This window comes from Perca flavescens, chromosome 3 (genome assembly GCF_004354835.1).
Source record: "Perca flavescens isolate YP-PL-M2 chromosome 3, PFLA_1.0, whole genome shotgun sequence".
Taxonomy (NCBI): Eukaryota; Metazoa; Chordata; class Actinopteri; order Perciformes; family Percidae; genus Perca; species Perca flavescens.
This window is the reverse complement of record NC_041333.1, coordinates 22,587,729-22,659,817: the sequence shown is the minus strand read 5'-3', so window position 1 is coordinate 22,659,817 and position 72,089 is coordinate 22,587,729. Positions and strand designations below refer to the sequence as shown.

The window sequence follows — 72,089 nt, the reverse complement described above, 5'->3', positions numbered from 1 at the left end:
TTTGACCATGGCCTTAACAATAAACAAGTTCCTAACTGTTGTTTAGAACCCTTCTTTTTTCTTTTTTATTCTTTTGTTCACAGTAAATAAATAATAAACTAATACAAATCTTAATGTCAAGTTCATAAAGTAACTTTCTTTGCATTCATTTGATTCCCAATCAAGATTCACTGGTAATAATTGCTTTCCATTGTTAATATGTACTTAAAAACAGTTCTGAAATGCACAATAATAAAATTTTAATCATGCGATAAAACATGCGATTAATCGCAATTAACTATAGAAATTTAGTGATTAATCGCAATTAAAAAACAGCCCTAGTATTTAAGTATGTGCATTTTACAGCTCTCCTTTCAATCCTAACAATACATCACTCAAGCTGGTCATAGTAACCCCCCCACGCCCCTGCCCAAACCTTCTCGCTTTACAAGCACCTATCACCACAGCACAATGACACCAACAGGCAATTACTGCCAGGTGTGTGAATGGAATGTGACACTTTTCACAAATCACTTATCTGAGAGATTGCTTTTTCTTATCCAGCCTGAGATTGTGTCTGGAGAAAAAAACACCACAGCACCAACACACAACACAAAAGCTCTGACTTGTGTAGAGGCTTTGGTTCTTTTGGGGCGAGTGAGACAAAACCCCACCTGCGGGCAACCGAAAGATAGTATTTATCATTCTACAATTCAAAGTCAATGACTCGATATATTTGTTTGCGACGAGTAATGTTCCCACCTTCCATGCTGTGCTGAGGAATTGTATATATGTATTGTATATATCAGTCCCAGTTTCCGATTTCTGCGCAAAACATGCAGTGCTTGCATGATTTCATAATCCCCGCATTTTCGTTGCAAAAAAGTCACATATATCTTAGCAGAAAGTTGAAAAATGTTGTGGTTACTTCACACAAGAGCAGCCATTTTCCCCTGTTGCCATGGGAACGTTATGACGCGACATGAACATCATCGTAAAGCATGTGGTGTTGGAGGTGATGCTGCATTCATGCCACCTCGGAATAACAGGCATCGCCCCCCTGGTTACGTTGTTTTTCCGACTGGCAGCGTTCACATGGTCGGGATGAGTGTTCTTCTTCTTCTGTTATATTGGCGTTTGGCATAACAACTTTTTTCATGACTGCCACCAACGGTTGGCCGTAGCCTAGAGCATCAGGTGTGTGAAAACATGGAGGCCACAATAACAGAAGATTCTCTGCTATTTTCTTATGCGAGCATCCAAACAGCACATCGCCAGGTGTTTGTTTGTGTTATCTGCAGGACAACGAACGGGAAAAGACACGGATAATGTTTGTTTTTTTATACATAGGCCTATTTATGAATAATTTTAAACATATTATGTCTGTGTATGTTTCTTGGCAGTTGCATTTGTCCACAATAAACAGTTTATTATCATTGAAATATGTTCAGTGAACCAAAGTCCCCTCCATCAAACGTCAGTTGTCAACAACGCGTCACCAACTGGGGAACTTGATTATCAAAATCCAGCCTAAGTTTCCCACCTCTGATTCCCACAGGACGTTACGTGAATGGTGACGTTTTCACTCGGAAAAACATTTTTCTGATGTCCATGAATGCACGGTGAATTTGACATGTACTTTGAGTCTCTTAAGTTGGTATCCAATAAGACAGCTATCTTAATATGTGATGTCTACTCAAATTTCTTTGTTTAAGTGCTCCTGCTGTCTATATTATTAACAATTTTTGAAAGTCTGTCTCTTTTGTATCTTTTATTTCCCTCTGTTTAGACTATTACTTTTATTTTTACTTTAATATTATATTATTTGTATATATTTTTGTATCTTATTTGTTTACTTATTGCAATGACTCTGCAATGAAATCTGTAAATTATTTTTGGAAATTAAGTTTAAAAAAAAGCACGGTGTTGGGGGAATCACTTTTTCTTCTCTTTTTCATCAAACCGCAGTTTTTGCAAGTTAATAGTTTTAAAATGGTCTTTTGCCTGGCTTGCAAGGTCGTTATGTGGGGGAGCCCCATACTCGCAATGTCAAGCCCCGAATGTGGGAAAACAACACTACGCATGCCAAAGCAGATGGCAATGAAAGCAGATGGCACAAATTTGAGAGTTGCCCTGCTGCAATTTGATTGTCACTTGCTAATTACTGTTGTTGTCATTTGCTCGTAGTTTGTAGAAATTATTTATTTTAAAGAAAATAGCATCTGCAGTCATCATGAACAAGGTGTATTATCTTCTACTGTATCACACCAACGTGAAAGCCTAACTTTTGAAAAAACAAATTAAACCTCATTTGCATGCAAAAAATGTTACTTAGCGCTGTGTCTGTCATTTGTTAATTTTTCAAGTAAAGTGTTCCTGTAAGGTTGAAGGTTGAAGCTATATTTATGACATAGCCGATACCTCAGGTCATCCTTTTGATCTATTCAGAAAAATCTGGCTTTAAATTGGTGGGATCCTCCAGCCAGCCTCGGGCAGCCCTGATTAAATCACCAATGGATGGATTCAAACTGTTTGGGATGATTCAGCAATCCACAAGTCAAAACCTCTACATGTTGTTTGTGTATTTATTTGCACAGTGATCAAATGAAGAAATAAATTGATCAAAGTCAATATTATTAAACTATGTGTGCAGATACAACAACAAAAAACAAGGACATTTCACCAAAAAAAAGTTTCACATCCACTAACTTCACAGGCCAACAAATGGTACTACCTGGTTCGTAGTCTTAATTTTGTAGTTGACTCAAACAGTAAAAAGTAAGTAATTTCCCTCCAGTACTTTCTCTTACACATACTGCTAATTGGTCTCATTCACCTTCTCTCACCACTCTCTATCAAATTTTGTCATTTTATTTTATTAAAATCCCACCCTAAAACAGCAGACTGGACCAGTCAGTGAACACTTTTGGAAAGTTGTGGCTTTCTTCTGGTCCTTCTGTCTGTGATATGTGTTTTCATCTCAAGCACGTTTAAACCTTCCTCTGCCACAACCCATCTCACTCAATCCCTGGCCCCTGCTTGTGTCTTAACTCATGTCTCTCTTCTTATGGCTGTTTTCATTCCCACTCCTCTATGTCCAGCCCAACATCCCCTGAGGGCCCTTTGCTTAATTTGGGTAGAGATTGAACGTAGGAGCTATGGGGAACTGACTAACATTGAATCCAAAGTTTAGTTTAATAAAAATCATGCTCTCAGTCAAACAACTGGATTCAAAGCAGAATTTACATTGGTTTTAAACATTGGAAGTAGATAAAAAATTAAAGATAAAAATACTAAATTTAAGTTTGTGAATAAATAACATATATGTACTGTATATAAACATACAGCACATATACACACTGCATTTAGTGCTGAGTTGTACAATCTCACTGCCATGGGCAGTGATGCTGTCTTCAGTCGGTTGGTTCTGCACTGAATGTCTGTAAGATGGTCTTGTACACTTGTACATCCACCGGTAGTAATGAGTCACTCTAGTGTCCAGTCTGCCCTCAGCCCAACATGAGTGGACAAAGAAGAGCTACCCTGGCATAGACGGAACGGCTCGAAAACCCCAAAAGAAATTCTGCATTTAAGAGACTGTTGCAATGGACGGGTTACTAGAGAGTCTAGCTCCATCCCGATGGAGACTGAGACCAACAACCCGGCAGAGAAAAAGCACAGGCGGCGATGCGATGCAGAGTCGGGTGTGCAGTCTGCTTGGAAGTCGATGCGGCCTGCTAGCTCCGTGGCTAAGCTGCGGATGTTTTAATGCAGTGAGGTCTTCGTTACCACCATAATGCAGCCATCCGGGCGGTGGTTGGTTTTGTGCAGTCTCCTGGCATCCAACTTGTTGACGAGAGAGTGGGTACAGCAGGTTTATACGGGGCAGCTCTTAGCCTAGCCTGGATTCCGGCTTGCTTGCCTCACTTCTGCTTCCTCTTGCAATGCCGCCTGTGTCTCCTCTCTGCTGGGCTATTGGTCTCCATGCGCTCTGCTGAGCAAGTAGTCCCCGGCGAGGATGGAGCTAGACTCTCCATAAACACGTCCATTGCAACAGTATTTTAAATGGAGAATCTCAGTTTGGGTTCAGGAATATGCATATGTCTGTAGCAGGAGCGCCGATCAACTGAACCAAGAAATATGGGGCGCTGTCTGATGTTTCTCTCAGTGCTTCTCTCGTATCTAGGGAACTCAGTATGTCTTAAAGGATGTTTTCACAATTTCGACTGTTACACCTTGTTTTATCACTAATCAAGGATCAGTGTTACCAGAGTTAAATGTTATTAAAATGAAAAAAGCGCAGCCACGATGAAAGCAAAAAGCATTAATAAATCCAGGTTATATATTTTCTCAAGATAATTACCTTTGAGGAGTACAGTGAGTTGTTTGGATGGTGGGAGAGATGGATTACAGTTCATTACCAAAACCACCCACTCTTTACCACTTTGCTGGCATTTAATAAAGGAAGAGACAGAGAAGAGAATTCATATAAGTGATGAGAAGAATTATGTGAGGGTGAAAAATAAGTAAAGGTTGAAATGAGAGGGCAGGAAAACACTCTTAACTCTAGGGTTAGGGCAGAGCACTGCCTGATATCTAGTTGCACTGATCATTTTGTGTTCCAGAACTTTATTAAATTCAGTTGATGCGAGAAAAAAAATGGCCTAAGTGAAACAAACACATTTGCATGGTTTCTTTCTCAGGGCCAAACTGTTTTAGTTGAGGTTTTCTCATTTTTCACTGCATTCAGTTCAGCCCCTTTCCCCCAAAAAAAGTGATTGATTGAATCATCGGAGAAAAGAAGAATGGGACGGTTGGGTTTAGTAAAAGAACGGGACAGTTTGGTATAGTGAAAGAAGAACGGGACGGTTGGGTTTAGTAAAAGAAAAAAGCGACAGTTGGGTTTAGGAAACATGACACGTGGGACACGATCCCCGGTCTCCTGGGTGAAAGTCCTTTGTTGTTTGACCCATCCACCATCCCAACCAACCTCCCTATGCGGATATTCGGCCTTTCATACTACTCGCTACCGTAGTCACTCTTAATGCTACGTCATCTTCTCATTGACTTTACATTGGCATTGTTTTCCGTGGTGGCCACACAGAATTTTCACACATTACGTGCCACCACCACGTAATGCGGTGTTAACAGTTTGTGATCATTTCACGGAATTCTGTGAGACGAGGCTGGTAACTGTAGGTGTGATTTTGGATCTCACTTACTAAAGAGCCAAACAGTCGCTGCATGCAGGGCTTTCATTAGTGAGTCATAGGCAAAATCACCATTGTGTTACCTTTATATTTGACGATAGACAGCGACTTAACAGACATTTATTTAAATTAAAATCCTCATGATTATACTTTAAACACATACACACAACTATTGCCTCTAAAACATTCATGTGCATCAAGTTTCAAATAAAAATCTCTGTCCAAGGTCACTCCCCTCTGCTGTCCTGTGCATATCTATCCCAATAGCTCCTTAGAAACGCAGACTCCCGTGGTAACTGTGTTTGTCCATTAATCTCCCAGTATGACAGCTAACTGCTTGAGATCCTAATGCATCATCCCTGTGTGGGGCTGGGACTGACACAGGCTGTTAGGATACCTTTTAATCGCTGCATTAAAAGTTACTGCTAGAGCCACATGAACAAGCTAAAATAAAAGGAAAGGCATTCCAAAACCTTTAGCATCTAACACCTGATATGTGAATTGTATTTGTTTTATTTTCTGCATTAATCACATGCAGTGGTCTGTGATGGTTTTCAAAGTTAGTGTTAAGGTGTTACAGTATGCCAAGCACAGAGAACTACTTATGTGACAGCAGGCAAATGGAATAAATAGAAACACCAAAAGAGGCACTGTTCGCGAGTATATTGTGTGAAGTGCATAGTAAATTTCCCCTTACCAATATAATGCTTAAAATGTTATTTACATCTGATGTATTTCATGATTACCTCAATGAGCCTCTTGTGGTGGCACACATGCCAACACAGGCTGATACATGTATCACAACTAGTGTGGACATCCTTGTGTATGTGCGTGTGTGACTACGCGGGAAGTGGAGGTTATTTCGATGGTTCATTTTTTCCCATAACACCCTTCAGCAGCTCCAGCCCATATTGACTTCCCAGACTCATCTATTTTCATTTATGAAATGATGTCAAAACTCCATGGCAACCACTCTACCAGTAGCCCTGGGCTTGCTAACCAGAAAGGAGTACGATAAGCACACACACACGCACGCACGCACACGCACACACACACACACACACACACACACACACACACACACACACACACACACACAGACACAGCCATTAAACGGCAACACTGATCAGTTTTAAAGTCATTTTTTCTGTTCATGATGAATTAGTGTTGAAACACTAAGGAAGAGGAGAACAGAATATGACAAAAAACACATTGCAACATTGTTACACACTGTGTTCATCTTTCCAAATGCATGACAAAGCTGATTAGATTTCCATTTGAGTTTTATAATGTGTGACACCACACAGTCCCTTGTCTGCACCTTTTGGGGAGTATTTTGTACTCAAAATAGATTCAGCTTATTCAATTCACAAAATTGATATTCTTTAACTTGTAGTTGAGAAGATTTTTGCAGTTCCTAGAACATAATGTTCCTAGAACCCTTTTTTTCTTGCGTTCCGACTGGACCAATTTGGGGATTATTAAATTCCTCTGGCCGCAGTTCCTGTAACTCTTTCTGCACCTACTTCAGGGCAGGGTCTTTTCCCTTTTCCCTTTCCCGCATGTGGTGGTTAGATGGCTGTGATTATAATAACAAAAGGTCAGTTCCTATGGCCACTTGGCCAGTATGAATGCAAATGGAAAAACTGGTTTTGGGGGAGAGTAGTTAGTGGAACTGTTTAAAAGTGGACTGTTCTTATAGCTACGTTCCTGTAACTACTTGGTCAGACAGAGGCTTATGTCAACCAATAACCTTTCTAAGAAATCTTGCCTCATGTAGCACAATATTGATTGTGGAATATATATTTTGTCTGTATTTTTTATACTATTATGAAAATAATGTATATTAAAAGTGTTCCATTAGTCAGGTCAATTTTAGTCAATTTTAAATACCTGATATCACAAATCACAAATTTGCCTCAATGGGCATTAAACTGCCGTTCATCTGCACACACTGCCCACATTGCCATGATACAGAGCTGGATTTAAATAAGCTAAATATCTCTTTAATCTCTATTATTATGTTTGTATTCATAGAAGAACAAAAAAAACCTTCCCCTCTCACATTTATTTTGAGCCTCCTATTATCTATGTGTGTCAAAGAAGTCAACACATTTACATTTACAAGTAAAAGCTGGAAAACATCTAAGCACATTGCTCCCAGATAGCATAACTATGTATTTTCTCTCAGTATCTTGCAGCCTTTGAAGGCTTGTAAATATTCTCCATTACATTGCTGTTGTAATTAATGAAACATCTTCATTAAGGCGTGTAAACACCAAGACACTTGGTTTGATATGGAAACAAGGAAATCATATTTGCATTCATCTGCAATTATTTTTCCCTTTTCACTATGGTCTCTTCTCCATATCATAGCCCAGTGTTTTGTGAGTGTGTGTGTGTGTGTGTGTGTGTGTGTGTTTTCCATCTCTGAAAAAATATGAAAAATATGATATGGAGAAAAAAATATTAATATGTTAAAAACGTTATTACAGTAATCAGCAAGGCGGAGTTGGGGACAATTTCCCCAACGAATGATTTGCATAATTCAATTTCTAGTACACTATCAAAACCCAGTATGAGTTTAATGCCTTGGCAAAAATAGTAATAGTCTAAGTTACTGATAAAAAATTATATTTTACCCCACTTTGCCCTTCCGCTGTTGCCACATTGTTTGATAGGGAAGCATTTTCTACTGTGCAGCTACTGATAATTTCCAGTTACAATGGACTCATTTCAACGAAGCTAATTAATATCAAAATAAATAAAAAAAATCACTCCTTAAGTTATTAATCGTCCCTATTGAAAGATTGCTCTCATTAGTATTCCAGTCTCTGTCTCCGAGTCCACTGTCAAAACAAGGATGAGCAATGCTTAATATCCAACCTTCATCCCACAGCTTGGTCAATATTAAATCATACTGTACCTGGAAGGCTACATTATTTAGTTGGTCAGGCATTCCTTTTTATGTTTCTCCTTATTTTCTTTGTTTTTCAGACCACAACCATTACTGAAAGAAAGCTTCTTTTTTTTTTTACAGCTAATTATTTACTTCTGAACATTATTTGGTTGGCAACCTTCAGTGATTTCATGTATGGAAAAGTTAAGTAGAAGTGAATTTTCTAAATTAACAGCAGAAATGTAACATTAACATGTACAGCTTTATTTATGAGGCAGTTTGCCATGCCCTCTCAAAACTCTCAAAGCAGTGGCGCTGTTGTTGAGGTGCTGCCTTCCAGGAGCCAAGCCGCCGTAGCCGCTCCGCCTCTTCGCCTCTTCGGCTGCCTGGTGGAGGTGGGATGTGGCCGTCTGTAGACGAGGTCCAAATAGTCCATCGGGAGCTATGGGACCGTACAGAAGCTCGCGCCTGACCTCCGTGGGTAGCTGTGACATGTGAAGCCAGATATTTCGCTGGGCCACAGTCTGCCACGCCTGGATCCTCGACAACGCCACCGTGGTCGCCGTGCTGAGGGTGAGGATGGCGGTCATAGCCTTGCCGATCTCCGTAGCTAGCTCCGGAGGAAGCGCCTCCGGGTTGGTGGCCATGGCGGAGACGGCGGAGGCTAGCAAGGCTATGTTGTTTTGCGCCGCTAAGCCCTGGGCCGCACACTGGTGAGACCGGTCAGTGACTTGGACGCAAACCTGGTCCTGGTGGGACGGGGGGGTCGGCTTCCGGTGGCCGAAGATGGTAGCCTTCGGAAGCAGGATCGACGCCAGGCTCTGCTCCAGAGGGGGGACCGAAGGAAAGCCTGCCTCTGTGTCGCCATGAACCCGTGTGAACGGGGCATAGCGCGAGACTGGCGCCCTCAGTTTCCCTGGCTGAGAGAGAGCCTCCTCCACGAACGGCCGAAGCTCCGTGAAGCGCGGCCAGAGTGGGGCCCGTTTGGACGGCGGCTCCTGAGAGTAGATGTCACCGCTCAGGAGGCCGCGAGAGGGGGCTGGCGGCTCCGCTGGAAGCGCTATGCCTCTCTGGTCCGCCGCCCTTTTTATGATCTCCGGCAGGTCCATAAAAAGAGCCTTGGTGGTGGAGGGTGGAGCCACCTGCGGCAGAGGGGAAGACCGCTGAGGCGGTGCCCCTGGCCGTTCTGGAGACGGGGAGAGCCGTAGCGGAAAGGCATCGATCCCTGTCCCCAGATCTAGTCAGTCCCAGTGGGGAGGAAGGAAACCTGGTGAGAGAGTCGTCGTTCGGGGGAGACGAGTCATCGGACTCGTGCCGCAATTACTTTTATACAGTAATTGCGGACGTAGCTGAAGCCCGTGCGGCACGCAAGGGCGGGAAAGAAAATCTTCACGACTGCGCATGCGCGAAGGGATAAACCCATAGCGTGGCTTAGAGGGCGAAGCCTATACGAATAGAACCTCAGATAATGTTGTATTATACATTAGATATGATAATATTAGGTGTTTACTTACCGGTAAATGAGACATGAAGTAAAATTGCAGTCCTTTCTCTGCTCTGAGGCAGCAGTGCTCATGCACGTCTGTGTGTGGATCAGAGCCATAGACAGTTAAATAAATGGACCAACAGATCCCGTTGCTATGGACGGATACCAGTGAAGGATATTAGAAGCACTTTTCCGGTGAGGGCTGAGCGTTACTGCGCAGCCTCCAACTGAGCTTGAAGACGTAGATGTGACTTGTGCAACCTGTCTGAAAGTCTTCTGGTAGCTGTGCCAAGAGAAATCTCAATCATTCCACATCTTGCAGAGACGGAGAGCGTAGGTATATGTAAGGAGATAACATAGGCACAGGCTAATTTTTGCTAACTAAAATGCTACTTAACATTAGTAATTAAACTTAAAGAGCTAATGTAAGTCAAAACTGCCTTCGAGCTTCTCCTGTACTATATGGTAACTCCTCTACTATGCGACAGTGAGTTGCGTGGTTATGACACAATCATTAGCCTATTTTTACAAAAACGTCTACTATGGAGCCATAACGTGAGATACAAGGTAATGGAGCCTTTTTTACATTGTTGTGTCTGTAGAAATAAACAATGGACAAATAAAGTCTTTAAATGCTTCAGATGTAAAGTTATTCATTCTCAAAGTAATGTAAAAATGAATGGCAGTCAATGGAATGCGGCGGGTGAGTGCTTTTAGCATCAAAATGGCGCCATAGGAGGTACGGGTTGTGCAGAGAGGCTTACTTAGACGGAGCCCCGAGGAGATGCTACTTTCAAATCTTGCTAGCTTTTCAACATTACCAACCCTGCCTTTAAGTCATCCGCAATGCCTTTGGTTGCTGGTACTGTTTAAATGCGATCATTAGAGTTAAAACTATTTTTACTGAGCTAGCTAGCAAGCTGGCCTTCTTGTGGCCTTACAAACCGCAACTTTACTCTGTTTACTTTCTTCTTCATATGAATGAAAAGTATTAATGTCGAAAGAGTAGGTGTAATAAGCTCAGGCTTCAGCCTACACCTTTTCTGTTTGTTTCTTGTATTTCTTTTTTGTGTTTTATTTTTTTTTTTGGAAGAAAAAGCAATAATGTTATGTTCATTTATTACCATTGCATTGACTGTTGTAAGTTACAAATGGCCAGAAAAATACTAAACTAAACTAAATTAAACTAAACATATGCCAGATGGGTTGAGTGTGTGTAGGATATGTAGTCTAGGATGGGCATGCACCAGCATGTTTTAGGCTACCTTGACAACTCATTTGGCAACGATGAAAAGCATTTACTGAATATACTGTAGGAGTGTGCTTTGTTTCAAATTTCATGATTGATTAAATACTGCACTAAAATCTATAAATAAATCTATTAATACTTGAGGTGTATACGTTTCAAAGTAATTTTTAGTTTTTATTACATTCCAGTGATAACATTATATCCAGTGATATTTTTTTCAGTGGTAATGATAGCCCTCATCCGTATCACCAAAACCAAAGGTTTTCAGTTTAAAGGTCAAAATCCTGTCAGGGTCTGTAGCCTTATGATGACAAACTTAAATTAACACAAGAGGCACAATTTCTACATCACTGTGTATACTGCCCCATGCTCTGTTGCAAATTACATAATATATTACCTTTTCCATGTTCCTGAACACACCATCTGGCATCAACATTTCATTTCAATTCAATTTCATTTATATTATCAAATCATAACAAGAGTTATCTCAAGACACTTTACAGATAGAGTAGGTCTAGACCACACTCTACAATTTAAAGACCCAAAAATTCTAGTAATTCCCCCAAGAGAAAGCATTTAATACTACAGAAGCAAGGAAAAACTCCCTTTTAGGGAGAAACCTTGGGTGGTGAGGAAAACTTCCTTTTAGAGAGAAACCTCGGACAGAACCAGGCTCTTGGTAGGCGGTGTCTGACAGTGCCGGTTGGGGGTGTGATGAACAGTGGCAATAATAGTCACAATAAAGATAATGGAACTATGACTAGAAATAGTAGTTGTAGTAGTTCATGGCATAGCAGGGCACTGCAGGGTGTAGCAGGGCATAGCAGGGCCCTGCTACACCCTGTAGGACCACAGCGACAGCTGCAACCATGATTTAGGTAGCACCCTGATCCAAGGAAAATTGCTGGGCGAAAAAACATAAGGTCTCCTAGACATATGCTCCCCAGAGCTAAGTTAGTAACAAGAATTTCTGAGGACATGGATGCACACAGATCGAAAGAGAGAAGAGCTCAGTGTGTCAAAGGAAGTCCCCCGGCAGTCTAAAACTATAACAGCATAATTAAGAGCTGGTGATAGGCAAACCTGAGCCAGGTCTATAATGGTTGGTAGATGAATCTGACGACTATGAAGAGAAGCAGAGAAGAGAAGGGGTGTCGTGTCTGCAGTTATGTACACCCTCCCCCGCCAGTCTAGGTATATGCTGCAACTCATCACTCCCTAACTATAAGCTTTATCAAAGAGGAGTGTTTTAAGTTTACTCTTAAATGTGATGACAGTGTCTGCCTCCAGAACCCAGACTGGGAGCTGGTTCCACAGGAGAGGAGCCTGATAGCTGAAGGCTCTGGCTCCCATTCTACTTTTAGAGACTCTAGGAACCACGAGTAACTCTGCATTCTGGGAGCGCAGTGCTCTAGTGGGACAATAAGGTACTATGAGCTCTTCAAGATATGATGGTGCTTGACCATTTAGATCTTTGTAGGTAAGGAGAAGGATTTTAAATTCAATCCTGGATTTTACCGGAAGCCAATGCAGATAAGCTAATACAGGAGAAATCTCTTTTCTTAGTTCTTGTAAGAACACATGCTGCAGCATTCTGGATCAGCAGAAAGTCTTAAGGGACTTATTTGAGCAACCTGATAATAAGGAATTACAATAGTCCAGCCTGGAAGTAACAAATGCATGGACTAGTTTTTCAGCATCGTTTTGAGACAGGATGTGCCTAATTTTGGCAATATTGCGGAGGTGAAAAAGGCTGTTCTTGAGGTTTGTTTTAAGTGGGCGTTAAAGGATATATCCTGATCAAAAATAACTCCTAGATTTCTGATAGTAGTGTTGGAGGCCAGGGCAATGCCATCCAGAGTAGCTATATCTTTAGAAAATGAGGTTCGGAGGTGTTTAGGTCCCAGCACAGTAACCTTGGTTTTGTCTGAGTTTAACATCAGAACATTGTTCTTTAATGCATGCTTGAAGTTTAGCTAATTGACTGATTTTGTCTGGCTTGATTGATAGGTATAATTGGGTGTCATCAGCATAACAGTGAAAGTTAATTGAGTGTTTCCTAATAATATTGCCTAGAGGAAACATATATATAAGGTGAATTGAATTGGTCCAAGCACTGAGCCTTGTGGAACGCCATTGGCTAACGTGAGCGTGCCTGGTGGATTCATCAGTAACATTAACAAATTGAGATTGATCAGATGAATAGGACTCAAACCAACTTAGTGTGATTCCTTTAATGCCAAGTTAATGTCCCAGTCTCTGTAACAGGATTGTATGGTTAATAGCGTTGAATGCAGCACTAAGATCTAGACAGACAAGTACAGAGACAAGTCCTTTGTCTGAAGGTCATTAATAATTTTCACCAGTGCCGTCTCTGTCCTGACTAAAAGTCCTCACATAAACTATTCCTATGTAGAAAGTCACATAACTGATTAGAGACTACCTTCTCAAGGATTCTGGAGAGAAAGGAAGGTTAGACATAGGCAGGGATTAAAGTGAAAAAAAATCTTTTGACTGAACTTTTTTTCAGGCCAAGTCATAAGATGATCACATCGACCTATACAGATAGCACCCCTTTTGTGATCGTGCCCTATTGGTTTTTACAGTTTTTCACAATCGCTATAACAATTTTTTCAATACTTTTAACAACTTTCCTAAACTCCTAACACACCAACACACCTACAACACACGATTGGCAAAACAGTTAATTTCATGCTCAAAATCACACATTGTAAACTAAACTCCAACACTGATTTTCAAAATACAATAATTCACTAACACAATACACTATGTTTACCAAAATAATGCAATCATGTCTCAAAATCAAATAATTCTTCCAAAACACTAACACATGTTCTCTCCCAACAGGAACATTTAGTCAATCACTGCACAATGTCATAAAAAACACTAACGTCAGATGGAATTACAGAAACTGCATTATTTTATATTGTATATGTGTCAGTCAGGTCTGCACTTATACAACAGACAATAGTATATTGTATTGGTCATAGACTGTGTTTTGGACTGCAGTTTCTCTTGAAGTCTCTCTACATTTTTGTATTGTTGGGTTTAGTAAATGCATGCATATTTTTTTGGGGATTTTCCACCTTTATTTGACAGGACAGCTAGTTGAAGGGAGAGGAGAGAGCGACAGAGAGAGAGAGAGAGAGAGAGGGGGGGGGGGGAAGACATGCAGGAAATCATCACAAGTTGGATTTGAACCCTGGACCTCTGCGTCGAGGCATAAACCATTAAGTATATGTGCGCCTGCTCTACCCACTGCTCCAACCCCGCCACCATTTTGTTTCTTTTGCTGCAGAGATTCAATACAAAAGATGAATGACCCATCTCAGAGTAGCTTTATAGAATGTACTGTTTATGAAAAAAGGAGACAGAGACAGAATTGTCCTGGTACTCCTCTTCCTCTCCCTCGTGAAGGCATTTTTCTTATTTTCTGTTCATCTACAGTATATTGTTCAAATAGGTCCTCTTTTACTGTACTACCATATGATCATGTGATTGGAAGAACCTCAACACCTGAGTATGTTTCCTAGAAGGGAATCAGCTGTGATTGATCTATTTGCATAACTTCAATCAGCTGTTTCTCAATAAATGCAAGTATAAAATGCAGGGGATATATTTGTGTTTCAATTTACAATATGAACAGCTGTTCAATTTGACTTTAGCCTATAAGTTAGGTTTAGAACATGATGTTATCTGTTCTGACATATAGTGTGAAAGTATTTGTAAATTTGGCAGTAAAGATCCATTGTTTTGGTTTTGGTGGAGCTTGTGTGTAAAAGAAGTTTAAGCATTTTAAATTTGTGTTAACTGTATGCATTTTGTGTCAAAACAACAAGACTTGTGTTAATTGTATAGCCTACACAGACTGATGTTGTGTTAACTGTGTTAAGAGTTTAGGAAAGTTGTTAAAAGTATTGAAAAAAGTGTCATAGCGATCGTGAAAAACTGTAATGTACAACAAGATGCAAACAGCAAAGTAAAGGAAGTGTAGCGAGTGTTCTCTTTTCCAGATGACCAAAACAATATTTCAATACCATTGCACGACTAACCATTGCTGCTCTTTTCTACTGCGGCAGTTATATTGTAGAAAGGTGTTACCTTACACTCTAATTACTTCAGGCCAAAAGTGTTTAAAGGGAGATTTTTTTTATTGTTAATATGCAATTTAACACCAAGTCAAATCTATAAAATCAAGTTTGCAAGACTTCACTGTTTTTATTCAAGGGCTACTAATAATGTAACATATATAACTTTTTAGTGAAAGCTTTTTTTCATTATTTAAATTCAAACTAAAAAATGTTTTTACAATAACAATAAATAAACACTGTTTTATCTATCTCAGACTATTTTACAGAATATTTTATAGCAAAGTTATAAATTGACTATTTTAATCTCAAGATTATTTTATGTCAACATACAGTCATAACCTACTGTCATTAAAAGTGAAACCAACATAGGCTATAAGGCTGTCGACTGACCCTCATACACAGTGGTTCGCGATAATGACAAATAGTCTATTGCATGATTGTATTATTATTATCATTATTATTATTATTATTATTATTATTATTATTATTATTATTATTATTATTATTATTATTATTTTATGTTAACACGCTCAGTCAAAATCTTCCTTTGCAAATTGTGGAAGATTGTGGACATGTCTTAACAGACGGAATAATAAATTGCATTAAGTACAGTTTATATACAGGGTACCCCCAGGATTCTTCAAGTTAAATGTAAGACTTTTTAAGACCTTTATAATACCACCTAGGATGAAATTTAATGCCAACTTCACAGCCATATAATAAAAAATCAGTGTGGATTTTAGGCCTGAGAAAAGAATGATTTACCAGGTAATGACATTTTATTATAATACTCAACAATCATATTTAGTTCACAATAGCTTTGTAAGGCGTGTTTGTAATCTAATAACATCAAATAATAAAGTATTTGTTGCATAAATCACTCTTATGCTATGAAACTTTAAAAAAACAAAATAAATAGGATGATAAAAAAATAAAATGTGTGCATTATGGAGGTGTCACAATTAGTTCCACCTTGGCTAGATAAGACAATATGTAATGTAATATAATATGCCAATATAAATGCCAATTGCTTCAGTGATTGTTTCATCCTGTCCTGCTATGCGTCTAAAGGCTGCTTAATAGCAGCGGGAATAAAGAGTTGGGCTCAGGTTTTTTTTTCTCACCCTGGTGATCGGCACATCTGGGTGATACCGTCAAATGTGCATTAGCATGTTGGCTGTGTTTCAAATATACCCTACCGTCATCGTCTTATTCACCACCCTCTCTCCGTTGCTAGCTGATCAGGAACCGGCAGGCGGGTCTTCCAGCTCCCCCGTTTTATTAGCGCTAGACTGACTTGCACGCCGATCCATTTGTTGTGCTAACCTCAGCCACATTGCTCTCAGCCTCGTCCGCCAGCTGGTCCACATCTCTGGCCAGACCTTCAGACACTTGCCCATTCTAAACGAAGAGCTAACGTTAGCTTGTTAGTAGTAGTTTTTTACTTGTTCTTTATCCCTTCATCTCTGTTGCTCAGTATCTTCTCCTACATTTGCTCCAAAGCTGATGACCAGGTGGCTGTTTCACAAAAGCAGAATTTATAAATCCAGGATAATCGATAAAGGGAGGCTTGACCTAGTGTAATTTGTGCAGCCTGGCTTGGTGCGTTTCACAAAGGCCAAGCCAGGCTGAGGAGGAGCGACAAGGTCGAGCCAGGCTGAAGTAATTCAGATAGATGCGCGTCCACGGCTTAACAGACCGCAAGGTCGATAACAGATTTACTGAAGCTAAAATGAAGAATATGCATTTTTCATACTTTATACAGAGTGAGCAGCAACTTCTTGTGGAAGTATGATAACGTGAAACACATTATTTGTAAAAAAAAATACTGAAACCGTGAGAGAAAGCATGGCAGACGATCGCAGACCGACTGAATGCGTATGTAGCCTAAAAATATACATTAACGGCCCACTGCTCTGAATTGAAACCGTCATAATCATACCATTCAAAGATTAGGCTACTAATCATTTGCACAATTCAGTCGGTCTACTAATATCTGCCACGCTTTTTCTTGTGTTTTTTTTATTTATAGAGGACGAGTTTCCTTCTTTACATATTATATGCCTTGCTCCACCATATATATGGACATAGAAAGACACTGATGAAATTGGACTCTAAAATCTAGAAGCTATAAAGATAATTAAAGCTGCAAGCAGCGTTGGATGGGCCCTCGCGCCTCTGCACGTCGGGGTTACTGGCGGACGGCGCTCCTTGCGGCCGTGCATTTGCGTGGCAGTCAGACACCGCAAACCATGACCAATGAAAAAGGAAGTCTCTGCTGAGTTCAACGATACCTCACACAAGACTCTACCTTTTTAAAAATTATTTTTGGGGGGCTTTTTCCTGTTATTATGAAGTGACAGTGGATAGACTTGAAGAGGGTGAGAGATGGGGGATGACACGCAGCAAAGGCCAGCAGGTCAGATTTGAACCTGCGCCACTGCAGGACTCAGCCAACATGGGGTGAACGCTCTTACTGGGTGAGCTAGAGGCTGGCCCAAGACTCTACCTTAAATGGGGGCGGGCAAACCATGACCAATGACAAACAAACTCTGTGCTGAGTTCAATGATACCTCACACAAGGCTCTACCTTAAACGATTAAAATATTATGAAAGTGGGCGTGGCTTATTTATAGGGGGCAGGACAAACCATCACCAACGAAGAAGGAACTCTGCTGAGTTCAATGACACCTCACACAAGACTCTACCTTGAACGGTTCAAATGTGATGGAAGGGGGCGTGGCCTGTGTAAGTCGGCGTGGTTAAAGTATAGGGGGCGACTCAGTATCACATGTAGACAACACATTATAAGTTTCATGTAAATCGGATGATGTTTGTCATATAAGGCAGATTTCCTGTTGCCAGCGGCGGGCACTAACACCAAAAGTCAATATTGGCCTGTATATGTCCTCAGGCCTGGACCCTTGTTGATTGTGGAAAATTTCAAGCAGATATGACAATGTACACTGTGTTACAGCCACTTTCTCGTTCATCGCTTAACACTCAAAATGGCCTCCACGCCACACAGTTTGACGCAAAGTTTTTCTTTTAATAAGTTTTCATTTTTAAGGTGTTGAGATGGTAAAGACCAAATTTGAAGTCCATCGGATGAAATCTCTAGGAGGAGTTCATTAAAGCATAGCACCTTGACTTTTAGGCCTACTTCCTGTTGCCACTAGGGGGCACTATGACTTTGAGCCAATATCAGCATGTAGATGTTGCCAGGGTTGGACTCTTATGAATCCTGAAAAGTTTCGAGTCAATTGGACAATGTACACTCAAGTTACACCCAATTCTTGTTTCGAATGGCCGCACTGCCACGGCCATGCCACGGCCATGCACTATGACAAAAAGTTTTTCTTTTAACAACTTTTCATCTATAACATTTTAAGATGACACAGACCAAATTTGAAGTTGATCGTATGAAATCTCTAGGAGGAGTTTGTTACAGTACGACGTGGAAATGGCCAAAATCGCACTAATTTCGAACATTTAAATAAAAATGGCGGACTTCCTGTTAGGTTTAGGGTATGGCTCCAATGACATTTTTTGTACGTCTTGACATGCTACATATATGTAGTTTTGTGAGTCTACGTTAAACGCACTGCAGGGGCTCAATTTCTTTAACTTTGTAGGGGGTGCTAGCGAGCCATTTTTGTGCGCCTATTCTTGAAACCCTTAAAATATGTAGATTTTCACCAGACTTGATGCGACCGCCAATTTTGGTAAGTTTTTGAATATGTTAAGCCCCTCAAAAAGGCAATTCATTTGCCGGGAAAATAATTCCTTCAATTCCAATAGGGCCTTCGCCGCTGTCGGCGCTCGGGCCCTAATTAAGTGATAAAGTTCATTCACATTGTAAACATTAATGTAACCCCCAGCAAATTATACGTAAGGTCAAAAACCATTGAGATGTCCCCTCCCTGTTGTTACATAAATGTACAGGAGTCTACTCTATATAGTTATTGGTTCAAGAACTAAGACTGTAATCTGGGAGGATTGTACAATTAAGATATGTTCTTAAAATTGTGCAATCTTCCCAAATTAGAGTCGTTAAAGAATACAAAAAAAAAAAAATTATCAACTAAAATACTGTAATTTAAGAAGTTTTTATGCTCCACATATCTGGAACAAACTACCAGAAAACTGCAGGTCCGCCCCAACTCTCAGCTCTTTTACAGTTTTTCTCGATTGCTAAGACACATTTCTTGAAAGCTGCTCTCCTTTTCTCTAAACTGTGAACACAAAACCCAATTTTCAAACTACATTCACAAAACCTCAGACTCTTTTTGCAAAACCAAACTTTAACCTCAAAACAGTTCAATCTGTGCTCAAAACTGAACTATGTTGTCAAATCGTACCCCGAGTCAATCACAATTAAAAACACTGCTGAACAGTCACTAAACACTACATAAAAAAATAGAAAACACAATGCTCAGGACATGAAGCTGGAGAAATAAATGTTTATTGTTCACTGTAGGCTAAATACATGTTGCAAAACAAAAAAAAAAACTGTGCATTTAGCACTTGTACAAAAAGACAAAACAGAAATCTTGTGCATTTACACGTAGTACTTGTAAAAACAAACAGAAATCTTTTGCGTTTGCCACTTGTGTACAGTAAGCCCATGTAAAAATAAAGTACAAAAATATACAAATAAATGCATTACTCAGCCACAGCATCATGTCTCCGTACTGGGTCAGGCCACAGGACTTCATCCACATCACAGGCCACATTTTGTCTGGCCAGGCAACAGGGGAAAAAAACCCTGGCATGCTGTATCCAGGCTTGGCATGCCTCCACACCTATGTCACCACAGGCAAGTCCCATGGCTTGCAGGAGATTTACCCTGGTGTAAGGTTGGCATTCATATACCTTCCACCGCCATGAGGAGAAGAATTCCTCAATGGGGTTTAGGAAAGGGGAGTACGGTGGAAGGCAAAGATTGATAAAACCTTGGTTCATATTGAACCACTCTCTAACCTGGAGGGCTCTGTGAAAACTCACATTGTCCCAAACAACAACAACATAGATGGGATGCTCATCCTGTATGGAGCTAAATCGGGGCCAAATGTTTTGTTCATTCGAAAAAAATATATATAGTTGAAAAAATAAAGCTTGAAATTGAAAATTTAAGTTTTGGTCAAAACTTGGAAAAAATAAAACCATGTATTTGAACTAAAAATAAGTGTACCAATTTTTCTTTCAGTTTGAATAAAATATAGATTCAATTCTGGAATTATTTTGAATAAATTATAAATTTTCATTTTTCACTTTTATATTTGTTTTCAGTTCCACATTTCATGTTTTCAGATTCAAAAGTTATTTTTTTACGGCTTTTTCGGTTTCAGATCTGTTTTTCACTTTCAGATATTTTTTTTTTTCGGTTTGAGACTTTTGGCCCTGATTTGGCGTGGGGGGCGTGGCTTCAACTCAGAGGGGCGTGGCATTATGAGTGACAGCCTAACAACGAAGGCAGAAGACTCCTCTGTCATGTTGACTTCAGGAAATGGTGTTACTGTGAGAACTATGACTGAATGCTTTCTATCCACTATATACATGTGATTTTTACTTAAACTGATGCCAGTGACAAAGTTCCATTTAAAAAAATGTTTTGGACAACAAATGGTACCAATTACATTATAAGAGCAATAAACTGTGCCAGATTGTGCAGTTCAGCAGGAACAATGACTTCTCCCACTTCCATGTATGACTTATAGCACCACAGTATTCACTGGCACCAGCCCATAGGTAGGACATGTGAAAGATATTAGCATTTTTGAATAGATACTTTGCGACGTTATCCCCTCAGTGGTATTTTTTTTGTGATTAACACATAAAAGGAAAATTTTCCTTTTATGTGTTAATCACAAAAAAAATCACTGCTAGCATCGCTAGCACTAAAGTTAGCATTAACTAACGTTAGCTTCACACTAGCTGGTGTTTTTACACTAATTTCAGTGTCCAGCTCAAGTTTTTTTTACTTTAACGTGTATTGGTCTTTGTTAACCTCGGTTTGTCAGAATGACCATAACTTGACACTGGCTGCAGTGAAGAAGGTCTCCTTTTATAGAGTAGACAAATATGACTTTACATTAATGCTCTGGCCTGATAAATTACGTTTTACACTATAACGTTACATGTAACAGCATGACAGTTATGCCTTACAAAATATGCCAAGTGGGCAAACTTTGAAGGCTTCTACCACAGCCTAACTTAAGTATCAGAATACACTAACTTGTCTTTTTGTATTTGTATGTCTTACTGTCTGTTTTCTGGACCGTGTGTGTCCGTAATAAAAGGTTTGATTGATTGATTGATTAACAAAGCGGACCAGGACAAGTTATGTTGTTTAAACTAACCATGAAAAGGTAACACTAGCAATGTTAGTTATCTATAATGTTTTACATTTATAAGGCTGTACGGCTGCAGGCAGCCACTGTCAAGTTATGGTCATTCTGACAAACAGAGGTTAACAAAGACCACTACACGTTAAAGTCAAAAAACTTGAGCTGGACACTAAAATTGGTGTAAAAACACCAGCTAGTGTGAAGCTAACGTTAGTTAATGCTAACTTTTGTGCTAGCGATGCTTCATTTCCAGCTGTCCACCTATTTTCCCTTTATGTGTTAATGACAAAAAAAATGCCACTGCGGGGATAATGTCCCAAAGTATCTATTCAAAAAGGCTAATATCTTTCACATGTCTTACCTGTGGGCTGCGCCAGCAGGTTGCCTTGGCGGAGCGGACGCTATGCTGACTGCCGAGTGAATACTGTGGTGCTACATTTAAATTTCATACATGGAAGTGGGAGAAGTCATTGTTCCTGCCGAACTGCACAATCAGTTTATTGCTCTTATAGTGTAATTGGTACCATGTGTTGTCCAATACAATTTTTTAAATGGAACTTTGTCACTTGCATCAGTTTATTAAGTAAACATCACATGTATATAGTGGATAGAAAGCATTCAGTCATAGTTCTCACAGTAACACCATTTCCTGAAGTCAACATGACAGAAGAGTCTTCTGCCTTCGTTGTTAGGCTGTCACTCATAATACCACGCCCCTCTGAGTTGAAGCCACGCCCCCCACGCAAAATCAGGGCCAAAAGTCTGAAACCGAAAAAAAATTATCTGAAAGTGAAAAACAGATCTGAAAACGAAAAAAAAAGATTTGAAACCGAAAAAAAAAGATTTGAAGGCGTAAAAAAATAAGTTTTGAATCTGAAAACATGAAATGTGGAACTGAAAACAAATATTAAAGTGAAAAATGAAAATTTATAATTTATTCAAAATAATTCCAGAATTTAATCTATATTTTATTCAAACTGAAAGAAAAATTGGTACACTTATTTTAAGTTTGAATACATGGTTTTATTTTTTCCAAGTTTTGACCAAAACTTAAATTTTCAATTTCAAGCTTTATTTTTTCAACTATATATATTTTTTTCAAATGAACAAAACATTTGGCCCTGATTTAGCTCCATAATCCTGCTGCCCTAACAGAGCATCTCGCATGTGATTGAGGAAAATGAGGAGCTGGTGAGTGTTGTAGGGCCCCAGGTTGGCATCATGGTGGACAACCCCATGATTGCTGATGGCAGCACATAATGTGACATTGCCACCACGCTGCCCAGGAACACCAACAATGGCCCAATGGCCAATTACATTACGGCCTCTCCTTCTCCTTTTGGTGAGATTAAACCCAGCTTCATCCATGTAGATGTATTCATGGGGTCTTTCCATTGCATCCAGTTGAAAAACCCTCTGTAGAAATAGATATAGTTTTGTAAGTGATACGGAAAAAGTGATTTAAGCCACTACAGTAAATCACTACTTAGAATAATCAACATTAAATGTGTCTGGATATATGCCAACCTGTACATACTAGAATCTTTGCTCTTTGACTGTCTGAGTTGCGATCAAAGGGCACTCTGTATAGCTGTTTCATGCGCAGTCTGTTGTGCTTGAGGACACGATCAACAGTAGAGAGGCTGACACTGTTGATACCCTCAAAATGTACATGGTCCTCAATGATCTTCTGCTGAATTTCACTCAGTTTAATGGCATTGTTCTCACGGACCATATCAACAATTAGGGTCTCTTGGTGTGGTGAGAACATACCTGTCCTCCCACCCCCATGTGGCAGTCTTTCAATTCTACAAAAAGAGAATATGGAGTTACAAAAAATATACATGGAATACTAGGCCTACTACAGTACATTGGTACAGTGATGTACTGAAACATATATTTACTTACAGTATACTGTGGTACAGTATATAGTATGTCTTACAGTAATTGCTGTCAACATTTACATACTGTACTATAATGTCAAAAAAGGTAATTACCTGTTCTCTTCTCTAAATCTTCGGATTATGGTGGACACAGTGAATCTACTGATGTTTGGTTGTACCCTTTGACCAGCCTCCCTCATGCACATACCATGGACAAGAACATGGTCAATCACAGTAGCTCTGATTTCATCAGATATTACTGTTCTTTGTCTTCGCCAACCACCTCAACCACCTCAACCTCCTCTCACACGAACTCTTCCTCTCAGATTTCTATCCATTGTAGGGCCTCACAAACCAGTGCTCTCTGAACTGGCTTACTGTATATGTTCCCTCACATCATTAGCCACAAGTGTGATCAATTTTGAGTTATTGTGTTCAAGTGGTGACACCTGTGCTTTAATTGTGTTATGCAGCATGGGTGCATCACAATGAAAATGTGTTGGCAAGTTGTGTCTAAACAGGTGAAAAGTGCTTATGGTTTTGCCAAAAGAGTGATTGATTCAATCAGTGGGTTCAGGCAACTGAGCATTTGGTTCAGACAATAGGGTTTAGTGTTTTAGCAATTGAGAAAAACTGTAAATCAAGGCTGATAATTAATATTGTTAATTGTTAATATTTTATACTTAACAGTGAATTTTATTCTTGGATTTTTATCTCGTATTAAATTTTAATACGGAATTGTAAATTTTATTCTTGGATTTTTATTCTCGTATTAATTGTTATAGTGAACTATGCTTTTTATTTATGTATCTTATATGGTATAAAAACAAAACCTAATTACTTCTTGTGGCCTGCGTATTCACAACGAGTAAAAATAGCAATGCAGATTAAGACTAGACAATTTCCTAGGCAGATATTGACTTGGGACTATATTGGGTGGAAGTAGGCTACAGCCGAAGCACTGCTACTCGGGCACAGAGATATTGGCAGCCAGGGCAGCGGCATTTGGTTGTCCAGCAACCCAGAAACAGTGACTTAGCTTTTGGCCGCGGAGCCCCGCGGAGCGCAGTCAGTCATTTGGCATTTTGCAACTTCATCAGCCTTTTCTAATTATCTCAACAACTGCCATAATACAGTATATTCATCAAATTTCTAACAACAGTATGAACAGCAGTCTTCATACAGCAATATAACAGAATAATTATAAAAATGAATGGTCACAACTTTAAATAATAACAGTACTTAAATGAACAGCAACATGCACCTGTTGTTTTTTTAATGCAGGCTGATAACAATAAGGTAAAACCACTGCTGACTGAACAGAAAAGGCTCCAGGATTAATAAATCCTGGCTGTTAGCCTATACAGAATAAATCTCCATGGTAACTTAGGTGCCTCTGCTTTTGTGAAACCGAGACGAGGCTAAATTAAACCAGGATAACTGGAAAATGTGTGTGTGTGTGTGTGTGTGTGTGTGTGTGTGTGTGTGTGTGTGTGTGTGCGTGCGTCTGTCTGTTTCTGTGTTTGTGTTTGTGTGAACAAGTCGTGTATGCCATCTGGGGATTAGGCTGTTATTGATCCAAGACGGACACAGTATTTACTAGGATAGCTCGCAAAGTCCCGTCATCAAAACTGTCTCAAACAGCCATTCAACCAAATGAAAGCACTTCTCAAATGTCAAGAAGTTAACACAAAGCTGTAAGGCAGCGATGTCAAAACACACACACACACACACACACACACACACACACACTCACACACACAGAACAATTAGAGTAATTGTCAGCCACATTCAGCACACCCAACTGCCTGACAGGTAGTTGCTTTATCTTAAGTCATCAACTGATGGAATTATGCATGCATATGCCCACACACACACACAAACACACACACACACACTTGAAAGCACTACATGTGGCCTTAGAAATCCTTCTGATAGTGAGCAAAATATAACTATTTTTTAGAAAATATTTAAACAATTACAATTTTTTAATTAATCAAGTTAGAATTTGGAAGGCGTGTCACCACCTGAGCATGCATGCATAAGAATATGTAACAGTAGTGTCTAATACTGGCCAACTCTAACCACAGTCTGCACAGCAGCAGTTCATGTGGACCAAACTCTACTTCGTTTTTCAATCGCTTGAACACAGTTTTTAAAACTCTACACGTGTGTGTTGTCTTGATGAGGATTGTTCATAATGTTTCGCTGCACTGAGCCTGAGTTTGGAGACGTGTGAAGAGTCATGTTGCTTGGAATGAGATTTGTGAACTGTTTAGCTCAGGTGACTGTTGGTTATGCAGACTGTGGTTAGAGTTTTGCACGTGGCTTCAGTTGGGACCACTGTCGTTTACCAATCGAAAAAACTGTAATATCACCATATGTAATCATCTGACGTAGCTTCAATTCACACTCAAAAGATTGTCCATATTCTGGAAAGAGTGTTCCTTTTCCTTGATTGTCAATCTGTGTGCTATCTCCCTCTAGTCACCCATTACCATAGAGATGTCTTTAGACTCATTTTCCATTACTAAGTAAGCAGACTATTGGTCAGAATTACCTATGTTACAACCATAAATTGCCAAAGTAATAGTGTGTTCTCCCCAGTAAATCAAAAAAATTTCTCATCTGGCAAATCCATTAATCCTTCAGCTGAAAAAATTCCATAGCAAAGAAAACAGGTTTGGTAGTGATTAACAACTAACTAAAATGTCTATGTGTACTTTTTTGTACAAGGTAAACTTCTTGGAGAAAAGTGTGCCAGACAATGGTGACTACCACATAATGAGTTAATATTTTACATAGCCAATACCAGTTTACGGTAAGGTTATTTTCATCAGGTGTTGACAGCCACTTTTTATTTGCAAAACAGCCAACGTACAAGAAAAAAAAAGGTTAAAAATAGCACAAATAAGGTTTCTCTTTCTTTTATGGTCCACATATTTAATGCCATACCATACTTTGACCCCAGCCCACTCACCCATCTTAAATGTTACCAGGGCAATGCTCTGTTGTTCTCAAAACTCATTATTTTACTCACTTTGACAGAGAATTGACAATTAACTTAAGGACTCCATTCAAAGAACATCAAACACTCTGTAATGTGATTACAAATTACTTTCAATTCTCTACCTTGCACCAGCAAATTTATCTTTTTAATATGTTACATTCTTCATACTCAAAATGTTACGTGCCTCTGTACTCAGGTGTCATGTTGGATAAGGGGACTTACATTTGGGCAATCAAAGAGGCCCAATCATTTTACGAGAAACTCATTTGCTGTGATCAGTCTTCCATTGCTGCCTCCTCTATGCTTCCACATGTGTTTACACAATTTGGTGGAGCACTTGCCATTGCCCATCACAATTAGGAGAGGAAAGGAAAACCCTGCACTGACCCCCTAGAGACGTTGTGTGCAGAAAAATGGAAAGGAAGACAAATTGAAATGATTTCAATGCTTATTATTATTGTTTTTATTGTAGCGTTTGCCGGATTATAATTCCGTTTTTCTTTATTTTTGCTTTGAAAGCACTTCTTTTGTTAATTGCCTTGGCTTCGCTCAGGCACAGCCTTGCCAATAAAGCACCTTGAAATTGAAAAGTGAATTGGAACTGAATGGAGGGAGGAGATTCTCTCTTTTTTTCTGCAGCTGGTAAGTCAGGATTAGGCTTGGCACAGAAAGAGACAAAAGGGAGCATGTGTGTGTTTGTGTTTGTGTTTGGATGTCTGCATGTGTTTGTGTGTGCAGGTGTGTGTCTGTGTGCCAGCCCTGTCCTGGAGTCAGGGCAGCAAGGTTTTTAGGGGACTCAATTAGTTCAGCCCAAACATAAATCCGGAATCTTTCACATTGCAGGTCTATCTGGGATGTGGTGGGGAAAGCGCTAAAGCTCAGTGTGCAACTCAGAAAAACCTCAAAGTCCCTCCCCTGTCCCGCTTATCCCTGACAATCCCTGCACACAGGGGGACTAGAGGGGAGCCGATCACAGCTGGAATCCCATGATCAGCCACTGCTCTGGGTTTTCTGATGTTGCTATGTTTTGTTCCGGGTGAAAGGCGATTTGGCTCAGTGTCTGCCGGTGCCAGGTTTATTTAAATTGTGTTTACAGAAATAAAAGAGATATGATTTCAGTGTTTGTATTGCGCACATGGCAAGTAGAACGTTAGCAGAGAGGCCATTTCTTTTCGGAGAGGTTTAAGTAATTTTTGTGGCTAGCGATAGTTGAGCCTGCAGCTTTGGACAGGTATTTACTGGATATGACGATACTTTTGTCCAACAGTAGCCACTGCTAAAGGCAGTTTTGAGTATCTCTATAGCTACAGCTGGAATGGGGACAATGATGAGGAGCAGAGGTGGTGGGAAGGAAAGCAATCTGTCTGACAGACTCACTGAGGCAGGACAGGAAGATACAGATCCACAGTAACTAGCTAGCCGATAAAATCAGACCATACTGTGTCTAAATTAGATGTGTTGCCTCTGAATGACAACTCCAGGTCAGGTGCTGTTTAAAATTGGGTCAAAACAATCTAGTATAACATCTTTGCATCTTCAGTTAGCAAATGCACCAGTATGAGTTAATGTATTTGTATACTGCAGTGTTGCCTTCCTTCCAGCTTGTTAACTCACTCAAAAAATCTGAAAATAATGACACCGCAGAGCCTTGCCCTATCCATACACATTGTACTTTCCCTTTAAAACATACACATACATACACACACACACACACACACACACACACACACACAAACCTTGCTACAGATGAATATAAATTGCCACATGACATGAAATACACATAGAAAGAGCACAAATGTGGTTGGCGAACTGTTAAGATCGTAGGTGATCTGAATGCAGGATTTAAAACAGGGATTAATCTATATTTTTGTCATACTGTGATGGTTTAATAAAATATAAAGCTCCATATATATATCAATAAAACAAAAAGCTAACAAATAGCTGATGCTTTGACCATCTTAGCTATTTACGTTAATTTAAACGCTGCATAGGATATTTCCAATATCTAATATTTCTGCATTAAAATGTCAAGAAAAACGACAATAGCCTACCTATGTTATATATTTTGTTGAGTTGTGTACACTATCCCAAATGCTTCCAACAATTTTCAAACCCAGACATTTCGTTTGGTCGCCTGTCAGTGGCTTCATATAACCTTTTACCCATCTAGTAACTTTAACTTCCGTCAAAAAAGAATTATACTCAGTAACCGTAATACAGCTTTTTTTCTGCCATACAGCATCGTTTTTCATTGATTACATGCCACTTTGTTACACAGTAATACAGCAAAGACCTAATTTATTGATATGATATTTCAATAGTGATCAATCCAACTTTAGGTTACTACAATGTGCTACTTAAATTGATGGTTCAGAGTAATTTCACCCTAGGGTCCTTTGCACCATGACCTCGAGCCAAATACCCCCCCAGAAGCTTTTTTCACCTGGGTCGAACATTGGGAGAGTTAGCTTAGAGTAGCGTTATCCGCTGAATAGCTTAGCGCAGGGGCTAATGGATCCGAAGTGTCTCTTAACATTACCCCACTAATAATGCCCGAAATTATACCAAATGTCTACAGTAGTACAAATAGGTTATGCACTCATAAAACGATGGATTGTAAAGTTTGTAGGTACACCAGAAATTTATGTAAATAACACTTACCTGCTGGCTTCTGCTCTCTGCTGTTGTTGTTGCTGCTGTAAGACGAGTGCTTAGGGCCGTCTACAAATTACAACACCGAAAAGAGATGCAACAAAAATATTTATTAATTTAACTTATTTTTTAAAGTAAGTGCTGTAGAATAACTAGCAAGAGACAAGTTATAATTGAGGTAAGTTTGGAGACATTACCTTATTTAATCATTAAATTAATTAATATTTTTGTTGCATCTCTTTTCGGTGTTGTAATTTGTAGACGGCCCTAAGCACTTGTCTTACTGCCCGGTAGTAATAGCAGCAGCAGCAGAGAGCAGAAGCCAGCAGGCAAGTGTTATTTACATACACTTCTGGTGTACTTACAAACTTTACAATCCATCATTTTATGAGTGCATAACCTATTTGTACTAGTGTAGAAGTTTGGTATCATTTTGGGCATTATTAGTGGGGTAATGTTAAGAGACACTTCGGATCCATTAGCCCCTGCGCTAAGCTATTCAGCTGATAACGCTACTCTACGCTAACTCTCCCAATGTTCGACCCAGGTGAAAAAAGCTTCAGGGGGAGTGTTTGGCTCGAGGTCATGGTGCAAAGCACCCTAGGGTGAAATTACTCCGAACCATCACTTTAAACAGTAGCTAATGCTAATGCTTGGTAGGTAACATTATAAGGTTACAAAATCGTTCAACACGCTCATAAAGTTATTTTTAATATGATTGTTTTGATCATGGTTAACAGCACTGGGCTAACCCATGATTAAGTTTGCCACGTAACATTCGTTGTTGCCAATGGTTAGACGACTAATCTAATGCTAAGCTAGAACACCCAGGTCTGTCTGCCTCACTTCCCCGGTGCTGAAAGATTTCAGTCAGGATAACAGCGGACAACAGCCCTGGGGACACATAGTTAACATTAGCCCCCAGCCAGCTAGCAGCCAGCCACTATCATTTCAGCAATCCGAACCCGGCCAGCACAAACTCCAGCGCCGGGTGCCAATGGCCGGTTAATGATCTGTCGGGAAACAGACCAAATCAGACCCCAGGCACCCGAGTTAAAACAGAGGCTGTCCGTTAACGTTTCCGGTGTTCGTGCTGAAAATCTCCTCCCTGACAAAAATCCCCCCCCCCTTCATTTGTAGCGGGAGATTCTGCCAGCCATCCCCTTCCCCACCCACGAAGAAGTAACATTACAACAAACCCCTTTCACCCCGGTGCTGAAAACATCCAAAAGGTGACAATGACATGTGAAATATATTGTTATCTTGTGGTTTTAGCTGCTGGCTAATGTATGCTTGCTTGATTGCTAACTGGTCACCTACCAATACAACTCAAATAAAGAAAAACGTAATTATGTGGGGGAAACTGCAGCTAATTAAGTAGAATGACATTAGTTTTGCTTTGCCAGACTCGGGAAGGAACTTGTTTTGGTTGACTTCAAAAGTTGTTTTAGTCGTTTGTTTAGTGTATTTTTAGAGGTGATTATATAAAATTGTGGAATGTGAATCACAGATTTTATTTGTGGACTTTATACTTTATACTCTGTTGGTGCTTACATTTTATAATTGAATTATGACGACAAAACCCAAAGTTGAAGACTTTTCAGCAGTAACCCCTGCACACTGTATTACATATTTAGGGTGATTCTTCTTTGTGGTGGTGCAGGGATGGCGGAATATTGTTGTCATGGTTATTGTTGTTTCTAGCAGTCATCAGTATGGATAAAAGAGTGGAGTGATCTCCACTCTGAGTAGTTCTTCGTGCCAATGTACTATAGCCCTCTGGCGCATAGAGGTCACTACAGTGGACAGCTAAGTCATTTTCTCCTAAATGCAATAGTTTCTATGGTGGAATTGCATATCAGCCGTTAGAATGCTCTCTGCTGCACCCCTCCATTGAGGTTTATTTACTGGTTAGTTGTAACTACAAGTGAACCTCCTCTGAATCTAAGATGGCCGACAGACAGCTACACTTGTTGGCCACTACTGGAATATCCTGCCAATTCTTCTATACCAGGAGAACCCTAGAGGTAAAAAGGAATATGATGATATGCTGGAATATCTAAGGAACAATATTATTCTTTTTGTTTTGAAAATTTTATTTCAAATAAGTAGTAAATTGCAATTAACCATGTGTCCAATGAAGTGGACGTCATGCATTGCTAAGTATATTTTCCAACACATGTCATGTCACGGGACAGTCATGGAGTCACAGAACAGTTTCTGGGTGTCACAGGACAGTGTCTGACTGTCCCGGGACAGTCATGGGAGTCACAGGACAGTGTCTGGGTGTCACAGGACAGTGTCTGGGAGTCACAGGACAGTGTACAGGACAGTGTTTGACTGTCCCGGGCACAGTCATGGAGTCACAGGACAGTGTCTGACTGTCCCGGGACACTCCTCAGGACACTACTAACAGGACAGGACAGTTTTTGCTGCCACTGCTGCTGCAATAGGGTTATAGAATGTTAAAGTGTGTGAAAGTACGGTTAAGTGCTTTTCAAAGCATAAATTTAAAGAATTGTTAATGGATTTATGATAAAACTCAATTTGATTCACTCTTCCATTAAGTTTATACTGTTTATTTTGAGTGCTTAAGCGCATGTAGTCCAGTGTAGTGGACATGTCTGTAACTTTCTGAAAAAATCATATTTTTGAAAAAAATGTGAATATTTCTTTTTATCATGCCCTAAGAAGAGTAAAAACATTAAACAATGTTTTGACTGAGGCTTTCATAATTCATGCATCAGAGGGCTAGAGTTCAGTTGGCTTTATCTTCAGTTGTTGTTGAGAAAAGTAACCTGACTCCGCCAGATGGATTGCTTCGCATTTGCTCGGCATATCCATCTGGGAACTTTCCGTTGGAAAACTTTTGGGAAGGGGCGGAATACTGGTTATTTGATTGGATGAACCATCTGTCTATCACCTATGTTGGTGATAGACGGGCCAAATCAACCAATCAGATCCACGAAGCGTATGAAAATACAACCACAAGCCCGCCCCTGCTGCTGCAGGCAAAGCATAGCTCGTAAGCTCAGCATGCAAGCAACATGTCGGTAAAGGATATTTGCCGTTTTTGTAACGAGAATTTAGGAATAAAAGGCACCATTCCAGGTTCCCGGACCATATTCCAAAAGAAGGATCCAAGAGAAAAAAAGCATTAGCCAGCGGCTAACAGAATTAGGGCTACCGCTGGCTGATAATACTGGTTAGCTGATTGGATAAACCATCGGTCTATCACCACCTAACCCACCTCAAAACAAACGCTGATTGGCCCGGTCGTTGTGATTAGCTGATTGGCCGGCTAACGGCTCCAAATTTTCTCTGCTTCAAGATGCCAGACTGATCTGCGAGTGGAAAACAAGCAGCCAAGCCGTGAAGCATAAAACAGTGGCCAGCCAGACCTGAACTCTCAATATGAACCAATTTGGCATTTGAGGCAACACGTTTCCCCTGATGTAACACAAACTTTTTCTACAATCTTAGGGTTCCCCCATCTTTCAAATCCTAACCCGACGGCTTGACAACAGTACAGTGGTAAATTAAAAATAATTACTCTCAAGTGCATTTTGATATTTAACGACAAAGTAAGACAAACTACCCTAAAGTAGGACTCATGGTCCATTTAAAGGGACAGTTCGCTCTTACAGAAATACGCATTTTCTTATTTCTTACAGATTGTTTTAGAGAGTTTAGAGATATCTGCTAAGATTTATGCTGCCACCCCAATACAATGCAGGTGAATGGAATTTATTTTGTGCTGCTCGAAACATTGAAAGTGCATTTGAAAAACTCAACCGCACATGCAGTAAACATGATACACCTTCCAGAAACATAATGTTGGTTGCAGTCCAAAAAAGTTTTGTTGTGTGACTCTTTGGGTTTTACTGAGTGACTTTTGTTAAGTAGAATACAGAGAAAGGGAGGGCTGGTCTATGTGCATCAGTTTGTCTGTTTGGGGGCTCAAGAGTTGAGTATAGAGAGATGGAAAGAGCTAGTCCTGGCTCCGGGTCTTACCTTAATCCTTTCCACACATTTTTCAAAGCGCTTCTCCAAGACACTCAAAGAAGCAGAGGGGCATCCTTTTGTCAAAGGCAGATTAACCTTATATAAACAGGTTTCAGAAAGGAAGAGAAAGGGCTGAACCAGAGGGGGAAAAAGTAATGTTTTCAAATAACTTTTAGAAACGGACAAGAGTGAAATGAAAGAGGACCAAAATGAAAGAAAAAATGGAATGATAGATAGAGTTACAAAGCTGGATGGAGAGGAAAGATTGAAAGACAGGACAGTTATGATTGTGGGTTAGAGAGTGAGAGAGACACAGAGAGAGAGAGAGCTTTGGTTTGGTTGGGATTGCCGCCAGCGGAGCAGCTCAGAGGAGTAAGCTGCTTCCAGATGAGTGAAATGAGTCACACACACACACACACACACACACGCTCACACACACACACACAAAAGGCAAAAAAAAGGCATGTGTGAGATGACACAATAGCATTAATGTTTTAGTTACACAGCAAATCATAGGGCAAGCAGATCACCACAAACACACAACTATGCATTCTGGGTAAGAATGGAATACAGGACAGAATGAAAGAAACTTAGAAAACAAACTTTGACAGTTATGTTTGATGATCAGGTGTTTTGCAGCACACTGTCTTTTTTTATGCATTTGCATGTAGTATAATGTAGTGTATAAACAAACACTAGAGTCATATTGATATTTAGTCATACAATGTGAATAATTTATTTATCACAGTCATCATTACTCAAACAAACTAAACTTAAACTTAAAGGAACAGTTTGACATTTTTGGGAAATTTGATTTCTTGAAGTTTGCTTTCTTGCTGACTGATTAGAAGATCAATACCACTCTCATACCAGACGCAACATGCCTCTGAAATCCAACATGTTCCTCTTCTGCGTGGATTTACTGAATTTCATATTTTAATCCTTCACACTACTCGTTACTGAACAAAGTAATCACAATACTGTACAAGTTAAGCTGCCTAGACTGATTGTCATATCACATGTGTACTGTTTACTAAATGAAAGATGTAGAGAACCCTTACAAACATTGCTAAAACCTAAAATGGTCTCCGTCCACTGAGGTTTAGTTTTTAATGACTAAGTCAGCTGGGGTCTTTCCCTCAGGACACAATAACAGAGAATGTGAAACTCACTGAACTGGATGAAGAAAGTTGATGCCAGTCCCTAATGTACACAACATGTACAGGCATGCAGGCACACATGGGCACATATCATTAGTTACGTTATTGTAACTCCAGATTCTATGAGTATAGGCGTAGCCCTCTAAGCCACGCTATGGGTTTATCCCTTCGCGCATGCGCAGTCGTAAAGATTTTCTTTCCCGCCCTTGCGTGCCGCACGGGCTTCAGCTACGTCCGCAATTACTGTATAAAAACAGGGCGGACCCGTTGCTCTGCTCCCAACATCAGCTTTTTCTTCAGCTAATGCAATAGGAGCAGGTGGCCCGAATCTTAGAGGGCTACGCCTATACTCATAGAATCTGGAGTTACAGTAACGTAACTAACGTTCTATTTCATATAGGCTTCGCCCTCTAAGCCACGCTATGGGTTAGGGCGAAGCTGATGTAGTCAATGCCACCTGCGACAGATCCCACAAGTGGAACATAGAGTAACTGTTTTCCCTTACTGTCACTTTATCTCTCATGTGCCGTCATGGCAACGACCTGTTAGCTGGCTGAAAGCCCAAGCCGAGAATGCAGGCGTGCATGATTGATGAGGGAAAAACATGATTGATAATTATGGGACGCCCGAGTTCCTCCCAGACACCCAGAGTAGGGGGGAGAGGAGGGGGCAGCATAAAGCGGCACATGTCGTGATTGTATAATAGTGACAAAAACATATACATATGTACATATTATATACAATTATACACACGATGGGGCCTCATTCGTCGATGTGAAAAGAGAGGACCGAGTGAGTCAGGGAGGGCTCAGACACATCCCGCAAGTAGAAGCGGATGAAAGGGCATGGAGATGCCCAAGAGTCCGCAGCACAGATTCCGGCCACTGACATGCCTCTGAACAGGGCTGTCGATGTAGACAGAGCCCGTGTAGAATGTGCCCGAATGCCCTGGGGGGGCGCCGCCCCCTCTGCGTTATAGGCCTGGGTGATAGCCTCGCACAGCCAGTGGGACAGGCGTTGTTTCGACAGGGCAGCCCCTTGGGAGTGTTCCCTGTAGTGAACAAACAGCTGCTGTGTCCGCCTTATATCCGCCGTGCGTAAAACATACTGTGATAACGCACCAGGCACAATCTGTGAGACGCCTCCTGCGCGTCGTTGTTATGAGGTGGGGGGAAAAAACCCTGGAGGGAAAAAAACCTTGATCGAAAGGAATTTGTTAAACCTTTTGGTGTGAAGGAAGGGTTGGGCTGTAGGGTGGCTGCGCTCCCGTCCCCTCTGATTGAGAGACAGGACGGCGAGACTGACAGCGCACATAAGTCGCTCACTTGCTTGGCTGATGTCAGTGCAAGGAGGAGCGCCGTTTTTTGGGACCGCAACCTGAGAGGGGCTTGTGCCAGGGGCTCGAAAGGGGGCTTCCCCAGAGCTCGGAGTACCAGGGTCAGATCCCATTGGGGCGTGAGAGAACGCACAGCGTTTCTGCCGTCGGACCCCTTTCAAAAAACGTTTAACTAGGGGGTGCGCAAAAACCGTTCTCTCTCCATAGCCTTTGTGGCAAGATGAAATGGCCGCCGCGTAGGCTTTGACCGTGGATGGGGCCAAGTCCTTATCTACCAGTGCTTGGAGATAAGTCAGTACAACGGGCAGGGGGCACGATATGGGGTCTGACTCCCTCTCCATGCACCAGCGGTGGAAAGCGGACCAACGCGCCGCGTAACACGCTGTTGTAGAGGGAGCTCTCGCGCTCTGAATGGTGCGCACCACGGCAGGTGGCAAGCCTAACCTCTGCAAGTGTTCCCGCTCAGCAGCCAGCCCCACAGTCGCTGGATTATCACCGGGGGGTGGGCTATCGCGCCGTCCAGCTGTGACAGGGCGTCCTCGTGCCACGGCAGTTGCCAGGGGGGAGCCGCCAGCAGCTGGACCAGCGTCGGGAACCAGGATGCGTTCGTACGCTCCGGTGCCACCAGGATGACCGACAGGCCTTCCTCCTGGATGCGTTCCAGGAGGCGAGGGATCAGAGGGACCGGGGGGAAAGCGTATAGGAGGGTTCTGGGCCAGGGATGGTGGGAGAAAGCCCAGGTAAACTATCGATTGTGAGGGAACCAATGCGCTTTTCTGCCAGTTTATGGCGAAACCGAGTGTCTGCAGGTGCCGCAGGACTGACACGGTGTGTAGCGCCGCCGTTTCCCGAGAGGGAGCCAGGATGAGCAAATCGTCCAGATAAAACAGGACCCTGACGCCTTTTTTCCGCAACGGCTGAAGTGCCGTCTCCATGCACTTGGAAAAAGTGCGAGGGGCCAGTGAGTAACCGAATGGCAGTCGGTTGTACTGAAAAGGAGCCCCTTGGAAAAAGAAGCGCAGGAATTTCCTGTGTCTGGGGATGACTTGGATGTGAAAGTAAGCGTCTTTCAGATCCACGGATGTAAACGATTCCTGGTGGCGCACGCATTCCAACACATGTTTGATAGTCAACATGTGGAATGGACGGACCATGACGCACCGGTTGAACTGGGACAGGTCGAGGATGGTACGAAACCCGCCTGACTTTTTTGGCGTGAGAAAGTATCGGGAGTAAAAACCCTCGTTCTCCTCCCCCGGAGGAACACGGGAAATTGCTCTCTTTGACAGCAGTTCCCGTAATTCTGACGTCATGGCATCTGATTCCGCCTGGGACGACACAGTTGTCTCCAACACGCCCGCAAAGCGAGGCGGGGGGGGAGGCGAACTGAAGTGTGTAGCCCCGTGATATCAGTTTTGACATCCACGAGTTCATGTGTGTCAGTCTGATCCATGCCGCGCTGTGCTCTTAGAGCGGGCGCGCGCATGTCTGTGTGTAGTTCACAGACATAGCTAGCAGGAAGCGCAGAGCCGTCTCGCCGCTGGGCGAGACGTGGGTAGAACGTGTCGCCCAGCCCATGGTAGGGCCCTGTAGAAGGGGTGGCGGGTCATCGTCGTCCTCATCCCCCTGGCTATGCCAGGAGGAGAACTGAGCAGCGCTAAGTGTAGCGGCATGGCGTCTGCTCCCGCTGTCTGCATAGTGAGAGAGCGGTGCAGCTCCGCGAGCAGCGGTGACCTGGTGTGTGCTTGTGCTTGTGTGGGGAACATCTGTCATATTATCAGCGTAGTGTTCAGTGGGAACAATGGCTGCTAGGTTGAGGGGAAACTGCTCTTTAGAAAGACTTGAGTGGCCCTTAAAAGGGCCGTTGTGTTTCCGATTCTCAACCGTGGAGGGACAGACGTTCCCCCCGTCCTTCGACCCCGTGAAACCTGCCGGTCGGGGGCCGGCTGTCGCTGCGGTGGGGCAGGCGGAGGGGCGGAGATCAAAGCCTGGGAGGGCGCCGCCGCAGCAGAGTCTGTGGGGCGTTTCCTCTTATGGCGGCTGGTGGAGCGGTGGCGCTGTTGTTGAGGTGCTGCCTTCCAGGAGCCAAGCCGCCGTAGCCGCTCCGCCTCTTCGGCTGCCTGGTGGAGGTGGGATGTGGCCGTCTGTAGACGAGGTCCGAATAGTCCATCGGGAGCTATAGGACCGTACAGAAGCACGCGCCTGACCTCCGTGGGTAGCTGTGACATGTGGAGCCAGATATTTCGCTGGGCCACAGTCTGCCACGCCTGGATCCTCGACAACGCCACCGTGGTCGCCGTGCTGAGGGTGAGGATGGCGGTCATAGCCTTGCCGATCTCCGTAGCTAGCTCCGGAGGAAGCGCCTCCGGGTTGGTGGCTATGGCGGAGACGGCGGAGGCTAGCAAGGCTATGTTGTTTTGCGCCGCTAAGCCCTGGGCCGCACACTGGTGAGACCGGTCAGTGACTTGGACGCAAACCTGGTCCTGGTGGGACGGGGGGGTCGGCTTCCGGTGGCCGAAGAAGGTAGCCTTCGGAAGCAGGATCGACGCCAGGCTCTGCTCCAGAGGGGGGACCGAAGGAAAGCCTGCCTCTGTGTCGCCATGAACCCGTGTGAACGGGGCATAGCGCGAGACTGGCGCCCTCAGTTTCCCTGGCTGAGAGAGAGCCTCCTCCACGAACGGCCGAAGCTCCGTGAAGCGCGGCCAGAGTGGGGCCCGTTTGGACGGCGGCTCCTGAGAGTAGATGTCACCGCTCAGGAGGCCGTGAGAGGGGGCTGGCGGAGACGGGGGAGAGCCGTAGCGGAAAGGCATCGATCCCTGTCTCCAGATCCAGTCCTCCCAGTGGGGAGGAAGGAAACCCGTGAGAGAGTCGTCGTTTCGGGGAGACGAGTCATCGGACTCGTGCCCGCCGAAGACGCCCTCTTGCAGCGGTTCCAGGGCGCCGACGGTGTTAAGGCCGGTCCGCCCAGCTGCCGCCCCCTCTCCGTCGACCTCAAAGGCCAGAAAAAGCGTCCGCCCGCCGTTGAAGCTCTTTAGAAGGCAGGCGGGCGCAGAACGGGCAGGAGGCGTCGGAGGTGAGAGCCTTGCCGGCATGAGAGGCGCCGAGGCAGGTCTCGCAGCGGGGGTGGAGGTCCGGCGAGAAGATGTAGCCGGTCTCGCAGGAGGGGCAGAGGCGGACGCCGCTGGAGCTGGTAGTTTTCATTACCTTCTTCATAACTGCTCTTGCTTGAAGAAAAAGTGGGAGCAGAGCAACGGGTCCGCCCTGTTTTTATACAGTAATTGCGGACGTAGCTGAAGCCCGTGCGGCACGCAAGGGCGGGAAAGAAAATCTTCACGACTGCGCATGCGCGAAGGGATAAACCCATAGCGTGGCTTAGAGGGCGAAGCCTATACGAAATAGAACTTTAGAGAAATATAGTGTACACATCTGCATGTGACAGGAAAACTCATGGTGAAGTATAGGGATGGAGTTTATCCCACAGGCAGCCATGAAGTGAAATGAATGGGAAAGATAATTCCCAGGAAATGGTCATTGGCTCTTGGACTTTAGGAAGATGAGGGGATGTGAGATTAGAGTACACACACATACTCACACACACACACACACACACACACACACACACACACACACACACACACACGCACACGCACACACACACACACACACACACACACACACACACACAGAGAGAGAGACAGAAATGACTGTTGTGAGGACCCTTCTTACAATTCGTCATGTCTCTGTGCGTCAGCGTCCTATAATTGATTTAAACACACAGAGGCAATTTCTTTAATTCCATCCATCATGTGCGATGGGAGCTCCAATAGCCCATTAGTGCTGTCATATATTTACTCTTTAATGGCGTGTTCATAAAAACACAGACATGAATTCAATATCCGGTGACAACCCTTCCCTCATTCTCACACAATGTCTGCCTCTTCTTGATGTTTGCCTTTTCTTTTCTTTTGTTCCATTTATTCAATTACGTCGCCATACGCTTTATGTCTCATTTTTTCCCCATTCAATCTTTTGGAGTATGTCAACAATGGAGTAATATTCCAATTCCAAATTCTTTTTTCTCTTTCTATCATTGTCTCTCTGTCTCTTTTCCATTTTCTCTTTGTTAATCTTAATCCATTTGTTATTGTTATTTATAATAATAACCTACTATGATGAGTTAATACATATTAAATCTCACTCTTGCCCCCTTCATTGTAATTGTCTAGAGTGGTAACCCTTTGTCGCACTGTTCACTTAACTCAACTTTTTCTGCTTAAGATTTCAATACACACCAAATTGCTGCTTGTTAGATTAAGCTTTTTTTGAGATTTACCTTTATCCATCCCCCTCACAATGTACTGATCCAAACATGTTGGTTAACTGCCAAATCACCTGTGCCTCTGTGTGTGTGAAATTTTTTTTGTGCCTGTGTTTCTATCCCTGTGTGTATCATGTAGCATGTATTAAATAAGTTATAAGTCACATTAGAGCTTTGCTAATTAATAAACATAGATACTACTTTCTTTCTTCATCTTGTGTTTTATTTCCGATTATGTGCAACAGAGAGCAGGGAGAGGTGAGAACCCTGGGATAGAGGCACACAGACAAGATAGGTCATGAGTGATGAGAAAGGCAGAAGTCATAAACATGAATTCCTAGGGTTAGAAACAAAAAGTGTGATGGCATGCCCTATCCCTTGTTGTAAAGATGGAGGGAACAAGGGAAGGAGAAAGGAAGGAACAGGAGGATGAATGATGTGAGAGGTCTGCGGCTTGCTGAAGTATTCATGAGAGGTGCAGGGAGCAGAAAGTGGATTGGATTCAAGACCGGTATTATTTTTTTCTTTTCCAAAGTAGAAAGAATAATTTTCACTGTCATTTGTTAACCAAATGGGCACCAGTTAAAATTCCAAGTCAGGCTGGGAAGAAAAAAAATGGACGTTTGATTGTGTGGACGTGTCATGTAAAGAAGGTTGTTGCCACGTTTCTTCTCACATTTCCCGCTGTCAATTACAATATGTAATGCACCCCAGTAAACATGAGTAAATGAAGATGAACACAGGCAGGTAGCGATACAAAAGGTGTCACTGTTCATTCTGTCATCTCACCTTGGTGAACAGCATCTTACCAACTGGAAAATGAATGCATTCTCAGTGTCAACTCAAATAGAGTTGTACAGTGGGTTTACTTTGTGCATTCAGGGTCTCAGTGATACAAGTCTATTAATTTTCTCCATACACAATGTTAGGTGAATGATGGGCAGCCAGCTCTCCTGGTTAAATCATCAGTACAAAATGATGCACTTATTTTTCAACTATGAGCAACTGCAAGGGAAAACATTTAGCTCTTTGGCTAAAGGTAATTGGTACAAGCCTGTGTACTTAAAAAGTAATGTCCCCCTCCACTCAAAAGTGTGTTTTTCACACTTTTCTTGTTACCTCACTTGGATGTTTGGCCTTTACTGTGCAGAATGATGTATGCGCAGAGTTATACACCAGAAAGTTGTTTTCACATTCAGCTGCTGAAGGGGGGAAGTTTATCTGTGGTCACCTCAAATCTGAGTTTAAGATTTGTACATACAGGTTTTTGTGACATCACAAGTAGTTTGGAAGCAAATCACGGTTATCCACAGGTTATGAAGTGCAATCTTGTGTTTTTACTAATCTGTGCTTTATCTGCTCCGCTGCTTGCCTTTACAGCTAATAGCCAAGAGTGTGACCTCTAGCCTCTCTCAGCCTCCCCCATGAATTGTTCTAACCATGTTCCTAAATAACTGCCTTTCTCTCTAACTTTCAGCATAGGCACTTCTGACAGTTTGCTTCTGAAACATTGAGAGCTGTTTGTAAATGCCGATTGATAAGGCAAAAATAGCACACCGGTGCAGATGTGTGGATCTGTATGGTCTTTCTATATTTCAGTGTTGTAACCTCTTCTTCTTATCCTCTCGTTCTCTTGGCCTTATTTTATTCATTCAGCCTCGGGGTGATGATAACAGCAGCAACAACAAGAGCAACACACACACACACACACACACACACACACACACACACACACACACACACACACATACTGTAGAGAGAGAAACAAGACAAATGCATAAACACAAATACCAGCTGCAAACATTGAAAGCAAAAGGAAGGGAAATGAGAGAGCACACCAGGGATGTGAGTGAAAACTCTACAGCCATAATTGACCTTAAAGAAAGTGGAAATCTGTTGCAAAACAAGAAGCCTGATTCTGCATAATTAAACCCAGCAAAGCATCTAGCTGCAGCACAAGTTCAGAAAATGTACACAAAAGTGCACTCATGTTATTAGCATGAAGGACTAACACACATTTGTGTAATTCACTGGTAATAGGGGAACAAGGAAAGGGCATGCAACATTAATTTCCAGCCATTACAATTTGTTAAATAAAAGAGGATTTGTCGGCAGACAGAAAGAGTGTTCACAGAGTCATCATGATTTCTCTTTAAGCGTCTCGTGTGTGTGTGTGTGTGTGTGTGTGTGTGTGTGTGTATGTATGTTTTTGTGTGTTTGTTTTGGGGCATGTTCTGTGAATGATAGAGACAGGGAGGAAATGCAAGAATGAGGCTGCTCCACTTTTAAGCACATATGATAAAAAAAATTCTTGATTTTAGAGGATGTAATAAAAAAAGAGTAATAGCCACTAACCACTTCATCCACCATTTCATTTTAATGCAAAATGCCCATTTTTGTGTGTTTGTGTGCAAGTGTATGCACACATTTAAATAAAAATCTACCTAGCTTCCACTACCAGCACCATGGACAGTGCCACAGGGATCAACATTATAATAGTCCCTCTATTTTTCAGAACAAGGTAATAACCTGCTCCCTCGTCAGATGCCAAATTGGGATTGCCACAGGTTTACTGAATTTATTAAGTTCTTTTATTTCCAATCAAAAGGCCATTTGGGCAATCCTCTGTGTGGCCCAAAGTTTCAAATAACTTTCAGTTTGGTATTCAAAGGGAAAAGGAGTTGGTCACGGCTGTGATAAGCTCCATGAAGCTACTGGCAAGAGCCAATGCTGATAAGAAAGAGTAATATGAGACATAGCCAGTGGAAGTTCTACCCATTCCTATTGCTTTTAAAGCAATTCCTTGCCAACCACAGTACTACAACTGATACAGAAAAGAGTTTGGCAAATGACACTGCTTCTTTATTTCTCTGTCACTTCACAGTCAGCTTAGGGCAATACTGTGAAAAATCAACTGAGGAACTATGATGGTGGTGAAGGGGTTTTGGAAGCATTCCTTAGCTCTTCTTTTGAACAGGAAAAAAAGATTACAAACAATCTATTTTGCTGATTAAATTCTGGCTTGCTGTTGTAGTTTTCTACTATATTATATGCCAGACTGTTTGCTTTTATGTGTTTCAAATAGACTACTTTAACCAGGCTAATCCAATTACATTTTAATACCATATAAATAATCACCCTTCCTCATGCTAATAACACTGACGAGCACATTCTCACACACCTCTAATTATTCAATACTTTATCCTAACTCCTCCTTTTCCTTTTTGCACTTGTGCCTGTACAAGGGTTGCAGTCATTGTAACGTGTTGTAATCACATTTTGATAATGGGGAATTCAAGGGGGTAGTTATGGAACAATATGAGGTAGTGGGGGGTGTTTGAGGTTGTCAATGACACATTCAAGTTCTCCTACTCCTGTATTTCCTCTTAATGCAATCTCTTTTTCTCTTTCTTTCTCCCTGCCTCCCTCCCTATCTCCCATGGCCCTTTCCCTGACTCAATTACAGCCTGGTCTCCATTGTGCTGATAGATTATAATGATCTTTAATTAGATCTAAATATAACGATAGGCGCTCAGTGCCATCAGTGCCTCTCTCTTTGAAGACTGGCTATCATTAGGATGGGTAATAGGAGAAAAGTAAAGAGGTGAAGTAAGACTGGGGGTTGATGGGGCAGGAGGGAGGTAGTAGAAAGCAGTTTAAAAAAAAAAAAGACAGGCGGAAATGAAAATTGGAGTTTGAAAAGGTGATTGGAGAGATTTGAGCAACTTCAAGAAACTTGGAGCAATTTACACCATAGAGGTTTTTTGGGAATTCAACAGATCTATCAGCACATCAGCAGTCTAATAAGCAGTTTTTTTCTTCTTTTTTTTCCACCCGAATTCCTTATTCCCTCTGAACTGGCCAACATGAAAGCTTTCCTTATTTCCCATTTCCTAGCATACAAATGTTTTGGGTTTTTTTTAAGATTTTTTTGGGGGCATTTTAGGCCTTTATTTGTACAGGACAGCTTAGATTTCAAAGGGGAGAGAGAGAGGTGGGAATGAATCGAAGCCGAACCCGCAGCCGCCACACCGAGGAGCAAACCCCTATACATGGGCGCCCGCTCCACCAGGTGAGCTAAGCAGGCGCCCAGCATACAAATGTTTTGCAATTAATGATGTGCGAAAATTGTGTGTGAAAATTGTGCTGTTTTTGATTTATTATTTTCTCCCTTCATCTCTATGACTTCAAGGTTTCCTCTATGTTGATTATGTAGTAGCGGCCCGCCATGGCAAGATTTATGCCGCCATGGTATCAGAAATAGGGCAGACGCACAATGTAGTCACAGTTGGCTTTTAAATTATCCTGCCGCTCACATTGCAATTTAACAACAAGTAGAACTATTCAGAGGTTATTGGGCCAATCCAGTTTAACTCCACATACTGTTGTATTGATGTAGTTTATTGTCAAAACGTTTGCTTTCTTCCAAGTCAACTATTAAACGAACAGCTCCACCAAAAACGTTACTGCGGTGGGTCTGTTCTAATTGGACATCGTTCAACTTGTCAGTTCTGTCAGCTCATCGTCCTGATATCAAACATCTGGAAACATTAAAAAACGGTAAGTGAGTCAGTGTAATATAATATAAGTAAGGGTTAATACCCAAGGAGGTGTCCATTGTCAGGTATTAATGGACGACGGCGAGGCATGAACTGTCCGACACGCAGTTCATTAATACCTGACAATGGACACCTCGAAGGGCATTAACCTGGTTATACCATGGTCACTTACCAAATAACATTGTTTAATCATAAGTTTATATTTTAATTCGTTTTACAATCGAAATCTAAAGTGTTTCCAAACAACAACTCTGTTTCCCTGGTTACAGTTTGACTACTACCTGGAACAATCATTCCCATCCCATAAGGTTCTTATGCAATGCAAACATTGTTCAGTGCTCCAGGGAATAGAACGGACCTTAGACATTACTTGCCACACTTAGCAACCGGAGATATTTATAGTCCGCTCAGCTCGTAGAACCCTTCAGCTCAGCTAACGCTATGCTAAGATCCAAAGTCAATAACATTGTGTACAGTTGGTAATCAGTAAAAATAATTTGACAGTATGTTTAACATCAAGACAAGCTAGCTATCCAGCCATGTCATTGTCCCCAAAACAGTATAACGACTTTTACGAACAATTGTATCTGCGATGTGTAACGTTACTGTCGGCCGCAGCCTGAAGTAGCAACCTGAACAGCGAACGGGATGTGAGATAACGTTATTTGCTGTGAAACAAAGTCAGTCCAGAGGGGCAGTGTAACTTACTTCTTGCAGCTTGTGTGTTAGCGCCATCCTGTGGCGTTGAGAGGACGAGGCACTGAAGCACTACACAATGTTGGAAATGACAGATTCACATTTCCTTTTTGTTTTAATGTAGTCAGTTTCACTGGAACTCCTTTGGTAGGTGTCTTATAACACTTTTTTATGGACACCTTGCAGCCAATCAGAAAAAATCCTAAAGGAAACACTGGACTTGACAGAGCAATACATTGATTCATTTAATGATGCCATTGGTTATACTACTTATTCTACTTGCTGCAAGTTGGCCAGCCTACAAACCTTTGTTAATATGCATCTGTTACTCTTGATGATGACTCCAGTCAGGTCTGCACTATTGTAGTTCATAAGATAACATGACCTTTCTATAAAAGTATGCATGCTGCATGAGCAAACATCCTAACTTGATGGGATTCGTATGGGTATGAATTTCCACATGCTTGTTAAATACGTTCCGGAAGTTCAGTAGTGCTATTTCCTTTGCATCAAAGTGTTATCTCCAGAGTAGCATCATGAGTAACTGAACACTCAAATGAAAAGAGAGAGTTTTTGTGTGTGTGTGTGTGTGTGTGTGTGTGTGTGTGTGTGTGTGTGTGTGTGTGTGTGTCTGTGTCTGTGTGTCTGTGTCTGCACCCATTTAATGTGAATGTTGCACAGGAGGACTGAGTTGAGCTTAAAGGTGAAGCTCTGGATTTACCAGTGGATTTATGCTCCAGCCCCCACGTATGATATTGAGCTTTTAGTACTGAACAAAATACTGAGATTGCGGATATAAACAGCTAAAATAAGGCTTCTTTGCTGAGTTTCGTCTGAGCTAAGGTACACAGAAGGAGCTTTGCTTAGATCTGCTGCCAGGAGCCAGTTTTGGGAATTTAGGCATCTGATCAGATACCCCTAGGATGCCTCTCTGTACAGGCATCTGGAATCCCCCTGGAGGAGTTAGAAAATGTGGTTGACAGTTACAGCTCTATGCACATGCTGTTAAAAAGTGAAATATTTGATTAGTTATATGCAAACACATTGCAAAGCATTGTGCATTGTGCACTGTGTATTGCACAGTACAAAAGAAATAAAGAGAGCGATAGACAGGCAGAGGGAGGTAGGCTGGACATTTATATAAACTAGACATATTGTATTATGACCAATTGACACTCTCTTTATCTCATGATGTTGGTGTGAGTGCTATTTTGCCAGCATGTGTGCATGTGTCTGTATGCTCATTTTATTATCATTACAGATTGTCTATGAGAACCCTTGTGTCAGGGTATCATCAGGCAAAGAACAAAGACAGATCAGATGATTCTCCTCTTATTCTGTTGCCTGCACTCATCTTTTCCTCCTCACCCCGAAATCAATATGTCAGTGCTATCCAGTGTATTTGATTTACTTTTTTTCTGGTTCCCTTCAATTCTTATGCATTTTTCTGTCAAACACATTTATTCTTCTGTGCGTGAGGGTTAGAGGGATTATCCTTGTAGCTCCAATTACTTGGCAGAGTAGCCTGTTGTGACCCAGTGGTTTGATGACATTACTTGAAGAGGAATTCACTTCTCAAGATGCCTACATTTTGTCCATCAACTACCAGATGTGATAGACAGTATCTTTGAGCAAAACACCAAACCAACGCAATCTGTAATTTGCTCTGTGTAGAAATGTCAGATTAACGAAATGTTCTGGTCCCCATAATCCTCATTTTGTCATGATCCCTGCTATTTCATGTATTTCTCTGTTTCACTCCGTGTGGCGTCTCACTTTCCCTATCGTACACTCTGTTCTCTATAATGTTTCTTTGACTGTACAAGCTGGTTTATACAAAATGTTGAAACTCAGAAAGGAACACAGGGAGAAAGACACAAAACACAAGAGGCTCCAGAAACTATAATTGTAAACTATATTGTAAATACCTACTGTATAATCTCATAAAGAGCTGTCATTTTTTGTATGTATAACGAGTAGAATGAAGATAGTTTAAAGTATACAAGTGTAGCAATAATATACCTTCTATTTTTTTAAATGATATGTTCCTCAGTGTTGCTAATACATTTTATATTCCCATGCTCCTGTGTCTCCTAATGTGTGTATTTGTGTTGCATGTGCCTGTATGTGAGTATGCTTCAGAGAAAAGAAAAAATAAGGTTGTAAATGAGAGGCAGTAGGGTGCCTTAACAATGTTTGATAAGACCTGGGGTTCCAAATGATCACTCCTCTGTCTTTCGCTTTCTCTCCTCTCTCGATCTCCCACTTCATCTCTTCTCCTCTCCCTCCCACTGTTTCCTCCACACAGAACGTTGCTTTGGGTAATTTACCAGCAGCAGGATATGCCTTCAAGCTCTCAGCCACAAACAGATAAAGACATGAATGCACAAACACACATACATACACATATACACATTTTCTTCAAATTAGACACAATGTTCCCTGCTCAACTTTCCAAAACACTTAAGAAAGTTTTCTGCATAAACTTTCCTCTTTCCAGAATGTCAGCGTGCAGGACAAGGTTCCCGTTAGGTTTCCAACACACATGGAGAAGGGCAACCCAGAAAGCTGTACCTTTTATAAAGCTTAAGTTTCTATAAACAGACAAAAAGCTTACTCTACAAGTAGTGGAAATGCTTACGGTGCAGAGAGGCATACAAAAATACGTATCCTCACAAATTTACACACAGAAGTGCCCAAATACACATGCAGGCACACAGACGTGAGTGCATTCATATACACACACACACACACACACACACACACACACACACACACACACACACAGTTACACATCTGATGCATTAATCTTCTTCTTTGTTGGAGGAAGAAGAAACAAGAGCATATGCTCACTTATTTCCAGAGGTTTATGACTTACATAACATTAAAATGGAACGAAGATCTTGAGCTAGACTTATAAATTATGGTTCAATTGCCTTGTTCAAGTCAATCAGCATTAATCCAAAAAAGTTGCACTGAGTCTAAATAGTGTTTGTTGAAAATAAAGTATGCATAAAGGTAATGACGTTTACATTTACAAAAGTCTATATCCACGACGTTCCACGTCCACGATTGCTCCGCCAGATGTCTCTGCCGGATGTCCGTTACCTTACGCTTTCTTTGTGTTGGAATTTTAAACTCCGGTGGATTTATGAGGACTATGGTTAACTGCTCCTCAGATCTCTGCAGGCTAAATCCAGACAGCTAGCTAGACTATCTGTCCAATCTGAGTTTTCTGTTGCACGACTAAAACAACTTTTGAACGTATACATGTTCCACCAAAACAAGTTCCTTCCCGAGGCTATTTTGCAGCAGCACCGTGGCTCTGGTTCTGTCTGTCTGGTTCTTAATGCGGCCCATGACGGATTGTGATTGGTTTAAAGAAATGCCAATAAACCAGAGCACGTTTTTGTCCCATCCCAGAATGCTGTGTGGACTACCCAGACCCTCCTCCGCAGCGCTGTGCATGGAGGTCTGGCAAAGTCAGACTACATTTAAAATGACATCCTATTTTGAGTTTAAATTTGTGTGTAGACTTGCATTAATGTCTGTGTGGTGGAGGATGTTTTTGAGTGTGTATCCAAATGCCTGCTTGTGTTTTTTATGTTGCCGTTTGAATGGATCAGCAAGGAATATTAGACATCATAAACATTTTTGTGTTCATAAGTCAGCTATCTTTTGATGACCGCTAACATCCAGACCGAATTTGTCCTCAGATGTACCCCAAGAGTAATGCATAAAAGTAATCATACTGTTATTATAATTATTTTTATAGCAGTGTTAAGTGTTAGCAATATTCTTACTGAACAAACATAGCAGCTGTAAATTGTGTTATCATCTGAATCCCAAAACCACTTTATTAAGTATTTTAAGGCATCCTTTTATCTCATCCTAAGTCATATAATACATTTTGCACATACTACAGCTTTCATTAGTGACAACAAAGTGAATAGTAAATGATTACTACAGATGTTGTTTGTAATGTGTACTTCTCTTGGACTTAAGGAAATAATACTTTATTTTGCAAAGACCTCTCATTGCAGCAACACATAAAAAAAATAGGCCCAACTGGGTAGAATCACAAGTGGTCAACGAAGAGGTTTTAAACAAGCCGATAGTTTTGCCAAATTAGCCCCGACCTTATTTGGAGGTGAAACAGAATGTAATTGCACCTGTAATGTGGCCAGTTATCCCTCATTGCACATTGTGATTTTCAAGCTATAGGATATTGCTAACATTGGGTTAATTGGCTTTTGTCAACAGAAATATAAAGCAACATACTCCCTGTTAACTCAAGATTGTCTGATTCATCATTTAACTGATGGTGCTGCATTCATCGCATCTGTGCTTGCATTGAAATTATGCTGCTGCTGTTACTTAACTGCCTACACCAATGCAAGGAACAATTACTGCCTGGCTGATTTCTTATGCCAAATATCTTGTTTTGAGCCACTTGAAGAATCTCTGGAGGCGTTGCTGTTCACCTAACTAACCCACTTCCGGGGCTCCCCTCTGGCAATAAAGTACACTCTATCAAAAAGGCTTTGTCGAGGAATTACTGTGATTGTGTTTCCACCATGCATCCTGCTGTTGCCGCTGCTGCTGGCACGCCATGATTTTGAACAAACGGTTCATTATAAACAGTGTAACTCATTAAACTTGTCCCTTTAAACCTGGATAATTAGTGTTTTCTGCACACTATATCTGAAGCACTATCTGTTCATTCGACCTGTGTCTTTTATTACAGTTAGTGACATCTTGAATCCTCTGAGAATGCTGACAGTTTAAGTTCACATGGCTTCACTTAACACTAAGCTAAGTTGAATAAAATAGTTTTGCTCTGCATGTGCAAAGAGATTTTTTTCTTCTTTATGTGCATGTGTGTGTGTGTGTGTGTGTGTGTGTGTGTGTGTGTGTGTGTGTGTGTGTGTGTGTTGGGCATGTAAGGAGCAATGTATTCTGCTGGTTGTCTCAGGTTGAAAATGTTGTGTTTTAAGTGAGATTCAGTTGTTTGCCACTTGTTGATTTGAGGGTATCCAACATGCTTGTGTGATACACCCTTATATGATAACACAATAACCAGCGCAGCGTTTAGTAGAATTTCAACTTTTATTGTGTAAGACAATATTAACGTAAGGGGGAAGCAAAGAAAGTGGAACCGAAGTGCGGGTATCGTTGCACCACGGTGCCCAGGTGACGGACACCTCCCTCTTCTCTCACAGAGATTTGGAGACGAAGATGGCGGTTCTCTCTTTCACTCACTGAGTCCGTGATTCTGTTTTCCAGGTTGGTACTCGGTAAAAATGACAAAAAAACGTTTTCCTCCTGAAATGTATGTGGTATATTGAAGCTGTGATGAATTGGTTATGGAATTTTTGATGTGTAAAGCCGAGTTAAAGAGCCCCATTTATAACCGCAGGAAACAATGGCGCTAGCGGCTAGTTAACAGATGTGTATTGTGGCTGTATGTGTGATTCTGGGTGCTGGTGTCCTCACTCCCTGGTAATGTTTTATTTTGGGTTTTTAAGGTATCCTGACAGGCTATAAATGATTGTTAATGTTAAGAGAAGAGGGGTATGTTATTTAAAACTTATAGGGGAGTTCTTCCTAATGTAACCCTTTCACCATAGGCTCGTAATATGAAAAAACACTTTATGCAGCAGTCACAGTGTTACACCCTTGGACTACATACTTGATAAAATGGTGAAAAAGACATCTCAGTGTATAATAAATCTGTCTAGGGTAGCTATGACTCTCGTTATGACTTTAGTAACTAATGAGAGGCTAGTGGAACAATCCTGATTTAATAACAAAAATAATACTAACTTAATGTTCAATATTTATAAATTAACCCATCTAGTTTTACAGTATAATGAGAAACCACACAATACAGTATCTCTGTTCAACTTTGTATTCACGGAATGCAGAATTAAATTCACATTAATACAGAGAAATCACAATATGAAAATATAATAGTAAGCAGAAAGACCCGGGCCAGTTTTTAGTTTTTTTGTACCTGAGTGCACTCTTTGTTTTAGTTTGTTCTTTTAGCAAGCTTGCATTAAGTTTCGTTGGCGTGCTTAAAGTTGGAGTTCAGGAAGAAAAGAAAAGCGAGGCCACCAGTAGGCCTACCTCTGTAGACTGAGAACAGTTCCTAACGCGTCGTCTCTCCAGACCCGTTTTAGTCCGCACAGAAGCGATGAGCAGCAGAACCTCCGTCCCAGCAAACATTGGTCCGACGGCAACGTTGTGTCCCTGGCCAAAAATAGTCGCAGTAGGACGGCATAAATCGGTAAAAAGATGTTACACAGAACATTTCCTAAAAATGCATTCAGATACATTTGAACATGTCAACAGTTCTGTGGGGTTGCATGTATAATTGTTATTTTTACTTTTAGCTACGTGTACTTCAACATATACCATGTTGTGAATCAGTTGTAAGTGGACGTCCACTAAGTGACGTCCTTTACACGTGCATTTATAATCCATCATGCCCCTCTATGAAATCAATTGTGATAAAGCCGCGCTAAACCCTTGCATGGTTAATACTGCAATAATTAATTTAATTCGCCAAGTTTTTAAAAGGTTGTGAAGACGTCCACTGACGTCCTTTACACGTCTATAGTCAAGGCTGTGGATAGTCGTCCACTGACGTCTTTTACACGTCTAGTCAAGCAAAACAGAAAAAGAAACATGATTTGTATACAAAGTACATTTACTTTATGTGGTTTAAATAAATTATAATTACACAGTGCCCAGTGTGGTTAAGTGATTGCAAAGCCACTGCATTTTAGTCATTATTTCAACCTGTTGTACCTGATGTATTCTTTGTTTTTTGTTTTTAAATGAATGTATGCATACATGTAAAACATAAATATATCCGGTCACCATTTATGTCGGAGTTGGATGTAATCATTGACATATATAACATGTAATTGCCATTGACAGGGAAACTGCTGCCAAGATGTAGTAACAAAAGATCTCGTGATATTACAAAATCCCGCGATAGGATAGATTATCTCGCGAGATGTTAACGCGTTCTCCCCATAGACTCCGGAGCCAGTAACTTGAACGTTGAACAACCACGAAGAGAGGAGGAATTGAGTTGTATCGATAATTATTAAAAATCTACTGTTGGGTAAGTACATTTTGTATTATTAGATTAACGTGCTTGAGTTTTACTTGTTTGACATGAATGAACCGAAAGAAATGATGCCCACATTGTTAACTGAAATGTACTGAGTTTGACTAAAATTAGCTAGCTAGCAAACGTTAGTAGGCTAAAAGTTAATTTGAACTTATACAACGGTATACCATAGTATAAAGTATGTTTAATGTTACAGTCAAAGGTGTGAAAGTGTATGTTTTAACATTGCATGCAATTGCTACGCTGCACTGTACTGTTAATCGTGATTTTTTTTTTTTACCTTATTTGGTTATTTTTTCTAAGGTGAAGTAATCCCACATTTTTTTTCATAGAATGGGTTAGGGATAAATATATATATATATATATATATATATATATATATATATATATATATATATATATATATTGATTTTAGCTTTTTCTAACTCAGTTTCATTCATGAAACTGGTGCAAAATCTTGTTTCATTTTTTTTTTTTTTTTTTTTTTAGTTATAGGACCATAAAAACATTTAGACAATAATTCAATGTAATTTTTTTCCTACTGTTTGTTTTGTTTATTATTGTAATATTCTCTTCCCTCAGATGCTGTGAAGAGGTGGAGCCCAAATTCAACTGAATCAGAAATTGATGCGGCTATGGTGGAACACTTGAAACATGCTCCAGGAAGAGTGTGGGGTTATAACAAATAACTTTCCTGGTGTAAATGATGTTGCAAAAAGTTGCTACACAAAGGGAGATATTTGTGACAATGTTATTGAACTGAACTAAATTAACGGAATTGAGCTAAAACTGAATTTGTTTTGTAATGAACACGTTTTTCCTGTTTCCTGGGTGAATCTGTATTGTATAAACCGTAAAATAAATAAATGTGATTTGGAATTTTGTGGCTTTTTAGTTCATCCCGTTATCTTTATGATCATTTGTAATGAACTACTAAAATGAAAATAAGAACAGTTTATTTTACAGTGTCCTTGTTACATGTAGTTACTGTAATAACTATAATATGTATTATGTATTATGTATATATTATGCATAATTACATGCAACAAACCTTAACCCTATATTCAGATGCAATTAATTATATTAAGAACTTAAATGTATAAGTAAAGTGTTGTTTGATCTACACGTGATTATAACGTGTTATAGACGTTCACCCCTGCTTCACCCCGACGAAACCACACTTGGCCAGCAGTAAACAGTGCCGATCACACTCATAAAGCAATAAGGGAAACAGTTCACAGTCCTATGTATTTAAAATACACATTAAAACGCTAGGCTATATACGTTTTGTCTCTCACTATGTGCTCAACTCTGCTCTACTCTACACATAGACAATATATAATGGACCAATAGACCCCGTTGCTCTGGACGGAGACCAGTGAAGGCTATTAGAAGCACTTTTCCGGTGATCTCTTGCTTTACTGCGCAGCCTCCAACTGACAGAGACAACGTAAATGTGACGTGAGCAACGTGTCTGAAAGTTGTAAGTCTTCTGGTAGCTGTGACAAGAGAAATCTCAATCATTTCCAATCTTACAGATACGGAGAGCGTAGGTATTTGTAAGGAGATAACATAAGCACAGGCTAATTATTGCTAACTAACATGCTAGTTAACATTAGTAATTAATCCTAAACAGCTAATGTAAGTCGAAACTGCCTGTGAGCTTCTCCTGTACTATACGGTAATTCCTCTACTGTGCGACAGTAAGTCACTTGGTTATGACACAATCGTTAGCTTATTTTTACAAAAACGTTTGCTACGGAGCTATAACGTGAGGTACAAGGTAATGGAGCCTTTTATACATTGTCGTGTTTCTTTAGAACTAAACAATGGACAAATAGAGTCTTTAAACGCTTCAGATGTAAAGTTATTCGCAGTCAAGTGACGTAAAAAAAAAATGGCGGTCAGTGTAATGCTAACAAGAGGTGATCGCTTTGTAGCAACAACATGGCGCCATTGGAGGTTCGCGTTCTGAAGAGAAGCTTACCCCCTTGACTCTACACCATCGTGTTTTTCCTTTTTTCTCTTCCTCTCCTTCTTCTTCGCGTGATTACCCCGAGGTCAACAGGAAATCAAACTCAGGTCATCTCTAAAGTAAATAATTAAGTTATTTGTATCTTTTACTAAACAAGCATGAAAATATTATTACCTGCAAATAACTGTACGAACAGAATGATAATACTTATTGATTTCAATAAACGTAATGCACATTGACATAGAAGAAAAGTTATGCATCTTATCAATAACCCACATATTTAAGAACAGAGAAAAATACAAAATAACTAATAATAATATGAATCAGGTTATTACACTAAAGTTATACAGAAGCAGTTAGGTGTCTGGTCTGTGTTTAAAATATATCATAAGTTGAACAGTTATCCCTATGTGTATGATGATTCATGTTTTGACTTTAAAGTCATTTAAATATTCATTTACAGCCAAAGAGGGTTTATGATTCACATTATTACATTAGTATGATGGTGGATTTCTGGAGTATATATGTATATATATCTTTATAGATTAAAACATGATTTATCCTTTTGATATTATTGCACTTTAAAGAAAGAATGTATTAATATTTATTTTTGTAAAGACATGATTATTTCTGTAAATGTGAGTGAAAGATGTTGCACACTGATATGTGGAAAGTAGAGAAAACTGTATTAAGGTGTTCAAATTGAAATTAACAAATGGACACTGAAACTGAAATATGTTTACACTAGGGGAATGTTGTATTGTTTTATACCATGAGTTGGGAAATTTGTAATAAAGAGACAAAGATGGCGGTTCGCTCTTTCACTCACTGACTCCGTGATTCTGTTTTCCAGGGTTTCATCTAAGAGAGTTGAGAGTAATGAACCCCAATCAAAATCATTTGTTACTCCAGTTACACAATTTGAAACACGTAACACTTGCTTAGTTTACACCTTTAATTACCAATCAGCTGCATAAGTTACGATGGGCCCCAGTGGAGGTTATTATGACGGGCCCTAGTGCACACTAGTTATGACACAAACACACATCATGAAGTGTTCGGCTTGCAGATGTGCTCAGTCAGTCTTGACAGATTTTGCACCTAAACTAGCTACCATATATTGTATCGTCTCATCACCTGATCAAATGTGACGACGAGCCTACTGCAACTTGCTCCAGGCTGGTGTGCCTGCATGTGCATCCGCTCTCTGCAGCTCATTCAGAATACAGCAGCCCAGCTGGTCTTCAACCTACCCAAGTTCTCCCTCACTACCCCGCTCCTCCACACCCTGCACTGGCGCTCAGGGGGCTGCTCAATTTGATTAAAGTTACTGGTACTTGCCTATCGTGCTGTGAATGGCTCATGCCAGCAAACTGTCTTGACTTAGTAAAACGGGACACCATAGGGTGGAACAAACTCCACATTAACATCAGGACAGCAGAAACGTTTCACATCTTTAATTGCAGACTGAAAATGTATCTGTTCAGACTGCATCTTGGCCCATAAAATACAATACAAAACACTCTTTCTATATCTCCTTTTGTCTCTAAATTCAGCACTTAAATAAGATCAGGGTATTTTATGCATATTTGCATGATTTTTGCACTTTTTGGGGTTGTATTTCCACACGGTTGAATAAACTTATTGTCAGTCACTTTGGATTCTCTCACACACACAGACACTATGACATGTGGACAGGAGGAGCTGGTGATCAAACTACCAAACCTGTGATTAGTATACAACCCTCTCTATCTCCTGAGCCACAGCCACCCACCCAATTGCTTTACAGTATCTCAAATACTATATATTTTGCATGTAAAGTAAAAGAGACCTGGGTGTTAAAGTGGACATATTGTGCTTTTCCGTATTTTTTGTCATATCTACAATGTTATAATGTTGGATTTTCATGTTAAACGTGGCTAAAACAAATAATGAGGTAAAAGTATTTTAGACAAATCCCCGTGAGCTAAAATGTTCAGATTTCCAACTGTTCTCAACTCTCCGGTTTCAACAGTTTTTCTACTCTGGACAGCTTTCTCCGGACTTCTATGATTGGTAATCTGCTCCAGGTAGGCAGGACTGGAGTTGTGTAGTATTTGGTTTAGAACCCTTTATTTGTGATTTTTCACAGTACAAAGTCCTGCTATATACTCTGTTGCAGTAGCTCCAGCTGCTACTAGTAAAACAAAACTGAAGCGCAGTGGAGATGCCAGGAAACACGCTGGCCAATCAGAGCAGACTGGGCTTTTTCGGGAGGGGGCATAAAGAGACAGGCAGTCCAGCAGAGTGTTTCATACAGAGAGTGAATACAGGTGCAGCAGCCATGGGCAGTATGAGAAAGATGAACTGTTTTTTGAACATTAAAGCATGTAAACACGTCCTAGTACAAACACAAAATAAATGCCATATAGTTCCCCTAGCAGCAAACTGAACATGTCTGCCATTGGATAGGTGCTTTAATATGCAGTTTTTCCAATGGTTGTATATGTCATCACCCAGTTCCAGTCAAGTCTCTCTCAGAAGGTGCCGTGGGGTGGCCTCTAGCTCACCCAGTAAGAGAGTTTGCCCCATGTTGGCTGAGTCAAATCCAACCTGCTGCCCTTTGTTGAGTGTCATCCCCCATCTCTCTCCCCCTTTTATGTCTATCCACTTTCAAATAAAGGGCAAGCCCCCAAAAATATTCTTTAAAAAAAAGTGCATGTTACTAGCTGGAAGTAAAGTCTGTCCGGAAAATAAGGGTCATTTTAGCACCATCAGCTTTTCAGATAACACAGTGGCAGAGCGCATTTCTGATTCTGTCAGAAAACCTGATCAACTGCGTGAGAAAGCCAAATGTTTTTGTGCATACTCAGTCGCTCTTGATGAGACACTGACACTGCGCAGCTTGCAGTATATGTCCGTGGTGTTGACGACAATTTTGAAGTGATCGAAGAGTTGCTCGTTGATGTTAATGTGGAGTTTGTTCCACCCAATGCATGGTCACACCACCGCTCAGGAGATATTCCGCCACTGTGGGTGGTGCTATTGAGGATGCCGGTTTGCCTTCGAAGAGGTTTGCTGGAATAACAACCGACGGAGCGCCATTAATGACAGGAAGGAAAAATGGACTGGTGGCACTTGTTCAAAGAAAATTGGAAGAGGAGAATGTGGAGGAGGCCATTGCTCTGCACTGCATTATCCATCAGCAGGCCTTTTGCGGCAAATGCCTGAGGTTTGACAATGTGATGTCTGTTGTTGTGAAATGGATGAACCATATCAGATCTACGGGCTTAAAGCACCAGCAGTTCCGCGCCTTTTTGGAGGAAATAGAGTAAGAATATGAGGATGTTCTCTACTTCACCGAGGTACGTTGGCTCAGTAGGGGAAACGTCTTGAAGAGATTTTTTTGAGTTGAAAGCAGAAGTGAAAGCCTTCATGGAGAAGGATGGGATGGCTGTTCCTGTGATCCCAAATGGCTCATGGACTTAGCTTTTCTTGTTGACATCACACAGGAGCTGAATGTTCTGAAGAAGAAGTTACAAGGCCAGGCGCAGCTTGTCAGTGCTGCCTATGACAATGTGAGGGCATTCTCCACAAAACTTGTGTTATGGAAAGCCCAGCTCTCTCAGACAAACCTCTGCCATTTCCCAGCATGCAACACATGCATACATACACATGGATGTAGGCACACCATTCAGTGGTGAGAAGTATGCTGATGCCATTATGAAGCTACAGGAGGAATTTGATCGCAGGTTTGCTGACTTCAAGACACAGAGCCAAATCTTTGCTGACCCCTTCTCCTTCGATGTGCAAGATACTCGTCCTGTACTTCAAATGGAGGTCATTGACCTGCATTGCAATTCTGAACTCAAAGCCAAGTTCAGGGAAATGCAGACATGCTTGGACAATGTTTGAGAGAATTGCCAGCCACCTTCACTGAGCTCTCCAGATGTTCAAGCAGACCATGTGCCTTTTTGGGAGCACATATCTATGTGAAAAGCTCTTCTCCACCATGAACTTCAATAAGTCAAAGTAGGTCCAGACTTACTGATGAACATCTTCAAGCCATACTGAGGGTTTCAACTGTTTCCTTCCTCAAGCCAAATGTGTCTCAGCTGTGTGAGAGGAAGCACTGCCAGGTCTCTGGCAGCTAGGACTAGGCAAGAGAAGCCTATGTTCTGAAGAACCGTTCATGTTCAGAAAAGAATGTTCAAATTCAGAGGTACAGTTCATGTTCAGAAGAAACATTCATGTTGAAAAACTGTTAATAAAGAAGATTGGATCAGTTGTGCTCCTTTTTTTGGAATACTTGAAACACTTTTTTTGTGGAATACTTGATGCGGCCCAGCCTGACCCAGACTCTACCTCCAGCGGCCCCCAGGTAAGTTGAGTTTGAGACCCATGGTGTAAAGTATGTCATGGTGGTGATTTTGTAAAGGGTTGCATTAAGAAGATATTAAGCCTTAAACTAAATAATGTAAAAAAAAAAAAAATGTTTGCATTTATTTATTCAAGCTATCACACCGTTGGGAATTGGTAAGGATACAGATTAAGGTTATTATAGTTTTGCATTTCTCATTAGTTTTTATTTTTATATTTAATTTTGACTTTTTGTTTTCAAATTCAGTTTAGTTTTAATTCGTTTTTAAAGGGGGTTTGCTAGTTTAGTTTATTTTGAATTTTTGAAAAGGCTTAGTTTAGTTTAAGTCTTTTTTGTAATATGGGATATTTGTCAGAGGCAAGATTCAAAAAGGTCAGAAAAACTATTGTGTAATAATAACTCAACAAAAACATCATACATTTTTTGAAATATTTATTCACATTGTATTCAACAATAACACCAGTACATACAATGAACATATGATGAGCACAAATATGTAAACAGTCTACACAAGACACCTGTACCGGAGTTAGCTTCTCTTTCGGGGAAAGGGGGTTTTGCTTTCTCCTTTACCTTATTAAAGAGCAGTTGTTTGTGATTATTTGTGTATATACTGTAGTAACAGCTGGTTGAACAGGTCAGTACTCGAATTTCACCCCTCTTTTGTTCCTTTCAAAGATACCAGATAAATTAATCAAATTAAATAAGATCTGTATTTTAAAGGGAACACCACCTGTGAACCTGTTCCACAGTTCAGTTATTGGTCCCTGATTCCAGGGTGGTGCCCCGTTTTGATTGTTTGTCAATTTGGTAAAGTTATGAATACACAGTCATAACTTTATTAATATTGATAAAACATCTTTGATAAATTGCCAATAATTGAATCTGTATCAAGGTTATAATTGTTAATGAAAAAGAACGAAATAACAAAAACTAGGTGGGAAAAAACAATAAAAATTAGGCATTACAAAAAACAATAACTAACTAAAACTGTAATGTCTGTTTGCAAAACTAACCAAAATAAAATAAAATTATTGAGTAAATGTCCTTAGTTTTCGTCTTTGTCAATGTCTTTCATAGAGAAAATAACGTTACATCTTTCCGAGTTGACATTTCCGACCATAGACCTGTTTTATACAGTCTATGCCATATATAGTTTCCGACTGGGAACCCAGAAATTCAAACATTCCATGTCAAATTGAACACAACATAGTCCATGCCCCTCGCCTGGCATCATAGCGGTACCGAAAGTCAGACGAGAGTCCTATTTGATTATGACTGTGTCAGATAAAAGCAAGTGCCTTGCAGTGGAAGGTGGTAAAATATGTGGACAATTTATTAAAGGGAAAAATCTCACGAAGTTGAAAGTACATTTGAGAAGCACGCACAAGGAGGCTAACCTAGCTTACCTTAAAGTATAATAGAATTAATTTAACTTCCAAATTATGAATTGTCGATCAATAGTTCTTCAATCAATAAACCTATATACTTGTTACAGACTACAACAACAGCAAAACCAGCAAATATGTGGTGAACATGTGTGTGTGTGTGTGTGTGTGTGTGTGTGTGTGTGGGGGAAAAGGGGGGGAGGTGACGATACCACGTGGGTATGAGTCACCGCAAGATCCAAGATGGCGGTCGGGAGACCACGTGGCTATGGACTAGCTGTTAGCTAAGCTAATGTGAGTGTGTGTGTGTGTGTGTTCAGTTAGTTTAAAAGATTAGAGAAAAGCACACTTTAGAGAAAGAAAAAGACACTTAGAATCTTGATCCTCGGGGCAGTGATCATAACCACTCTCCTTTTTTACTCACGACCTGGCCTAATGCGAAGTTTCTGCAGGGTCTGAGAATTTGTTTAACAAGGGGAGGGTTATTTCTCTGTCTTTGCGGGCAAACAGCTGACGCTGTGCGGCGATAATAACAGTCCCTTTTGTCTACACAGGACCACACGGTTACAGTCTAATCACGCCACGGGTTGTGGTTAGACTGACTAACGGAAGTTTTATTATCTCATTTGTACAGCAATTAACTTATCCATGGCGGGAGGTAGCAGTTACACACAACATATCAACAATGTCCAATAATCTAGGACTTTCACAGAAATAGATCAGACTCGGTGGTCCCAAAATCAGATTAATAATCAAAGCATGCAACAGCAGCACTTATTAATCAAATCACATTCAATGTCATAACGAAGTTGCAGCATTAGCAGTTAATAACACACACTGTTCTATATCTGCCCAGAATGATTAAGCCTTCTTACTTAGTGCGTTGCAGTCCGTTAGTTTGTGTTTCTCCACGGTAAAACGGAATGAAGTCAGGATCACTCGTCAGCGATTCCATGGAAAAGCTTGCTGATCCCAAGGGCAGCGGGGGCAAGCTAGGTTGACTCGATGAAGACAGAACAGTGTTTCCTCTTCTGTAGGGATGAACACTGGTGCGTGTTCTTCAGGATCCTGACAAACGTCCGGCAAATTTGAGATTTGCTCTGCAAGTCAGTCTGGCGAAGAACCCATTCAAACCAATTTCCAACGTCCTCAAAATTGAGGCACCAATCACAACCGCTGAGGCGGGCTTTACACCAATCACAACCGTTGAGGCGGGCTTTACGCGACAAGGATAGCGCAGCGACGGCGAGCAGCTTTTTGTTTACATTCAACATGACGGCTACCAAAGCCATGCTTCACGTGCTCGGCCATGACCGCCGACTGGCAGGTCAGTCTGACATATGCCGATTTCATGCCGGTCAATACTTCAATTAACTGACAACATACTGTAAGATATATGAGTTACAGTTCTCAAGGACGCACACACGGACAGAGACACAATCTCTTTTTCCTTTCTCTCAACTTTTCCCCTGTGTGTGGCGCGTACCTGCTCGCGGTGTGAATCGCGTGTCGGCGCTATTCTTGCACATGTAGGGAACCTCGTGAATTAACCTGCAACATGTCAGCTGTTTGGAAATTCTTCAGCGTGTGTGCAGAAGATAACATATTTACAATATGCAACACCTGCAAGGAAAAAGTAGGGCGTCGAGGGACAACACCAAAAACCAAAATCACGTTTTTTTAGTTGTGATATTGGATGTGAAAAGCGTCACCCGGATCGTTGGTCTGATTGGTTGAAGGACTATCCAATGTGCTCAGAGGCATTTGACGCCCCTTTGGAAATGAACTGTCAATGAACCCTTCCCAGACCTACTCTCAGTTACAACTGAGAAGGGTCTGGTGTCAACCAGTCTACCAAAATAATCCACTTTTCCGGGAAATGGACTATTTAAAAGTACAACACAAGCGTTTGCGTGCCAACCTGTAGAAACCAAAGTCACAGGGGTAAGACAAAGAGAGAGGTGTGTCGAAAAGCTTTATAGTCTCGAGCCCCAGATACAGACTCACACTGCGTTCAGGGTCCGCTGGCCAATAGGAATTCCTGGTTCCTCATTTTGTGAACCATTTTGTGAACTTTCTTTGTAAAAGTTTGGCATTCAGGCTCCCAGGATTATGTGAAGGCCCCAATTCCTTTGTTCAGGAAGACCACATGTCCTTTTGTCTCTCAGAGGCAGATGCTCTGAGGAATTTTTCCACAAGATAGTGTGTCTATCCATACTGTTTGGTTCCAACAACACTCTGCAACTGTAGATGCTGCTCACTTGACCAACCCCAGCTCCCCTCAGGCTCCACCACACTGGCCAAATCCAGATATTCTGGCTTTTAACAACTGTGAGGAGGGCAGTGAGCAATAAACCCAACTGTAGGCTTGAAGCATCTCTTCACACAAAGCTATGAGTGACGTCACAGATATTATGTTCATGTCATTATGTATACGGGATTCACTAGTCTTGGTTGTTCAGAGAGATAGAACAAGTAATGAAGAGGCACTGTGGTTTCAGTAGAAGTGTTTGTGTGTGTCTCTCTCTCCCTCATAATCATCGCCTACTCCATCTCATTGACCCAGCACAGTGCGGAGAGAGCCCAAAGCACAGCATGAGTCATACCAGCTGATCCTGGGTCTGCATTTAATCCCACGCTCCATTGCACTGAAAAAGGAGCAGTGCCTTGCTGATCTGAACTGAGATCTGCACAGTCACAACACTGTCCTTGCAGTCAGTGGAGCCACATACACACACACACACACACATACACTTACATGCATACAGTAATGCAATTATATTACAATCCTCATCAAGGGGTCCCATTATAATATAATAAAAGCATTTTTCTATAAACCAGATCTGAGGAGAAGTAACTTTTATTTAATAGAAATTGTCTTTATTTACATTTAGAACTCATAAAATCAAGTGTGTGTGTGTGTGTGTGTGTGTGTGTGTGTGTGTGTTGTGTGTGTGTGTTTCTTTGTGTACTCTGGGCTTTTGTACAGTTGCCTCTGTTAGAGTCAGTCTTCTTTAGTAAAATTAGATGTTTCTTCTATGATCTAGTTTCTTTGTTTTTTTTTCTTCACAATCTTTTTCCTAGTCTCTTTTTACTTTATCATACTGACAGTTACTTGCAACATTTAAGGAGTAAACTAGTTTGTGTGTATGTGTGTTAGTGTGCATGTTTGTAGCAGCTTGTGCGATAACAAGTGTGTATGAAGTAGCTGTGCTTATAGTATAGGCTCTGACATTGGATAATGACACAAGAGCCATCTTTTCGTAAAATAATCTCCTCTGTTACCATGGTAACTATTTCCAGATCTAGTATAGTCCTTCTTTGTCACTATTACCCCCCTTACACTTCATAATCTCTTACCCCCCTTCTTCAACTGTTACTCAGCGTCTTGGCACTAATAACTGTTACTGTTTGAGTGTGTGTGTGTGTGTGTGTGTGTGTTTGTGTTTGTATGTGTGAGTGTGCCAGTTTTAGGTGGGGACATCCCACTATTTACGCAGTTCAGTGTCAGTAAAACTCAAATCCAGCATCAGCGTTTTGACATAGAGCTGCACCCACACACACACATACTCAAAGTTGCGCGCACACATTCACAGACAAGCACTCTGAGAAACTTCTACTTGAGGTGATGTAGTGTCTTGTAGTTTCCATGGTAACATCTAGGGAGCGAATCAAGGAGGGCCAACATAACAAAAGGGAACAGTGCCCCCCCACGACTAGTGAGAGGAGGAAAACAGAAGGAGAAAAAGAGAAAGAAAGAATAAAAAGCAGAGCTTGGGGACAGAGAAACAGAGAGAGAGAGAGAGAGAGAGAGAGAGAGAGAGAGAGAGAGCGAGAGAGAGAGAGATGCTGTGTCAGAATGAGCCTGAGAGCTGCTTCAAGTATGTGAATTAAAGAATGACACTCCAGCATGCGCATATCTCTCTCTGTCCTCAACCATGACTCCAGACTATAGGAACAGAATATAACCTTGAGTCCTGAACTAGCATTGTGTACGGTCTCAGTACCGAGATCGATCACTTCGGCTCAAAGCCTGCAGGAACATTGGTGAACTCCTGTTGCTTAGTGGAAAATCCCTTGCCTCAGTTCCCTTGAGGTATGTCTAGCCTTACTGCTTTGATCTTTGTCTTTCCACTGCAGCCACAGGCAGCAAGGGACCAGCTGATGTCTCCTCACCTGTATTTCAAGGCTCATAGGAATTCTTAATGCAAACAAAACTATCACAGTGTAAATAATGAAAGCACATTGCAGACACGATAAAACATTGAAGAGGTTCTCTCTGCGCTACATTTGTTTACCATTATGTATTTGAAAATACTGTATGCAGCAATGTCCGCAATATGTCTTGTAGCTCTTTGTGGATACCATCAGAGGGTCAAAAAAATAATTTACTATAGTCATTGTGAAATGTGGATTGAAATTCATATGTGAATTGAAATAACATGATGGAAATTATTGAAAATGATGCCTAATATTATGATTGATTGCAAATAATTAAAACACAACGCATGCTAATGATGAGTGTAATCAATGTCACTGGCTCACAAAATGGGGCCTCGATGTTTAAATCTTGAAGTTCTGGTATGATTAACAAATATTGGATATGTGATCTGAAAAAGAGAGAAAAAACAAAGCAAGTGATGGAGACACCAAGCGAAAGAGTTGTAATGTTTCCTCAGTATTTTTCCTCATTAAAGAGGTTGCTATCAAAGTAAAGGTCAGCACCTGTTTTGATGATGTCTCATGCAAATTAAACATCACAAGATTCTGAAATTGTAAGCCTAGTAGTATCAATAACAGCTTACTTCTTTTTGTTTATTTTTACATGCACTTTAAAAAATGTGTAAAACAAAAACAGGATGGGTAAAAATATGTATTTTGGTGTTCACAGCAAAGAAGAAATCACGCTTTAATAACACCTTTGTAAGAGCATGTTACCCAGTAAATAAAAGCACATTTCATGAGGTGTGAAAGTAGAATGATGCTATTGGGGAGAGAGCAAATAGTGTGTTTAGATTAGACGTTAGACTCAACCTGTTAATGATACGGGAGAAGGTGTTAACCATCTTTATCTCCCCCACCCCCACCCACCCATCCCTCCTCTCTCAACTGACACTCCACTAACACTTCCACTCATACACATTAACTGACACATTATTTGTGAGAAGAAAGTTACAAAGACAGGTGGCCAACCTCTTGACACAGGTGAACACTCTCCTTTGCATGTACATGTCTAGTGTGTGTGCTTGTCCTTGTGTTTGTGTGCGTCATTGAGAGCACATACGATTTGTCAGTGAGGAGAAGAGGATGTCAAAAACTGCTCTCTTTCCTTCCCTGTTTCGACCCCACATTCACACACTGACATACACACACTGTCTTTGACGCACGTGCAATGCTGCGAAACCAGCTAATTAAAGTGGACACGAGAAAAGCAAAAGCTGTCGTAGCTAATTGAGACAAATGAAGCTGGCGGTGATCAAGGGATAAGCAGCCTGTTTCAATGTCACTCCAACAAAGAGAGAGAGAGAGCGAGGGGAGCTAGACATGGAGCCGGAGCACAGAAACACAACATATTACACATGACCCACACACTGTGGCTCAATGTCACAGAGCCTAAATTACAGTTTGACTCATACCATCATTTTCTAATGTCTTGGAGCAATATTGTACTTTCAGGACACATCAGATATCAATTTCAATATTTCTGTTTTTTCATTTCAGCAACAACTAAAACAAATGAGTCTTAAATTAATGTAATGGTCATCTCCTGTAATATGTTTTAGAATGTGTTACTTAAGGACTAAAGTGCACTTAAATCAATAGCTGAATGTTTACAGGAGCCACATGAGTGTGTCAATTTGTTTCACAAGTAAAGTTGTTCCATTTTACTTTATCTGTTTTTTGATTTTAGTTAAAGGTAATTCCATTCTGTAAGTGTTAGAATACATACCTTGAGAAAAGTGCATCTTAAATTGGGATACAACCAACATAAAATGCCTGGGGTATCTAGCTATTCATTTATTAATTGATGTGATTGGTGAATATGGCCGACAGTTATTTAACATATGCAAGATATATTACAAGGGTGTGATTTCCATTATACATGGTGGTGATTGTTGGAGTTATATGCAACCTGACAGGAAAGCTGGAAAAAGTAATATTGCCCCCTCCACCTCCACCATTTAGGGTAAGAAAAATATAAATACAAATAATTCAATCCATATTTTATTTACAGTAAGTATCCTTCTAAACTGATGCTAGAATTACAAACCATGAAAATTGAAGGCATAAAAGAAGTACGGATGGAAATACATATTTTTTTTTGTTCTATATATATAAAATGGATTGGTATAATGGAGAATAACAGTAGACAACATATGTCATTTGCCCAACAGTATAAATAGAAATAGAACAGAAATTCAGGAAATAGCATACATTGAGCAACCCCTCCACCTCTGAAACCAAACCTACAATTAGAGATGGTCCGATACTGCCTAAAACGCTGGTATCGGTATCGGGAAGTACTGAAGTTTATACACCGATCCGATACCACGTAATAAAGCCCTAAAGAAAATCTACGTTAAAGTAGTTTATTTATGTTCTTTTTCTGTTATAACTGACTGTCAAACTGGATAATAAAAGAAAGTTCTGGGGCATTCATTGTTTGAGTTTGTTCATGTTTCACAAAGAGTTTAACCTGAGCCAGACCGACAACAAAGATAGAAATCATATCACATCCATACAGGGATAGTAGTATACAGTTGTTAAAACATAATAAAATATATGACACACTGGTATCGGATCGGTACTCGGTATCGACCGATACGCAAGTTCAGGTATCAGAATTGGTATCGGGAAGCAAAAAATGGTATTGGACCATCTCTACCTACAATCATTGCTCTTAACATTAATACATTCTGTTGTCATGAATTAAAGGTACTCACCCTTTACTCATAGAGGCCTTGCACCCAGCAAAACACGTCTCGATTGAGATGTGACAATATGGTTGAAGGATAGTTGAACTCACACAGTGTTTTGCAATTTGACGACAACCGATTTCTAAATTCCTGATTCATATGTTCAGTATGTCACTTTTACATTCATTATCGCTATTTTTTACAAATATATTATTTTAAATAAATCACTTGGAAACTGTTTGTTAAAAAGAAAATCCCCTTTTATGATCTTCCATTGCACAACCCCGGGGTAGTCATTAGCTTTAGTGAATACTCTGCTGCCTTAGTCTGCCTAATTGCTCTGCATTTAGAGGTGGGATATAAATGAGGCTTTCAGCAACACCATAACTAATGTCTTTGACCCTACTGGTCAATAGCCATACGTTAGACTAATGTCAGAGGGAGACTCTAATTAGGTTACAACACAATCCCAATAGACAATCTATAGCTACAATATCTATCACATAGAGGAGATCAGTAGGAGAACAAATGATTCGACAAATGAAGAAATAAATACAACTTTAGTCTGAAACTTGACTCTTGATTTTTCCCAGAGGAGTGACAATCATATCAAACAAGCCAACAGAGAGAGGGAAATATGAATAAATACAGAGATGAAAACAGGGATACTGTGAGAGTAGGGACACATGGAACAACATAAGATGTGGAAGTAGAAAAAAGAAAGACAATAAGATAAATTTAAAGAGTGGGGATGATGTGGTAACATCTTCCGCTACATTAGATCCGGAATGATTTCTAGCTGTATGCTGGATTTAGAAAGTAGCACTATTCATGGACAGCTTTAAATAAAAATACATCAGTTATTATATCCAAGAGACAAGCTTAATACAGAGAAATGGAACTGCAGTTTCCCATAGCTGTGAGTGTATATGTGTGGGTTCATGATACACACATGATAGTGTGCAGAAATGTGGGTGGCTCTTTGTTTCATAAAGGTGTGTAAGCACACAAATGTCAAAGGTTGTATGAACGTGTCTGTTGTTGCAATGCAAGACTAACATGACTGTGTGTGTGTGTGCCCATTTATTAGCTCACAGTCACCCACTCCTTTTTAAAAATAGCAGCCTCTTGGCTGAGGCTGTGAGCAGCAATGAGAAAATAAGGAGTTGCAGGAGGTAGCAACCTTCATGATACAATAAGGATAGGGTGACTGAGGAAACACACAGGCACACACACACACACACACACACACAATTAGTATGATTTCAGCTAGGGTCCCTGTAAACGTCCAGGTTATTATTTAGAATATAATTTAAATTAACTTTTTACATAGTACCATTTATTACCTTTGCCCTGATACTCCCTTCAGTGGAGTGTGTAAGAAACACTTGGAAACTAAAACAGGATAATTACAGAGCTTTTGCTGCTATGGCGACCATTTTAGGTTGAAGAAATGTTTTTTTTGATTTTTTGAGTTGATGATATATTGTTGATAAGAAACAACCAGAAGCCCTTTTGATTAGTTTGTAAATCCTTGATTATGCGGCACGTTTTCTTAAAAAATGCGATGGAATATGCAGGATATTTATGCAATTTTATGCGATGAAATTGCGGGAACTTGCAAAAATTGCAGGAACTTGCGGGTTTGATGAAAATGAGAAATAAAAGTAATTCCCCCAACCCCCTGCTTTTTTAAAATTTTATTTAAAAAAATAGTTTACAGATCATCGCAATACGTAAACAAATAACATACAAAAATATATACAAATAATATAATATGAAAGTAAAAATAAAAGTAATAGTATAAACAGAGGGAAATAAAAAATACAAAAGAGACAGACTTTCAAAAATTGTTAATAATACAGACCGCAGGAGCACTTAAACAAAGAAATTTCAGATAATATCAGATATTAAGATTTTCTTATTGGATACCAACTTAAGAGACTCAAATTACATGTCAAATTCAAACCCCAACACCCTGCTTTTCAATGAAGTTCACATCGCGTAATTACGTCACTTCATAACGTCACTTCATAACGTCACTTCATAACGTCACTTCATAACGTCACTTCATAACGTCGCTTCATAACGTTCCCATGGCAACAGGGGAAAATAGCTGCTCTTGTATGAAGTAAACGCAACATTTTTCAACTTTCTGCTAAGATATATGTGACTTTTTTTAAAAGAAAATGCGGGGATTATGAAATCATGCAAGCCCCGCATATTTTGCACAGAAATTGGCAATTTATGCGGCGAAAGTGCAGCGTATTTGAAAAAATGCGGCTGATTATGCATTGAATTATGCGATCGCATAATCAAGTTTTTCTGGAGGGACTGGCTTATAGATATCTAATAGTGCTGCAGCCAAGCACCACCTTCCCTTTATATGTCTACCCCTTTGTAACCGGCAGGTTATGTTGGCCCCTGGCCCCTGTCCCGCCCACACAATCAGCCAATACAGTTCACAGTTCACCCGGATATAAATACTGGTAGCAAATCTTTCTCTTCCGCTCTGCAGTGTCTTCCGGGTGCAAGGTATGTGGCATGCGCTTGTGTTGGTAGCCTTACCTTGTTTATTTTATGTCATTTAAGTTTGTAAAATATAGTCCACAATGTATCCCAGACAGATGTCTCTGTGTGCTGTGCTGCTTCTGCGTCTGTTAGGATTAAATTGTGTTTACAATGTCCTAATGACTGGTCGCATCTTGGGTAAAACATTTTGTAAGTTCTCTTACATGGTATTTTAAACGTTTTTCTAAACAACAGTGACCCACTAGCCAAGGTCTTTGTGTACCTACAGAGCGGAGAGTGCCACTGCTGTTTTATTTTGCTTAAGTTTAGATAGAGTGCGCAAGCTGACTAGATTTTAATTATTTTAGTTCTTTGTTTTAGAATACTTTTGCCTGTTTTTTATTATACAACATTGTTTAATTGTTTGGATAGTCTGATAGTTTGGGCTTTTAGTTTTCTTATGAACGGGTTCATACACCACTTGACTAAATAAAATTAACACCAGCCCCCATCCCAGGCCTATGAAAGCATTCCTGTTAGTTTTGCAGTCCAGCTAAAGTGTAAAAAGTCACATTAATCACAATGCTATTCAAGCAAAGCCAAGCCAGTAGGTGAAAATGGCTGGATGCCAGCCATGCTGGTACCTGTTGATAGCAAAATGAGGGCCATCATTGTCCCTCCCTTGGCAATTAGCTAATAAGCTGTGCAGCTAATTAGCTCAAGTGCTACTCCAGTAGATCTATAGTGTTTAAGGCAAAGAGGGTAAAACGTATAATAGTGGTCAGCTATATTGTTTCCTTACCCTCAGAAAAGACAATGAGTTTGTTTACTGCCATTGATAAGGTGTAAAAATAAACTATTGCACACTCACGGGTCTTACAGGGCTTTTAAATTTTACATTAATCAGCAGAAAGTTCATGCATTTACATCAGTCAGCAGCTATGTAAAGTGTAAAAGTGACATTTTTAAGTTACAGTTGTTATTTTTGAACAGGATAATATATTAAGCGGTTCAGATCTCAGAATTGCCTGAGTACTATGGAGTACTACAACTTTTCTGTAGTAGCTCATTCCAGTTTGATAATAATGCAGCTTTCACTTTAAGTCCCCCGGCATTTGCTTGCACCTGATGGGTACACCTTGCAGCATGTGGGCATGTTTTCCCTTTCTCTTTTGTTTTATTGACTGTATATCTCAAAGTTGCCCTCTATTCATATCCACAAGTAAACATCAGGTGGCTGCATGTGTATCGGTTAACTTTACATTCTCTCTGGTTGCTGTCCCCACTCTGACCTCCTCCTTCTCTCCTATTTTTTTCCCCTACATCCATTTTCTCTCTTTTTACTGCCACACACTTATTGACTCCACTGCTCCATCCTTGTCCAGCCACCCTGCTCTCCATCTCCTCTCCCTTCTTCCCTTTCTCTCTCCATCATCCTTGCCTCTCATTCAGAGCAGAAGCAGCACCAGTCAAATTGATTTTGCTGCTGTGCTGAGGAGCCCCATCAACTCACAGATTGGGTTTCCCGCTTACCCTCTCCCTCTGGCCCTTCGTATATTCTTTCTTTCTCTCTCACTGTTGCATCCACTTCTCTCTCTCATCCCAGTGCCTTCGGTGTCTCATCTGTCCTACTCTCCCTTTCAACGTTGTCTTTCTCTCACACATTCCCTCTGTTCCTATCTCTGTATACCCACAGTTATTTGTCAGCCACAGCAGAGGTAAACTAGCAATGAGAAAACAAGTGCAGATTCATGGTCCTGAATACAGTGCCTTATACAATATATGATTGTGTGTGTGTGTGTGTGTGTGTGTGCATGCGTGTGTGCATGTGAAACAGAAGCTGAGAGGGATTGAGAATATGTGTTAATGCAAAGACATGCATTTTATCAAGTGTACAGGGCATTGGGACCATGTGTTTGTGTATATTAGTGTGTACTTCATGTGTATGGTTGTGCCCCTAAATATTGCTATATATGAACTATCTTGTATACATGTTTTGTGAGAGAACACATCTCCATCATTATATGACCAATTGCATCTATGCTATTTGACTCCCTGACCTGTCAGTTCTATTTCGTATAGGCTTCACCCTCTAAGAGCTGTTGCTTTTGGGTTTATCCCTCGCGCATGTACAGTCGTGAAGATTTCTTTTGCGCCCTTGTGCCCTGCACAGGCCTCTCTTATGTCCGCAGTTACAGTATATTACAGCTGCGAGACCAGATATCTGCTCCCTATTTTTCTTCAGCAACAGGCAGTTTGAAGACTTTGAACAACAGCGGTGTCCGCCAGTGTACCGATTGATGGACCGGATACATCCTGCCGCCAGATCTCCACCTGAGCTGCGAGGCGTGCCTCGGCCCCGTTCACCGGGTTGGCACCCCACCGGCCGCCAGCAGTTCTGCGCCCGTTCTGAGCTGACTCGCAAACAGCGCCGTCAGTGGCAGTGACGGAGCGCTGGGAACGCATGTCTCACTCCAGCTGAGAGTTGGAAACATAAAGGTGCTTTTAAGGGCCACACAGTTTCTCCTAAAGAGAAGTTTCCTCTCAGTCAGTACGCTTTTGGCCCTTCTGAGCATCTTGGGGCCACTGATACACACGTTCCCCTAACACACACAGACAGGCTCGCCGCCACGCTCACATGCAGTAACGCAGGCGAAGCCCAGCCACACTGTGTCAGAATTAACAGGCGCAAACACCCATTCAAAGTGCGTGTTGATAGCCTACTCAGTTATTCTCCATCTCCCAGCTGATTACGCAGACTGGGGAGAGTCCTGAGTACCCCCCTTAGCGGGCCTTGTTTGTGGTACTCTGATCCAAATACACATTTTGTTTGCTGACCCCGCCATGCATCCCCAGCATATATCGGGCAGCAGCCGCACTTTCGACT

At 40.9% G+C, this 72,089-nt stretch overlaps 1 pseudogene; it reads right to left on the bottom strand.

Annotated features, from left to right (window-relative positions):
* Positions 1-34,757: 34,757 nt before the first annotated feature.
* LOC114552893 (uncharacterized) lies at positions 34,758-36,644 on the bottom strand (annotated as a pseudogene).
* Between the last annotated feature and the right edge of the window lie 35,445 nt (positions 36,645-72,089).